This window comes from Pseudophryne corroboree, chromosome 2, assembly GCF_028390025.1.
Source record: "Pseudophryne corroboree isolate aPseCor3 chromosome 2, aPseCor3.hap2, whole genome shotgun sequence".
NCBI lineage: Eukaryota > Metazoa > Chordata > Amphibia > Anura > Myobatrachidae > Pseudophryne > Pseudophryne corroboree.
In genome coordinates, this window is record NC_086445.1 from 25,462,687 (window position 1) to 25,534,775 (window position 72,089).

Below are 72,089 nucleotides of genomic sequence, written 5' to 3' on the forward strand. Positions count from 1 at the left end.
GCGCCTGGCCCAGGCCAGGGCCAACAGCATGACCACTTTCCATGTGAGATAGTTTAACTCCACAGATTTAAGTGGTTCAAACCAATGTGACTTTTGGAACCCAAAACTACATTGAGATCCCAAAGTGCCACTGGAGGCACAAAAGGAGGCTGTATATGCAGTACCCCTTTTACAAACGTCTGAACTTCAGGGACTGAAGCTAGTTCTTTTTGGAAGAAAATTGACAGGGCCGAAATTTGAACCTTAATGGACCCCAGTTTCAGGCCCATAGACACTCCTGTTTGCAGGAAATGTAGGAATCGACCCAGTTGAATTTCCTCCGTCGGGCCTTACTGGCCTCGCACCACGCAACATATTTTCGCCAATTGCGGTGATAATGTTTTTGCGGTTGCATCCTTCCTGGCTTTGATCAGGATAGGGATGACTTCATCCGGAATGCCTTTTTTCCTTCAGGATCCGGCGTTCAACCGCCATGCCGTCAAACGCAGCCGCGGTAAGTCTTGGAACAGACAGGGTCCTTGCTGGAGCAGGTCCCTTCTTAGAGGTAGAGGCCACGGATTCTCCGTGAGCATCTCTTGAAGTTCCGGTTACCAAGTCCTTTTTGGCCAATCCGGAGCCACGAATATAGTGCTTACTCCTCTCCATCTTATCAATCTCAGTACCTTGGGTACGTGAGGCAGAGGAGGGAACACATACACTGACTGGTACACCCACTGTGTTACCAGAGCGTCTACAACTATTGCCTGAGGGTCTCTTGACCTGGCGCAATACCTGTCGAGTTTTTTTTTTTTTTTTTTTTAATCATGTGGACGACTTCTGGGTGAAGTCCCCACTCTCCCGGGTGGAGGTCGTGCTGAGGAAGTCTGCTTCCCAGTTGTCCACTCTCGGAATGAATACTGTTGACAGTGCTATCACATGATTTTCCGCCCAGCGAAGAATCCCTGCAGCTTCTGCCATTGCCCTCCTGCTTCTTGTGCCACCCTGTCTGTTTACGTGGGTGACTGCCATGATGTTGTCCGACTGGATCAATACCGGCTGACCTTGAAGCAGAGGTCTTGCTAAGCTTAGAGCATTGTAAATGGCCCTTAGCTTCAGGATATTTATGTGAAGTGATGTATCCAGGCTTGACCCTAAGCCCTGGATATTCCTTCCCTGTGTGACTGCTCCCCAGCCTCGCAGGCTGGCATCCGTGGTCACCAGGACCCAGTCCTGAATGCCGAATCTGCGGCCCTCTAGAAGATGAGCACTCTGCAACCACCACAGGATGGATACCCTTGTCCTTGGTGACAGGGTTATCCGCTGATGCATCTGAAAATGCGACCCGGACCATTTGTCCAGTAGGTTCCACTGGAAAGTTCTTGCGTGGAATCTAACGAATGGGATTGCTTCGTAGGAAGCCACCATTTTTACCCAGAACCCTTGTGCATTGATGCACTGAGACTTGGTTCGATTTTAGGAGATTCCTGACTAGCTCGGATAACTCCCTGGCTTTCTCTTCCGGGAGAAACACCTTTTTTCTGGACTGTGTCCAGGAACATCCCTAGGAAACAGAAGACAAGTCGTCGGAACCAGCTGCGATTTTGGAATATTGAGAATCCAATCGTGCTGCCGCAACACTACCTGAGATAGTGCTACCCCGACTTCCAACTGTTCCCTGGATCTTACCCTTATCAGGGAATCGTCCAAGTAAGGGATAACTAAAATTCCCTTCCTTCGAAGGGATATCATTTCGGCCATTACCTTGGTAAAGACCCGGGGTGTCGTGGACCATCCCTACGGCAGCGTCTGAACTGATAGTGACAGTTCTGTACCATAACCTGAGGTACCCTTGGTGAGAAGGGTAAATTTTGACATGAAGGTAAGCATCCTTGATGTCCCGAGACATCATGTAGTCCCCTTCTTCCAGGTTCGCAATCACTGCTCTGAGTGACTCAATCTTGAATTTGAACCTCTGTATGTAAGTGTTCAAAGATTTTAGATTTAGAATCGGTCTCACCGAGCCGTCTGGTTTCGGTACCACAATAGTGTGGAATAATACCCCGTTCCCTGTTGCAGGAGGGGTACCTTGATTATCACCTGCTGGGAATACAGCTTGTGAATGGCTTCCAAAACTGCCTCCCTGTCAGAGGGAGACGTCGGTAAAGCCGACTTTTGGAAACGGCGAGGGGGAGACGTCTCGAATTTCAATATGTACCCTTGAGATATTACCTGAAGGATCCAGGGGTCTACTTGCGAGTGAGCCCACTGCGCACTGAAATTCATTGAGAACGGGCCCCCACCGTGCCTGAGCTTGTAAGGCCCTAGCGTCATACTGAGGGCTTTGCAGAGGCGGGAAAGGATTTCTGTTCCTGGGAACTGGGTAATCTCTTCAGCCTTTTTCCTCTCCCTCTGTCACGAGCAGAAAAGAGGAACCTTTTGTCCGCTTGCCAACAAAGGACTGCGCCTGATAATACGGCGTCTTATTTTGAGAGGCGACCTGGGGTACAAACGTGGATTTCCCAGTTGTTGCCGTGGCCACCAGGTCTAAAAGACCGACCCCAAATGTCCCCTTTCAAAGGCAATACTTCCAAATGCCGTTTGGAATCCGCATCACCTGACCATTTTACTGGTAGAATTGGACAACGCACTTATACTTGATGCCAGTCGGCAATTATTCCGCTGTGCATCCTGCATATATAGAAATGCATCTTTTAAATGCTCTATAGGCAATAATATACTATCCTTATCTAGGATATCAATATTTCCAGTCAGGGAATCCGACCATGCCAACCCAGCACTGCACCTCCAGGCTGAGGCGATTGCTGGTCGCAGTATAACACCAGTATGTGTGTGAATACATTTTTGGATACCCTCCTGCTTTCTATCAGCAGGATCCTTAAGGGCGGCCATCTCATGAGAGGGTAGAGCCCTTGTTCTTACAAGCGTGTGAGCGCCTTATCCCCCCTAGGGGGTGTTTCCCAACGCACCCTAACCTCTGGCGGGAAAGGGTATACAGCCAATACTTTTTAAGAAATTTGTTATCGGGGGGAAACCCACGCATCATCACACATTTTATTTCTCAGATTCAGGAAAACTACAGGTAGTTTTTCCCTCACCGAACATAATACCCCTTTTTGGTGGTACTCGTATTATCAGAAATGTATAAAACATTTTCCATTGTCTCAATCATGTAACGTGTGGCCCTACTGGAAATCACGGTTGTCTCTTCACCGTCGACACTGGAGTCAGTATCCGTGTCGGCGTCTATATCTGCCATCTGAGGTAACGGGCGCTTTAGAGCCCCTGACGGCCTATGAGACGTCTGGACAGGCACAAGCTGAGTAGCCGGCTGTCTCATGTCAACCACTGTCTTTTATACAGAGCTGACACTGTCACGTAATTCCTTCCAACAGTTCATCCACTCAGGTGTCGACCCCCTATGGGGTGACATCACTATTACAGGCAATCTGCTCCGTCTCCACATCATTTTTCTCCTCATACATGTCGACACAAAAGTACCGACATACAGCACACACACAGGGAATGCTCTGATAGAGGACAGGACCCCACTAGCCCTTTGGGGAGACAGAGGGAGAGTTTGCCAGCACACACCAGAGCGCTATATATATATATACAGGGATAACCTTATATAAGTGTTTTTCCCCTTATAGCTGCTGTATAGTTAATACTGCGCCTAATTAGTGCCCCCCTCTCTTTTTTAACCCTTTCTGTAGTGTAGTGACTGCAGGGGAGAGCCAGGGAGCTTCCCTCCAACGGAGCTGTGAGGGAAAATGGCGCTTGTGTGCTGAGGAGATAGGCTCCACCCCCTTCACGGCGGCCTTTTCTCCCGCTTTTTTTAGGAAAACTGGCAGGGGTGAAATGCATCCATATAGCCCAGGAGCTATATGTGATGTATTTCTTTAGCCATATAAGGTTTTTATTGCGTCTCAGGGCGCTCCCCCCCAGCGCCCTGCACCCTCAGTGACCGGAGTGTGAAGTGTGCTGAGAGCAATGGCGCACAGCTGCAGTGCTGTGCGCTACCTTATTGAAGACAGGAACGTCTTCTGCCGCCGATTTTTCCGGACCTCTTCGCTCTTCTGGCTCTGTAAGGGGGCCGGCGGCGCGGCTCCGGGACCCATCCAGGCTGAACCTGTGATCGTCCCTCTGGAGCTAATGTCCAGTAGCCAAGAAGCCCAATCCACTCTGCAGTCAGGTGAGTTCGCTTCTTCTCCCCTTAGTCCCACGATGCAGTGAGCCTGTTGCCAGCAGGTCTCACTGAAAATAACAAACCTAAACTAAAACTTTCACTAAGAAGCTCAGGAGAGCCCCTAGTGTGCACCCTTCTCGTCGGGCACAGAAATCTAACTGAGGCTTGGAGGAGGGTCATAGGGGGAGGAGCCAGTGCACACCAGTTAGTCCTAAAGCTTTCTTTAGATGTGCCCAGTCTCCTGCGGAGCCGCTATTCCCCATGGTCCTTACGGAGTCCCCAGCATCCACTTAGGACGTTAGAGAAACCACTGGTTGCTTTTTCTCCCCAAACTTAATACCCTTTTTTGTGGTACCTGGGTAAAAGTCAGAAATGTGCAACACATTTTTCATTGCCGTAATCATGTAACGGATGGCCCTATTGGAATGTACACTAGTCTCATCGTCGTCGACACTGGAGTCAGTATCCGTGTCGACATCTGTGTCTGCCATCTGAGGTAGCGGGCGTTTTTGAGCCCCTGATGGCTTTTGAGACGCCTGGGCAGGCGCGGGCTGAGAAGCCGGCTGTCCCACATCAGCTATGTCGTCAAACCTTTTATGTAAGGAGTTGACACTGTCGCGTAATTCCTTCCACATATCCATCCACTCGACCCCGCAGGGGTGACATCACATTTATCGGCACCTGCTCCGCCTCCACATAAGCCTCCTCATCAAACATGTCGACACAGCCATACCGACACACCGCACACACACACAGGGAATGCTCTGACTGAGGACAGGACCCCACAAAGTCCTTTGGGGAGACAGAGAGAGAGTATGCCAGCACACACCACAGCGCTATATAATGCAGGGATTCACACTACACAAGTGATTTTTCCCTATAGCTGCTATAACCATACAGTTTGCGCCTAAATTTAGTGCCCCCCCCTCTCTTTTTTACCCTATTGAGCCTGGAAACTGCAGGGGAGAGCCTGGGGAGCGTCCTTCCAGCGGAGCTGTGAGAGGAAATGGCGCCAGTGTGCTGAGGGAGATAGCCCCGCCCCCTTCTCAGCGGACTTCTCACGCTTTTTTAAGGATATTTCTGGCAGGGGATTTTACACATATATAGTTCTACTGACTATATTATGTGTCTTATGCCAATATAAGGTACTCTTATTGCAGCCCAGGGCGCCCCCCCCCCAGCGCCCTGCACCCATTAGTGACCGGAGTGTGTGGTGTGCATGGGGAGCAATGGCGCACAGCTGCAGTGCTGTGCGCTACCTTAATGAAGACCGGAGTCTTCAGCTGCCGAGATCCTGGACGTTCTTCTTCTGGCTCTGCAAGGGGGACGGCGGCGCGGCTCCGGGACCGGACGACCGAGGCTGGGCCTGTGTTCGATCCCTCTGGAGCTAATGGTGTCCAGCAGCCTAGAAGCCCAAGCTAGCTGCGAGCAGGTAGGTTCGCTTCTCTCCCCTAAGTCCCTCGTAGCAGTGAGTCTGTTGCCAGCAGATCTCACTGAAAATACAAAACCTAAATATACTTTCTTTTCTAGAAGCTCAGGAGAGCCCCTAGTGTGCAACCAGCTCGAGCCGGGCACAGATTCTAACTGAGGTCTGGAGGAGGGGCATAGAGGGAGGAGCCAGTGCACACCAGGTAGTCCTAATTCTTTCTTAGAGTGCCCAGTCTCCTTCGGAGCCCGCTATTCCCCATGGTCCTTACGGAGTTCCCAGCATCCACTAGGACGTCAGAGAAAATATGTTATTGACTACACAATTTGTGACTGAAAATCATGTATTTGTAAGTATATAGAGGTGAGATCAATCTGACCACAGCGCACCTGATTTGAGGGTCAGAACAGGACTGACATTACACAGAAAAGTCAGCATGCATACTAGCAGTCAGTCACATGTTAAAGCATTAGACATTGTCATATGAGAATACAACCTCCATAACAACTTATACATAAGTAGGAAAATTGTACTTCTGTTTTAACTGGTTCTTTTTTCAACATAACATGCAGAAAACACAGTAATATACAGGTCTCATATGCAATAGGTACTAAAAATTAACAATTCATACTAAGAAGTAGAAGGAATTCTTAGTACTGTATACCCTGCCTCCAGGGAGCGGGATACAGGGAGACTCACCACACTTCCATATCCAAGCAAATACGCTCGTAAGACGCTGAGTAGATTCAGACGCTACTGATGTACACTGCCGCTCTTGGTAACTGATAACGGACACGGACGCTCACCAACGGACACAGACGCTGAGGACTTCCACGTGTATGCAGACGCTAAGGCCTGCGACTTGGTCTGGGCGGGATCTCTAGTGTACACAACCGCTGTGTCACGATCCGGGTATCTGGACGCTATTTCTTACCCATCAGATGCCTCCTAAGGCTGGCTCAGCGCTCCAGGACCGGATCCCATCTGTTATCCTGATGTGTACATTCCTGTATCCTCTCCTGTCACTCTGGGACGCTGTCACAGTAAACGCCATATTACACCTGGCATGGCGTCTCCCGCGGCCTCCGCCGCCGTCCCTGAACTTCTGCATGCAGAGTGTCTGAGTGGCGATTACGTCAGCCGCGGCCTCCGCTGTGTCCGCGTGGTTGGATGTGCATCTGTCAGCCTGGCGCCTCCTGTCTCCGGTGGCCGGCGCCGCCATTACTGTTTTCATTACCACATGGATTACAAACCAAACTTCCCTCCAAGTGTCTGCATGGGCGCAGCCATCTTGGATTCTGTCAGCTGATCATTTCCACCAATCTGTTCTCAGTATTGATAATCTGCATAATTGCCTAGCCAATCCCTTCCTTGCTGCAGGTATAAATACACTGTGCCTGAGCAAGGAAGGCGTCAGTGCTTTGGTTGTCAAACCTAGTTCCTGTTTGTCTCTCTCTTGTGATTGTCTTCCAGGTTCCAGCTCCTGTCTCAAGACTTCCACCATAGAGACCCGCACCAGCATTCCACCTGCGGTGTAGCCTGACTCTCCAATCCATTGTGGATTCCTCTGTTTCCAGCTACAACATTACCTGCTTCCAGCTCAGCTTCCAGCAGAGTACAGCTTCCCTTAAAGGGCCGGTGTCCTTTCTACACTTTACCACTCTCCACCGGTATTATTATTTCTCCGCTCTCAAGTTCTACATTTCAGTTCATATTTCATCGCTCCCAAGTTCATTTATTATTTAACCGGTTCCAGCCAGTATCCACTCCGTGCTAACAACAGTCTGGTTCCAGCCAGTATCCACAGCAGCTGTTTTATCTTCAGCAACCCAGCTTTTCCTGGAACACCAGCTGGCACAATCCTGGGTTATCTCCATTGCTACAGTCGGGCCTGGTAAGGACTTTCCATCTAGAAGATCATAAGAACTATCTCACACTACCAGTGCCCTGTGGCTCCTGCCATCCTGTAGTACCCAGGAACTGTATTTATTCTTTGCTGACTTTTACGTTTTCTTTTACTGCTGCTGTGTTGCGGAGTTGTCATAATAAACATCATTGACTTTTATCCAAGTTGTCGTGGTCACGCCTTCGGGCAGTTATTATTCATGTTACTTACATGTCCAGGGGTCTGATACAACCTCCCAGGTTCCGGTACATCTCAGCCCCTACAACTGAGGCTGCCTCCCGTCAGCTCAGGCCCTCAGTTGTGACAGTAAGCACTGACCTAATGAATCCAGCCGGAGACCAGGATCAAGCGGCCAGGCCGATGCAAGAACTGGCAGCCCGACTAGAACATCAGGAGGCTGCACAGGGCCACATCATCCGCTGTCTCCAGGATCTCTCTACTCGGCTGGATGGGATTCAGACAACTCTCCGTGGATCAGGCGCGTCTGGTGCGTCAACCACAGTGACTCCAGCTATAACCCCACCCACCTTACCCATTTCTGCTCCACGTCTTCATCTTCCAACGCCAGCAAAATTTGACGGATCTCCAAGATTCTGCAGGGGATTTCTCAACCAGTGTGAGATTCAGTTTGAGCTACAACCTGGCAATTTTCCCAGTGACCGTACAAAAATTGCCTACATTATTTCTCTTCTCAGTGGCTCAGCCCTTGATTGGGCATCACCGTTATGGGAGAGGTCCGACACCCTGCTATCTTCCTACACTGCCTTCGTGTCAACATTCAGGCGCATCTTCGACGAGCCAGGCCGGGTAACCTCAGCTTCATCCGAGATTCTCCGTTTACGCCAGGGGTCACGTACTGTAGGACAATATCTGATACAGTTCCAGATCCTGGCATCCGAACTGGCATGGAACGACGAGGCCCTGTATGCTGCATTCTGGCATGGCTTATCTGAGCGTATTAAAGATGAGTTAGCTACCAGAGACTTACCTTCTAAGTTAGATGAGCTAATCTCACTCTGCACGAAAGTTGATTTACGTTTCAGAGAGAGAGCAACTGAGCGTGGAGGATCATCTGCTCCAAAATCTTCTGCTCCTCCTCCTCGTCAACTGTCACCATCTAAAGATGAGCCCATGCAACTTGGCCGTTCCCGTTTAACTCCTGCTGAGCGCCGAAGACGTCTCTCCGAGTTTCTCTGTCTCTATTGTGCAGCTCCGTCTCACACCATTAATGCCTGTCCCAAACGTCCGGGAAACTCCAAATCCTAGCTCGCCAAGGAGAGGGCCGGCTAGGAGTAATGATCTCCTCTCCATCTCCTCAAGATTGTAATCTCCCAGTCTCGCTTCAAGTTGCTCAACGTTATCGGAACGTCATTGCCCTCCTTGATTCCGGAGCAGCTGGGAACTTTATTACTGAAGCCTATGTTAAACGGTGGTCCCTACCCACCGAGAGACTTCCTTCGTCCATTTCTTTAACTGCCGTGGATGGCAGCAAAATTTTTGATGCAGTTATTTCTTTAAGGACTCTACCAGTTCGTCTGAGAGTGGGAGTTCTTCATTCCGAACTTATTTATTTTTTAGTGATTCCAAGAGCCACACATCCTGTGGTCCTGGGCCTTCCATGGCTCCGTCTTCACAATCCTACAATTGATTGGACGACTACGCAAATCCTGGCATGGGGTTCCTCCTGTGCTGAGACATGTTTGTTTAAAGTATTGCCTGTCTGTTCTTCCTCCCCCAGGTCGTCTGATGTTCCACCTCCTCCATATCAAGATTTCACAGATGTGTTCAGTAAAGCTTCTGCTGATATCCTTCCTCCTCATAGAGAATGGGACTGTCCGATTGATCTCGTTCCAGGGAAGGTTCCACCTCGAGGCCGAACTTATCCGTTGTCTCTGCCTGAGACGCATTCTATGGAGGAATATATTAAAGAGAACCTAGCAAAGGGGTTCATTCGACCTTCTTCTTCTCCAGCCGGCGCAGGCTTCTTTTTTGTAAAAAAGAAAGATGGTGGTCTGCGGCCGTGCATCGACTACAGAGGTTTGAACGACATTACCATCAAGAACCGTTATCCTTTACCCCTGATTACTGAGCTCTTTGACAGAGTTAGCGGAGCTACCATCTTTACAAAGCTGGACTTGCGAGGTGCATACAATCTCATCCGGATCCGTGAGGGTGACGAGTGGAAGACCGCCTTTAACACCCGTGACGGACATTATGAGTACCTCGTCATGCCCTTCGGATTGAGCAATGCTCCAGCTGTCTTCCAGCATTTTGTCAATGAGATCTTCAGAGACATTCTATACCGTCATGTCGTGGTCTATCTAGACGATATCCTCATTTTTGCCAACGATTTAGAGGAACATCGTTTTTGGGTTAAAGAGGTTCTGTCCCGTCTCCGTGTCAATCATCTCTATTGCAAATTAGAAAAATGCGTCTTTGAAGTCAAGTCCATTCCGTTTCTAGGGTACATTGTGTCCGGTTCCGGACTAGAGATGGATCCTGAGAAACTACAAGCAATCCAAAATTGGCCGGTACCCTTAACCCTCAAAGGGGTCCAGAGGTTCTTAGGGTTCGCCAACTATTACCGAAAGTTTATACGAGACTTTTCCACCATTGTGGCGCCTATTACTGCTTTCACTAAGAAGGGTGCTAACCCGTCCAAGTGGTCTGAAGAAGCCATGCAAGCATTTCATCTTTTAAAACAAAGGTTCATCTCTGCGCCTGTTCTGAAACAGCCTGACATCGACTCTCCTTTCATCTTAGAGGTGGATGCCTCCTCCGTTGGAGTAGGAGCGGTGTTATCTCAGAGGGCTAAAGATGGCCATTTACACCCTTGCAGTTTCTTCTCCCGGAAGTTCTCCCCAGCTGAGCGCAACTATGCCATTGGCGACCAGGAGTTGCTAGCCATCAAGCTCGCTCTAGAAGAGTGGAGGTATCTGTTGGAGGGAGCTTCTCATTCAATCACCATACTTACAGACCACAAGAACCTTTTATACCTGAAGGGCGCACAATGTCTCAACCCTCGTCAGGCCAGATGGGCACTTTTCTTTTCCAGGTTCGACTTTAAACTCCAGTTTTGTCCGGGCTCTCAGAATCGCAAGGCCGATGCCCTTTCCCGCTCATGGGAGCAAGAAAATGAGTCAGAGTCTTCAGACAAGCATCCTATTATAAATCCGTTGGCATTCTCCACGGTAGGGATGGACTCTACGCCCCCATCAGGGAAAAGTTTTGTGAAGCCGATGCTAAGGAAGAAGCTCATGCATTGGGCCCATGCTTCCCGTTTTGCCGGACATACAGGTATCCAAAAAACCCTGGAGTTTATCTCTAGGTCCTATTGGTGGCCAACTCTGAAAAAGGACGTCTTGGAGTTTATTGCATCTTGCCCAAAGTGTGCCCAACATAAAGTATCCCGCCAGTCGCCTGCGGGGCAACTGGTTCCACTATCCGTTCCCCGTCGACCATGGACCCACTTGTCGATGGATTTCATTACAGACTTACCCATGTGCAACAAGTTCAATACCATCTGGGTGGTAGTTGACCGGTTCACCAAGATGGCACACTTCATTCCTCTCACCGGTCTTCCGTCAGCTTCCAAGTTGGCTCAAGTATTCATACAAGAGATCTTCCGACTCCACGGTCTTCCTGAAGAAATTATCTCAGATCGAGGAGTTCAATTCACAGCCAAATTCTGGCGAAGTTTATGTCAAGTCCTCCAAGTCAAGCTAAAGTTTTCCACGGCTTACCATCCTCAGACCAATGGTCAAACCGAGAGGGTGAATCAGGACTTGGAGGCCTTCCTCCGCATCTATGTGTCCTCCTCTCAAGATGACTGGGTTCAATTACTTCCCTGGGCCGAGTTCTGTCATAACAACCAGTATCATTCTTCATCTGCTTCAACACCATTCTTCACTAACTTTGGATTCCACCCTAAAGTCCCTGAGTTCCAACCGCTTCCAGCAACTTCTGTTCCCGCAGTGGATATCACCTTGCATCAGTTTGCCAATATCTGGAAGAGCGTACGATCAGCTCTGCTCAAGGCATCGTTCAGGTACAAGAAGTTTGCGGATAAGAAGCGTCGAGCAGTTCCTGCTCTCAAGGTGGGTGATCGGGTATGGTTATCCACGAAGAATTTGAGGTTAAGAGTTCCCAGTATGAAGTTTGCACCTCGCTATATCGGTCCTTTCAAGATTGAACAAGTCATCAATCCTGTTGCTTACAGACTCCAGTTGCCTCCCTTCTTAAAAATACCCAGGACATTCCATGTTTCCCTGTTGAAACCGCTGATCTTGAATCGGTTTCATTCCTCACTTCCTCCAACTCCGAAAGTCCAAACTCAATGAGGCGTTGAGTATGAAGTGGCCAAGATCCTGGACTCACGTCACCGTTACGGTCAACTACAATATCTTATTGACTGGAAGGGTTATGGTCCTGAGGAACGTTCATGGACCAATGCTTCTGATGTCCATGCTCCTGCCTTGGTCCGGAGATTCCATTCCAAGTTTCCTCAAAAGCCAAAGAAGTGTCCTGGGGCCACTCCTAAAGGGGGGGGTGCTGTCACGATCCGGGTATCTGGACGCTATTTCTTACCCATCAGATGCCTCCTAAGGCTGGCTCAGCGCTCCAGGACCGGATCCCATCTGTTATCCTGATGTGTACATTCCTGTATCCTCTCCTGTCACTCTGGGACGCTGTCACAGTAAACGCCATATTACACCTGGCATGGCGTCTCCCGCGGCCTCCGCCGCCGTCCCTGAACTTCTGCATGCAGAGTGTCGATTACGTCAGCCGCGGCCTCCGCTGTGTCCGCGTGGTTGGATGTGCATCTGTCAGCCTGGCGCCTCCTGTCTCCGGTGGCCGGCGCCGCCATTACTGTTTTCATTACCACATGGATTACAAACCAAACTTCCCTCCAAGTGTCTGCATGGGCGCAGCCATCTTGGATTCTGTCAGCTGATCATTTCCACCAATCTGTTCTCAGTATTGATAATCTGCATAATTGCCTAGCCAATCCCTTCCTTGCTGCAGGTATAAATACACTGTGCCTGAGCAAGGAAGGCGTCAGTGCTTTGGTTGTCAAACCTAGTACCTGTTTGTCTCTCTCTTGTGATTGTCTTCCAGGTTCCAGCTCCTGTCTCAAGACTTCCACCATAGAGACCCGCACCAGCATTCCACCTGCGGTGTAGCCTGACTCTCCAATCCATTGTGGATTCATCTGTTTCCAGCTACAACATTACCTGCTTCCAGCTCAGCTTCCAGCAGAGTACAGCTTCCCTTAAAGGGCCGGTGTCCTTTCTACACTTTACCACTCTCCACCGGTATTATTATTTCTCCGCTCTCAAGTTCTACATTTCAGTTCATATTTCATCGCTCCCAAGTTCATTTATTATTTAACCGGTTCCAGCCAGTATCCACTCTGTGCTAACAACAGTCTGGTTCCAGCCAGTATCCACAGCAGCTGTTTTATCTTCAGCAACCCAGCTTTTCCTGGAACACCAGCTGGCACAATCCTGGGTTATCTCCATTGCTACAGTCGGGCCTGGTAAGGACTTTCCATCTAGAAGATCATAAGAACTATCTCACACTACCAGTGCCCTGTGGCTCCTGCCATCCTGTAGTACCCAGGAACTGTATTTATTCTTTGCTGACTTTTACGTTTTCTTTTACTGCTGCTGTGTTGCGGAGTTGTCATAATAAACATCATTGACTTTTATCCAAGTTGTCGTGGTCACGCCTTCGGGCAGTTATTATTCATGTTACTTACATGTCCAGGGGTCTGATACAACCTCCCAGGTTCCGGTACATCTCAGCCCCTACAACTGAGGCTGCCTCCCGTCAGCTCAGGCCCTCAGTTGTGACACGCTGCATCTAAGCTGCGACCGAGTACCCTCGTGGTAGAATCTGAGCCGGAAGTGAGGTCATTCAGTTCATGAAACGAGAGACACGCGGAAACTGGCCATGAACTCGGAGGAGGGGCGGCCAGGACAGCATCTGAATCCCCCTGTTGACTTAAACTCTGAGGATCGCTGCCTCTACCTAGTCCTGGCGCCTATGATCCCCGGAGCGTAGCGCTGTCGCACTCGAGATGTTCGGCGCATCAACACGCTGTTTGTAGTCTCCACCAAATCAGTGTAGCTGTGTCTTGACCCCTCTAGTAAGAGGAAGTCCATAGACTTACCGTCTCCCCATGCTCCGGCCACAGCCTGGTTACGTCTGCTGGACCTGCTAGAACATCCGACACAGACGCCCGTCGAGACAGCACTTATACCCGAAGGTAAGCGTTGTTGCGACCCGGTGAGGAGTTGTTGGAGCGACTCTTTCTAGTATGCGTTTAAGACGCTGTTAAGAGAAGTCGCTCAAAAACAATATAGTAAGTCTATAAAAATAAAGTAATAAAAGCTTGAGGCTGCTACTCTCAGCAGCCCTGCGACCATGCGGCTTCCTGCCGCACCAAGCAAAAAACTGATTTGACTGAGTCAGTGGGCGGGACTACATGGTGAAGGCCCCGATGCATCCTGGGAGGCCAGAAAGCTCGTGACCGTGTTGGTGCCATTTCCGCTGTCGCTCAACCATTTCCCAATGTTATCCTGTGGATAATCCTGTGGACCAGGCCAGAAAAATTGTGATATCAGAAATATATTGGAAATGAGCCGACTGTGGCCAGTGGATATTCAGACGCACTAAAATGGCCCATGTTGTGGGAGTGCTGCAGGGGTTAGCTGGTGAAATGATTGCTTACACAGATGCTTAACAGCTCAAGTACGGGTATAGGCGGGCACATACGGAAAGGGATTAGTGCGTGCGATTAGGGGATCATATGAAAATCAGGTTTTTATATGGGACATATGCGCTGTGTTAATGCTGTTTGTGCTCAGTGATGGTGAATAAAACAGCCGTCATTCCACAGTAAGCAGCCGACATTCCATGTTTTCCGCATGTGACATCATATTAAAAAGACGTGTGTTGAAGTTACAGTGCACAGGTTTCATTATTTATTTATTTTAAATATAAATAAAAATTTAGTCTGCTCCCATTATACAGGTGAAACTCAGAAAATTAGAATATTGTACAAAAGTTCATTTATTTCAATAATTCAACTTAAAAGGTGAAACTAATATATTATAGAGACTCATTCACCTTAAGATAACTCCAAATCCAAAATCTCAGAAAATTAGAATATTACATACATAAAATCAATAAAAAAAAGATTTTAAATATAGAAATGTCAGCCCTCTGAAAAGGATAATCATGCCTATGTACTCAGAACTTGGTTTGGCCCCTTTTGCAGGAATTGCTGCCTCAATGTGGCGTGGCATGGATTCTATCAGCCTGTGGCACTGCTGAGGCGTTATGGAAGACCAGGATGCTTCAATAGCGGCCTTCAGCTCTTCTGCATTGTTTGTTCTCATGTCTCTCAAATTTCTCTTGGCAGTGCCCCATAGACTCTCAGGAAAAAGCCATTCAAAAGTGTGGGGAAGCTTCAGAAGGAATGGACTGAGGCTGGAGATGGTGCATCAAGAGCCACCACACACAGACGGATCCTGGACATGGACTTCAAATGTCATATTCCTCTTGTCAAGCCGCTCCTGAACAACAAACGTCAGAAGCGTCTTACCTGGGCTAAAGATAAAAAGAACTGGTCTGTTGCTCAGTGGTCCAAAGGCCCTCATTCCGAGTTGTTCGCTCACTAGCTGCTTTAAGCAGCATTGCACGCGCTAAGCCGCCGCCTACTGGGAGTGTATCTTAGCATAGCAGAATTGCGAACGAAAGATTAGCAGAATTGCGAATAGAAATTTTGTAGCAGTTTCTGAGTAGCTCGAGACTTACTCCTACACTGCGATCAGTTCAGTCAATTTCGTTCCTGGTTTGACGTCACAAACACACCCAGCGTTCGCCCAGACACTCCCCCGTTTCTTCAGACACTCCTGCGTTTTTCCCAGAAACGGCGGCGTTTTTCCGCACACTCCCATAAAACGGCCAGTTTCCGCCCAGAAACACCCACTTCCTGTCAATCACACTATGATCACCAGAACGATGAAAAAACTTTGTTAGGCCGTGAGTAAAATAACAAACTTTTGTGCTAATTTACTTGGCGCAGGCGCACTGCGAACATTGCGCATGCGCAGTTTGCGACTAATCGCTCCGTTGCAAAAAAATGTAACGAGCGAACAACTCGGAATGACCCCCATGGTCCTCTTTTCTGATGAAAGCAAATTTTGCATCTCATTTGGAAACCAAGGTCCCAGAGTATGGAGGAAGAATGGAGAGGCACACAATCCAAGATGCTTGAAGTCCAGTGTGAAGTTTCCACAGCCTGTGTTGATTTGGGGTGCCATGTCATCTGCTGGTGTTGGTCCACTGTGCTTTATTAAGTCCAGAGTCAACGCAGCCGTCTACCAGAACATTTTAGGGCAATTCATGCTTCCTTCAGCAGACAAGCATTATGGAGATGCTGACTTCATTTTCCAGCAGGACTTGGCACCTGCCCACACTGCCAAAAGTACCAAAACCTGGATCAATGACCGTGGGATTACTGTGCTGGATTGGCCAGCAAACTCGCATGACCTGAACCCCATAGAGAATCTTTGGGGCATTGCCAAGAGAAAGATGAGTAACATGAGACAGAACAATGCAGAAGAGCTGAAGGCCGCTATTGAAGCATCCTGGTCTTCCATAACGCCTCAGCAGTGATATCGGCATTGAGGCAGTAATTCATGCAAAAAGGGGCCCAAACCAAGTACTGAGTACATATGCATGATTATACTTGTCAGAGGGCTGAAATTTCTCTATTTAAAATCCTTGTTTTATTGATTTTATGTAATATTCTAATTTTATGAGATTTTGGATTTGGGGTTTTCTTTAGAAGTAAGCCACAATCATCAAAATTATAACAAATAAAGGCTGAAATATCTCACTTTCCATGTAATGAGTCTATATAATATATTAGTTTCACCTTTTAAGTTGAATTACTGACATAAATAACTTTTGCACGATATTATAATTTTCTGAGTTTCACCTGTAGTTCCTTTTATGGTAGACATGATTGTCATTCCTTCTAGTATCTGCCAACCCAGTGCTGGTACTGACATTAGGGTCTACAATAAGATCTGCTGCTTCGCACCTTCATAGAAAGAACGCTAGACATCTCTATGTCACCCTCCTCTCTCTCCCTATAGCTATATACACCCATCTCACCCTCCTCTCTCTCCCTATAGCTATACACCCATCTCACCCTCCTCTCTCTCCCTATAGCTATACACCCATCTCACCCTCCTCTCTCTCCCTATAGCTATATACACCTATCTCACCCTCCTCTCTCCCTATAGCTGTACACTCATCTCACCCTCCTCTCTCTCTCCCTATAGCTATACACCCATCTCACCCTCCTATCTCTCCTTATAGCTATACACACATCTCACTCTCCTCTCTCTCCCTATAGCTATACACCCATCTCACCCTCCTCTCTCCCTATAACTATACACCCATCTTACCCTCCTCTCTCTCCCTATAGCTGTACACTCATCTCACCCTCCTCTCTCTCTCCCTATAGCTATACACCCATCTCACCCTCCTCTCTCTCCCTATAGCTATACACCCATCTTACCCTCCTCTCTCTCTCCCTATAGCTATACACCCATCTCACCCTCCTCTCTCTCCCTATAGCTACATACACCCATCTCACCCTCCTCTCTCTCCCTATAGCTATATACACCCATCTCATCCTTCTCTCTCTCCCTATAGCTATACACCCATCTCACCCTCCTCTCTCTCCCTATAGCTATACACCCATCTCACCCTCCTCTGTCTCCCTATAGCTATATACCCATCTCACCCTCCTCTCTCTCCCTATAGCTATATACACCCATCTCACCCTCCTCTCTCTCCCTATAGCTATACACCCATCTCACCCTCCTCTCTCTCCCTATAGCTATACACCCATCTCACCCTCCTCTCTCTCCCTATAGCTACATACACCCATCTCACCCTCCTCTCTCTCCCTATAGCTATATACACCCATCTCATCCTTCTCTTTCTCCCTATAGCTATACACCCATCTCACCCTCCTCTCTCTCCCTATAGCTATACACCCATCTCACCCTCCTCTGTCTCCCTATAGCTATATACCCATCTCACCCTCCTCTCTCTCCCTATAGCTATATACACCCATCTCACCCTCCTCTCTCCCTATAGCTATACACCCATCTCACCCTCCTCTCTCTCCCTATAGCTATACACCCATCTCACCCTCCTCTCTCTCCCTATAGCTATATACACCCATCTCACCCTCCTCTCTCTCCCTATAGCTATACACCCATCTCACCCTCCTCTCTCTCCCTATAGCTATACACCCATCTCACCCTCCTCTCTCTCCCTATAGCTATACACCCATCTCACCCTCCTATCTCTCCTTATAGCTATACACCTATCTCACTCTCCTCTCTCTCTCCCTATAGCTATACACCCATCTCACCCTCCTCTCTCTCCCTATAGCTACATACACCCATCTCACCCTCCTCTCTCTCCCTATAGCTATATACACCCATCTCATCCTTCTCTCTCTCCCTATAGCTATACGCACATCTAACCCTCCTCTCTCTCCCTATAGCTGTACACTCATCTCAACCTCCTCTGTCTCCCTATAGCTATATACCCATCTCACCCTCCTCCCTATAGCTATATACCCATCTCACCCTCCTCCCTCTCCATATAGCTATATATACCCATCTCACCCTCCTCTCTCCCTATAGCTGTATACACCCATCTCACCCTCCTCTCTCTCCCTATAGCTGTACACCCATCTCACCCTCCTCTCTCATCCTATAGCTATATACCCATCTCACCCTTCTCTCTCTCCCTATAGCTATACACCCATCTCACCCTCCTATCTCTCCTTATAGCTATACACACATCTCACTCTCCTCTCTCTCCCTATAGCTGTACACTCATCTCAACCTCCTCTGTCTCCCTATAGCTATATACCCATCTCACCCTCCTCCCTATAGCTATATACCCATCTCACCCTCCTCCCTCTCCATATAGCTATATATACCCATCTCACCCTCCTCTCTCCCTATAGCTGTATACACCCATCTCACCCTCCTCTCTCTCCCTATAGCTGTACACCCATCTCACCCTCCTCTCTCACCCTATAGCTATATACCCATCTCACCCTCCTCGCTCTCCCTATAGCTGTATACACCCATCTCACCCTCCTCTCTCTCCTTATAGCTGTACACCCATCTCACCCTCCTCTCTCTCTCTCTCTCTCTATAGCTATATACACCCAACTCACCCTCCTCTCTCTCCCTATAGCTGTATACACCCATCTCACCCTCCTCTCTCCCTATAGCTATACACCCATCTCACCCTCCTCTCTCCCTATAGCTATATACCCATCTCACACTCCTCTCTCTCCCTATAGCTGTACACTCATCTCACCCTCCTCTCTCCCTATAGCTATATACACCCATCTCACCCTCCTCTCTCTCCCTATAGCTATACACCCATCTCACCCTCCTCTCTCTCCCTATAGCTATATACACCCATCTCACCCTCCTCTCTCTCCCTATAGCTATATACACCCATCTCACCCTCCTCTCTCTCCCTATAGCTATACACTCATCTCACCCTCCTCTCTCTCTCTATAGCTATACACCCATCTCAACCTCCTCTCTCCCTATAGCTATATACACCCATCTCACCCTCCTCTCTCTCTCCCTATAGCTATATACACCCATCTCTCCCTCCTCTCTCTCCCTATAGCTATACACCCATCTCACCCTCCTCTCGCCCTATAGCTATACACCCATCTCACCTTCCTCTCTCTCCCTATAGCTATACACACATTACTGTACATGTAGAACATGAGGAGAGCCAGGCTGGGGTAAGGCAGCAGTCAGGGCATAGCAGCAGCGGCCAGCACCAGGCTACATGCCCCTTCTCAGCAGCTACTGTCCGGCCCGGTGATTCCCCTGCAGCACACACCCATCTCACCATCCACATCACCTCCTCCGGCTACCAGTGTGACTACAGGCCTCGTTACTATAGCGACGCACAGGTACACGGCACTTCTGGCATCCAAGCCTCGTTTCTATGACGACGACGACCCTGGCGCTGGGGACTTCCGGCATCCGATCCTCGTTCCTGCGCTGATCCCTCCCCGCATGTGACTGGCACTTCCTGTGTTCCAAGCCTCGTTTCCAGCCATGTGCTCTGTCTCTCATCTCCCCGGTGATTGCTGCCAGTGACTGGCTCCTCTGCTGCAGTGAGTTATATCCTTCCCCTGCCTGACTGCTACTGGGAGAGGGGGGTGTGACTGGTTCTGTACTGGGAGTGAGGTGTGTGTGACTGGTACTGTACTGGGAGAGGGGTGTGTGTGACTGGTTCTGTACTGGGAGAGGGGTGTGTGTGACTGGTACTGTACTGGGAGAGGGGCGTGGGACTGGTACTGTACTGGGAGAGGGGTGTGTGTGACTGGTACTGTACTGGGAGAGGGGTGTGTGTGACTGGTACTGTACTGGGAGAGGGGTGTGTGTGTGTGACTGGTACTGTACTGGGAGAGGGTGTGTGTGACTGGTTCTGTACTGGGAGTGAGGTGTGTGTGACTGGTACTGTACTGGGAGAGGGGTGTGTGTGACTGGTTCTGTACTGGGAGAGAGGTGTGTGTGACTGGTACTGTACTGGGAGAGGGGCGTGGGACTGGTACTGTACTGGGAGAGGGGTGTGTGTGACTGGTACTGTACTGGGAGAGGGGTGTGTGTGACTGGTACTGTACTGGGAGAGGGGTGTGTGTGACTGGTACTGTACTGGGAGAGGGGTATGTGTGTGACTGGTACTGTACTGGGAGAGGGGTGTGTGTGACTGGTACTGTACTGGGAGAGGGTGTGTGTGGCTGGTACTGTACTGGGAGAGGGGTGTGTGTGACTGGTACTGTACTGGGGGAGGGTGTGTGTGGCTGGTACTGTACTGGGAGAGGGGTGTGTGTGACTGGTACTGTACTGGGAGAGGGGTGTGTGTGTGACTGGTACTGTACTGGGAGAGGGGTGTGTGTGACTGGTACTGTGCTGGGAGAGGGGTGTGTGTGACTGGTACTGTACTGGGAGAGGGGTGTGTGTGACTGGCACTGTACTGGGAGAGGGGTGTGTGTGACTGGCACTGTACTGGGAGAGAGGTGTGTGACTGGTACTGTACTGGGAGAGGTGTGTGTGTGACTGGTACTGTACTGGGAGAGGGGTGTGTGACTGGTACTGTACTGGGAGAGGGGTGTGTGACTGGCACTGTACTGGGAGAGGGGTGTGTGTGACTGGTACTGTATTGGGAGAGGGGTGTGTGTGTGACTGGTACTGTATTGGGAGAGGGGTGTGTGTGTGACTGGTACTGTACTGGGAGAGGGGTGTGTGACTGGTACTTTACTGGGAGAGGGGGGTGTGTGACTGGTACTGTACTGGGAGAGGGTGTGTGTGACTGGTACTGTACTGGGAGAGGGGTGTGTGTGACTGGTACCGTACTGGGAGAGGGGTGTGTGTGTGACTGGTACTGTATTGGGAGAGGGGTGTGTGTGTGACTGGTACTGTACTGGGAGAGGGTGTGTGTGACTGGTACTGTACTGGGAGAGGGGTGTGTGTGACTGGTACTGTACTGGGAGAGGTGTGTGTGACTGGTACTGTACTGGGAGAGGGGTGTGTGTGACTGGTACTGTACTGGGAGAGGGGTGTGTGTGACTGGTACTGTACTGGGGGAGGGTGTGTGTGACTGGTACTGTACTGGGAGAGGTGTGTGTGTGACTGGCACTGTACTGGGAGAGGGGTGTGTGTGACTGGTACCGTACTGGGAGAGGGGTGTGTGTGTGTGACTGGCACTGTACTGGGAGAGGGGTGTGTGTGACTGGTACTGTACTGGGAGAGGGGTGTGTGTAACTAGTACTGTACTGGGAGAGGGGTGTGTGTAACTAGTACTGTACAGGGAAACGGGAGTGTGTGACTGGTACTGTACTGGGAGAGGGGGGTGTGACTGGTACTGTACTGAGAGAGGGGTGTGTGACTGGTGCTGAGAGAGGGGTGTGTGTGACTGGTACTGTACTGGGAGAGGTGTGTGTGTGACTGGTACTGTACTGGGAGAGGGGTGTGTGTGACTGGTACTGTACTGGGAGAGGGGTGTGTCTGGTACTGTACTGGGAGAGGGTGTGTGTAACTAGTACTGTACTGGGAGAGGGGTGTGTGTAACTAGTACTGTACAGGGAAACGGGAGTGTGTGACTGGTACTGTACTGGGAGAGGGGTGTGTGACTGGTACTGTACTGGGAGAGGGGTGTGTGTGACTGGTACTGTACTGGGAGAGGGGTGTGTGTGACTGGTACTGTACTGGGAGAGGGGTGTGTGTGACTGGTACTGTACTGGGAGAGCGGTGTGTGACTGGTACTGTACTGGGAGAGGGGTGTGTGTGACTAGTGCTGTACTGGGAGAGGGGTGTGTGACTGGTACTGTACTGGGAGAGGGGTGTGTGTGTGACTGGTACTGTACTGGGAGAGGGGTGAGTGTGACTGGTACTGTACTGGGAGAGGGGTGTGTGTGACTGGTACTGTACTGGGAGAGGGGTGTGTGTGACTGGTACTGTACTGGGAGAGGGGGGTGTGACTGGTACTGTACTGGGAGAGGGGTGTGTGTGACTGGTACTGTACTGGGAGAGGGGTGTGTGTGACTGGTACTGTACTGGGAGAGGGGTGTGTGTGACTGGTACTGTACTGGGAGAGGGGTGTGTGACTGGTACTGTACTGGGAGAGGGGTGTGTGTGACTAGTGCTGTACTGGGAGAGGGGTGTGTGACTGGTACTGTACTGGGAGAGGGGTGTGTGTGACTGGTACTGTACTGGGAGAGGGGTGTGTGTGACTGGTACTGTACTGGGAGAGGGGTGTGTGTGACTGGTACTGTACTGGGAGAGGGGGTTTCTGATGCTGGGAGGGGAGGTGTCTGATACTGGGGGGGAGGGTGTCTGATACTCGGAGAGGGGGGAAGGGTGTATGATACTGGGAGAGGAGCGTGATTAATATCGGAAGGGTAACAGTGACTGGTACTGTGAGTGGAACATGGCTGATACCGAGAGTGGGGAGTGACTAATATTGGGTAGAAGGTGTGACCGAGTACAGGCAAAGAGAGCGCAATTCTTACTTTAAGAGGGTGTGTGACTGGTACCAGGTGGGAGGAGTGACTGACACTGTGAGGGGGGGCGTGACTGGTATCAGGTGGGAGGAGTGACTGACACTGTGAGGGGCGGAGTGACTGGTACCGGGTGGGAGGAGTGATTGACACTGTGAGGGGCGTCGTGTCTGGTATCGGGTAGGAGGAGTGACTGACACTGTGAGGGGGGCGTGTCTGGTATCGGGTGGGAGGAGTGACTGACACTGTGAGAGGGGGCGTGACTGGTATCGGGTGGGAGGAGTGACTGACACTGTGAGGGGGGGCGTGACTGGTACCGGGTGGGAGGAGTGACTGACACTGTGAGGGGGGGCGTTTCTGGTATCGGGTGGGAGGAGTGACTGACACTGTGAGGGGGCGTGTCTGGTATCGGGTGGGAGGAGTGACTGACACTGTGAGGGGGGCGTGTCTGGTATCGGGTGGTAGGAGTGACTTACACTGTGAGGGGGGCGTGTCTGGTATCGGGTGGTAGGAGTGACTTACACTGTGAGGGGGGGCGTGACTGGTACCAGGTGGGAGGAGTGACTGACACTGTGAGGGGGGGCGTGACTGGTATCGGGTGGGAGGAGTGATTGACGCTGTGAGGGGGGCGTGACTGGTACCGGGTGGGAGGAGTGACTGACACTGTGAGGGGCGTGACTGGTACCGGGTGGGAGGAGTGACTGACACTGAGGGGCGGCGTGTCTGGTATTGGGTGCAGGGAGTGACTGACACTGTGACGGGGGGTGTGACTGGTGCTATGAGGGGGGGGGGTGTCTGGTACCAGGTGGGGGGAGTGACTGACACTGTGAGGGGGGGGGGGGGCGTGACTGGTACTGGGTGGGAGGAGTGACTGACACTGTGAGGGGGGCGTGACTGGTATCAGGTGGCAGGAGTGACAGACAGTGTGAGGGGGGCGTGACTGGTACCGGGTGGGAGGAATGACTGACACTGTGAGGGGGGCGTGACTGGTACCGGGTGGGTAGAGTGACTGACACTGTGACACTGTGAGGGGGGGTGTGACTGGTACCGGGTGGGAGGAGTGAATGACACTGTGAGGGGGGGGGGGGGTGTCTGGTACCAGGTGGGAGGAGTGACTGACACTGTGAGGGGGTGTGTGACTGGTACCGGGTTGGAGGAGTGACTGAGACTGTGAGAGGGGGGCGTGTCTGGTACCAGGTGGGAGGAGTGACTGACACCGTGAGAGGGGGCGTGTCTGGTACCAGGTGGAAGGAGTGACTGACACTGTGAGGGGGCGGGCATGTCTGGTATCGGGTGGGAGGAGTGACTGACACTGTGAGGGGGGGCGTGACTGGTATCGGGTGGGAGGAGTGACTGACACTTTGAGGGGGGGCGTGACTGGTATTGGGTGGGAGGAGTGACTGACACATTGAGGGGGGGTGTGACTGGTACCGGGTGGGAGGAGTGACTGACGCTGTGGGGGGTGGCATGACTGGTACCGGGTGGGAGGCGTGACAGACACTGTGAGAGGTGGCGTGACTGGTACCGGGTGGGAGGCGTGACAGACACTGAGAGGTGGCGTGACTGGTACCAGGTGGGAGGCGTGACAGACACTGTGATAGGTGGCGGAGTGACTGGTACCGGGTGGGAGGAGTGACTGACACTGTGAGAGGTGGCGTGACTGGTACCGCGTGGGAGGAGTGACTGACACTGTGAGAGGGGGGGCGTGACTGGTACCGGGTGGGAGGAGTGACTGACACTGTTAGGTGGGGGTGTGACTGGTACTGGGTGGGAGGAGTGACTGACACTGTGAGAGGGGGCGTGACTGGTACCGGGTGGGAGGAGTGACTGACACTGTGAAAGGGGGCGTGTCTGGTATCAGGTGGGAGGAGTGACTGATACCAGCTTATCCCCAGCAGTTTATTTGGGCATATTTCCTTTCCCCAGATGTAGAAAGTGAAAGGCTTCCCCTGACAGACTCCTGCAGCCCCCATAGTTAGCAGTGCGGTCTATGCAGTGTGGGTGACATTTTGGAGAATCTGGGAGGAAATAACACTGGGGATAACAAATTCCAGTCTGTGCAGCTGTAACATATTTCACCTGGAACAACCGACCCCAAATATAAGTGTCGGCAGAGTCTGATTGGCTCACTGGGGAGTTGCCGGGATCCGTTGCCAGTCTGTGTATGCCGGGACAATGTTTAGAGGCACCGCGCTCGCTGCACTTGCACCTATTGTCTGCATCATTGTCTGGTTGTGACATCAGTGATGATGATGTGCGTGAGCCGGTGCAGCGAGCCGGACACAGACTGGTAGCGGATCCCAGCAATACCCCGGTGAGCCGGACCTGCTCTTGTCTTGGAGGTTTGAAACTGTTTGGCGAAAATCCTCTTGGCCACTGTGGGACCATTGTTTAATCCTGAAGCAGTGCAGCATCGTATGGCTAAGCAGGTTTATGAAGCTGGATCAGGGGAACTTCTGAGAAACTCTGACCATGGCTCTGTGGCTTGTGTTACATATGAGGATTTAATGGTCACTCAGTGTACTCTGTGATGTTATTATACTAATAATTATATTTATTCCTAGACTACTGTGCAGTGAGGACAGAGAGGAAATCACAGGAGGGTGATACCTGTCCTGTATAAATCACTGAGGATGGACACGGACAGGAGCCCTGTGACTGAGAGGATATTACATCTCACCCTGGAGATCATCTACCTGCTGACTGGGGAGGTGAGGGGATCTGGGAGTATCACTTATATCTATAGTAGTAATAATACAGGGACATAACTGGGGAGGTGAGGGGATCTAGGAGTGTCACAGTGACATCACTTACAGCTATAGTAATAATACAGGGACATGACTGGGGAGTTGAGGGGATCTGGGAGTATCACTTATATCTATAGTAATAATACAGGTACATGACTGGGGAGGTGAGGGGATCTGGAAGTGTCACAGTGACATCACATATCTATAGTAATAATACAGGGACATGACGGGAGGTGAGGGGATCTGGGAGCTTCACAGTGACATCACTTATATCTATAGTAATAATACAGGGACATGACTGGGGAGGTGAGCACTGGGAGTGTCACTGTGACATCACTTGTATCTATAGTAATAATACAGGGACATGACTGGGGAGGTGAGGGGATTTGGGAGTGTCACAGTGACATCACTTATATCTATAGTAATAATACAGGGGCATGACTGGGGAGGTGAGGGGACCTGGGAGTGTCACAGTGACATCACTTTTATCTATAGTAATACAGGGACATGACTGGGGAGGTGAGGGGTTCTGGGAGTGTCACAGTGAAATCACTTATATCTATAGTAATACAGGGACATGACTGGGGAGGTCAGGGGAATCTGGGAGTGTCACAGTGACATCACTTATATCTATAGTAGTAATACAGGGACATGACTGGAGAGGTGAGGGTCTCTGGGAGAGTCACAGTGACATCACTTATAACTATAGAAATAATACAGGGACATGACTGGGGAGGTGAGGGGGATCTGGGAGTGTCATGGTGACATCTCTTGTATCTATAGTAATAATACAGGGACATGACTGGGGAGGTGAGGGGAACTGGGAGTGTCACAGTGACAGCACTTTATATCTATAGTAATAATACAGAGACATAACTGGGGAGGTGAGTGCAACATTATAAAAGTGATGTATCGTTACAGTAGTTGTAGTGTTACATCATGTCTTTAATTTTGCCTTTCAAAATTACATTAAGCCCTCCTTCCTCATCCAGCACCGTGCACCTAGGGTGAGCACTACTACTTGCCATATGTTTGCAGTGGTGTATATGTGTTATTGCGGCCTATTGAGAGTATTTGGAGATCCTGTAATGTCAGAATTGTTAGGCGCCGCGTTGCCCGGCGCCTAGCAACTAGGGACGCCGTGCGCGCTGAGCCGCCGGGTCCCTAGCAACGCTAGGACGCCGTGCGCGCTGAGCCGCCGGGTCCCTAGCAACGCTAGGACGCCGGGCGCGCCGAGCCGCCGGGACCTTAGCAACGGGGACGCCACAGGCGGACCGCGTTCCCCGTTGCTGGGTCTATTAATTAGTGTGCACACATGTTTCTCTGGTCGTGCAGCAAGGCAGCTGCACGACATTTATTGTAATTAGGTTCTGTACTCTGATTGGAGGATTCCCTGCTAAATGCCTTCTCAGGGTCTCACACAGACGCCGGTGATAGTTTCCTGCATGCTGCTCATGTTTGGTGAACGTCTGTTCCTGGTCTGCTGTGCCCGGTCGTTCCAGTCCTCTGAGTTCCTGAGTCTTGGTGTTTGTCATCTCATCCCAAGGAGTTCTCCTGGTCCTCAGTTACCTGTGACAGTCTATAGAGGATCTCGTTTGGTTTCGTGAGTGGTGGCTCTGCCGCGTGCTGCGGCCTAGGCCGCTTCATATTGTTTTCTGGTTTTGGAGCATTTGCGGAGGTATCCGCTTCCACAGTCCTCTCCGGTACTCGGCGGTGCCATGTAGGAGAGTGGACAAGTGGAGTATTTTTGGTTGTTCTTTTCCCTGGCGGTAATCCGCGCATACTTTAGTTTTAGGTTTGTTAGTAGCCCCTGGCCTTGTTGTTTAGTTAGAGGGCCCCTTGTTATCACCCTGTCTCGGTTCACTCTTTGTCTCTCATTAAGACCTGAGGGGGCATCGGAGTTGGGCAGACGTAATCCGCCCTTCAAACGCGGCTGCCATGGGCCCAAGAAACCATAGTCTCGCAAGAGTGTACTGACAGCACGGGCGAGACAACGGAGATAGGGTGCCAGGGGCTATTCCCATTCCTTTCCCCATTCCCAGCATTACGTTCTGGTATTCAGGTCCCTTCATATAAGATCACCCCAGACCTGAGTATTAGAATCATAACATTATCACCGGCCCAAACTTAAAAAAAAAAAAAAAAAAAGAAAAGAAAAAAAAGGGGTTTTAAATTTTTTCCCATTCTGTTTTGGTGAGAGTAAAAACCGGCTTCATGAATCCGGCAGGGTTAGGACCAAATCCTGGTCAGCTTTTAGTTAACCAAATTCAAGAACTAACTCAGATGGTTCAGGACCTTTCTCTTCGGGTGAGATCACAGGAAGATCTTTTGCGAGCCTCCCCGAGGGTGGTCCCAGAACCAAAGATGCATTTACCCGATCGTTTTTCGGGTAACCGAAAATATTTTTTTAATTTTAAAGAAGCTTGTAAGCTATATTTTCGTTTAAGGCCTAGTTCCTCTGGTACTGAATCTCAGCGGGTTGGGATTATTATGTCATTGCTCCAGGGGGATCCACAGACCTGGGCGTTTGGGTTGAAAGCTGAAGATCCTGCTTTGTTGTCAGTAGACGCCTTTTTTGGATCTTTGGGTCTGTTGTATGATGACCCAGATAGAGAGGCGTCAGCTGAGAGTCACCTGCGTGCTCTTAAACAAGGTAAAAACCCAGCAGAGGTGTATTGTACCGAATTTCGCCGTTGGTCGAACGACTGTGGCTGGAATGACCCGGCCCTGCGCAGTCAGTTTTGCCTCGGTTTATCTGAACTTATTAAAGACAGTCTCCTTCAGTACCCCGCTCCTGAGACTCTCGATAAACTCATGGAGCTTGCTATTAAACTAGATCGTCGTCTCCGAGAGCGGAGGGCTGAAAGAGGAACAACTTTTAGGCCTAGTCCTTGTGTTTCTACCTTTCCAGAGGACGTCGAGGAGCCCATGCAGATGGGTCTCTCCCGGCTGTCCCCAGAGGAAAGAACCAGAAGATTAAGTTCTGGTCTCTGTTTGTACTGTGGTGGTAAGGGACATATTGCTCGCAACTGTCCGAACAAGTCGGGAAACGCTCTGACCAAGTGAATTGTGAGGGGGTTCACTTAGGTCTGCAGCTTATCTCCTCAAATGACTCTCTCTTAGTTCCTGTTAAGATTTCCTTTGGCAGCCTCAGTTCATTGGTGTCGGCCTTTGTCGACAGTGGAGCTGCAGGAAATTTTATGGATTTAACTTGGGCAAAGGCCTTAGGCATTCCACAGATACCGTTGGATAAACGTATCACCATGCACGGGTTAGATGGGGGTCCACTTTCCAATGGGATAATTACTCACCGCACACCTCCAGTATTACTTACTAGAGATGAGCGGATTCGGTTTTACTCGGTTCTCAAAACCGAATCTTATTGGCTCACGGATGTCACGTGTTTTGGATAGCCAATAAGATTCGGTTTTGAGAACCGAGTAAAACCGAGTAAAACCGAATCCGCTCATCTCTATTACTTACAGTAGGAGCCTTACATTCTGAAGATATAGAATTCTACCTTACACATTGTCCGGCAGTTCCTGTAGTTTTGGGTCACCCTTGGCTTGCCTTTCATAATCCCACCATTGATTGGCGGTCTGGGGAGATTTCCCAATGGGGTCCTTTTTGTGTTAAGGAATGTATTTCTCATCCAGTCCGGGTTGCAGCAGTCGTCCCAGAGCTTATTCCTGTGGAATATCAGGATTTTGCCGATGTGTTCTCCAAAGGCAATGCGGACATTCTGCCTCCCCATCGGTCCTACGACTGTGCAATTGAGTTAGTACCAGGTGCCACTTTGCCTAAGGGGAGATTATATGCCCTGTCCGGGCCAGAAACCACGGCCATGAATAATTACATTCAGGAAAGCCTTAAAAAAGGTTTTATTAGGTCTTCAAAATCTCCGTTGAGTGCAGGATTTTTCTTTGTTGAGAAAAAAGATGGGTCGCTTAGACCATGTATTGATTTTAGGGCTCTGAATAAGATCTCTGTGAAAAACACCTATCCTTTGCCATTAATATCAGTGCTTTTTGATCAGTTACGCTCCGCCGTGATCTTTTCGAAAATTGATCTTAGGGGAGCTTACAACCTCATCCGAATAAAATCTGGGGATGAGTGGAAGACGGCTTTCAGCACTCAGTCGGGTCACTATGAATACCTGGTGATGCCGTTCGGCCTGTCAAATGCTCCGGCGGTTTTTCAAGACCTCATCAACGATGTTCTCCGTGACTTCCTTGGTAAGTTCGTGGTCGTTTATCTAGACGACATTCTGATATACTCTGAGTCTATGGAACAACATATTACCCAGGTGCGTCTGGTTCTTCAAAAATTACGAGAGAATCATTTATATGCTAAGCTTGAGAAGTGTGATTTTCACATCACGGAAGTGTCTTTCTTGGGGTACGTTATTTCTCCCCAGGGATTTTTCATGGAACGAAAAAACTTCAGGCCATCCTTAATTGGGCGCAACCCACTAATTTAAAAGCAATTCAGCGCTTTTTAGGGTTTGCTAATTATTATAGGCGGTTCATTCATACTTTTTCTGACCTGGTCGCTCCCATAGTAGCTTTGACAAAAAAAGGAGCGGATCCCTCCAATTGGTCGCATGAAGCTGAGTTAGCCTTCCGGGCCTTGAAGCAGGCCTTTGTCTCGGCTCCTGTCCTCAGACATCCTAATCCGGAGCTTCCCTTTATTGTGGAGGTTGATGCCTCAGAGGTTGGAGTGGGGGCTATCCTGTCTCAGGAAGATCCGGAGTCTCAGGAGTTACATCCTTGTGCCTTCATGTCCAGGAAATTCTCCTCCGCTGAATCCAACTATGACGTTGGTAATCGGGAATTACTGGCAGTAAAATGGGCTTTCGAGGAATGGAGGCATTGGCTGGAGGGAGCTAGGCATACTATTACTGTTTTCTCTGACGTCCTAGTGGATGCTGGGAACTCCGTAAGGACCATGGGGAATAGCGGGCTCCGAAGGAGACTGGGCACATCTAAGAAAGAATTAGGACTACCTGGTGTGCACTGGCTCCTCCCTCTATGCCCCTCCTCCAGACCTCAGTTAGAATTCTGTACCCGGCCGAGCTGGTTGCACACTAGGGGCTCTCCTGAGCTCCTAGAAAAGAAAGTATATATTTAGGTTTTTTATTTTTCAGTGAGATCTGCTGGCAACAGACTCACTGCTACGAGGGACTTAGGGGAGAGAAGCGAACCTACCTGCTTGCAGCTAGCTTGGGCTTCTAGGCTACTGGACACCATTAGCTCCAGAGGGATCGAACACAGGCCCAGCCTCGGTCGTCCGGTCCCGGAGTCGCGCCGCCGTCCCCCTTGCAGAGCCAGAAGCAAGAAGAACGTCCAGGAAATCGGCGGCTGAAGACTCCGGTCTTCATTAAGGTAGCGCACAGCACTGCAGCTGTGCGCCATTGCTCCCCATGCACACCACACACTCCGGTCACTGATGGGTGCAGGGCGCTGGGGGGGGGGCGCCCTGGGCTGCAATAAGAGTACCTTATATTGGCATAAAACACATAATATAGTCAGTAAGACTATATATGTGTAAAATCCCCTGCCAAAAATATCCTTAAAAAAGCGGGAGAAGTCCGCCGAGAAAGGGGCGGGGCTATCTCCCTCAGCACACTGGCGCCATTTCCTCTCACAGCTCCACTGGAAGGACGCTCCCCAGGCTCTCCCCTGCAGTTTCCAGGCTCAATAGGGTAAAAAAGAGAGGGGGGGCACTAAATTTAGGCGCAAACTGTATATTTATAGCAGCTATAGGGGAAAAATCACTGTGTGTAGTGTGAATCCCTGCATTATATAGCGCTCTGGTGTGTGCTGGCATACTCTCTCTCTGTCTCCCCAAAGGACTTTGTGGGGTCCTGTCCTTAGTCAGAGCATTCCCTGTGTGTGTGCGGTGTGTCGGTACGGCTGTGTCGACATGTTTGATGAGGAGGCTTATGTGGAGGCGGAGTAGGTGCCGATAAATGTGATGTCACCCCCTGCGGGGTCGACACCTGAATGGATGGATATGTGGAAGGAATTACGCGACAGTGTCAACTCCTTACATAAAAGGTTTGACGACATAGCAGATGTGGGACAGCCGGCTTCTCAGCCCGTGCCTGCCCAGGCGTCTCAAAAGCCATCAGGGGCTCAAAAAACGCCCGCTACCTCAGATGGCAGACACAGATGTCGACGCGGATACTGACTCCAGTGTCGACGACGATGAGACTAGTGTACATTCCAATAGAACCACCCGTTACATGATTACGGCAATGAAAAATGTGTTGCACATTTCTGACTATTACCCCAGGTACCACAAAAAAGGGTATTATGTTTGGGGAGAAAAAGCTACCAGTGGTTTTTCCCCCATCGGATGAGTTAAATGAGGTGTGTGAAGAAGCGTGGGCTTCCCCCGATAAGAAACTGGTGGTTTCTAAAAGGTTACTAATGGCGTACCCTTTCCCGCCAGAGGACAGGTTACGTTGGGAGACATCCCCTAGGGTGGATAAAGTGCTCACACGCCTGTCAAAGAAGGTGGCACTACCGTCTCCGGACACGGCCGCCCGAAAGGAGCCTGCTGATAGGAAGCAGGAGGCTATCCTGAAGTCTGTATATACACACTCAGGTATTATACTGAGACCGGCTATTGCTTCAGCATGGATGTGCAGTGCTGCAGCTGCGTGGTCAGATTCCCTGTCTGAAAATATTGATACCCTAGACAGGGACACTATATTGCTAACCATAGAGCATATTAAAGACGCAGTCTTATACATGAGAGATGCACAGAGGGATATTTGCCGGCTGGCATCTAGAATAAATGCAATGTCCATTTCTGCCGGGAGAGTATTGTGGACTCGGCAGTGGACAGGTGATACAGATTCTAAAAGGCACATGGAGGTTTTGCCTTACAAGGGTGAGGAATTGTTTGGGGACGGTCTCTCGGACCTAGTTTCCACAGCAACAGCTGGGAAGTCGACATTTTTACCCCATATTCCCTCACAGCCAAAGAAAGCACCATATTATCAGGTACAGTCCTTTCGGCCCCAGAAAGGCAAGCGGGTTAGAGGCGCGTCCTTTCTGCCCAGAGGCAGAGGTAGAGGAAAAAAGCTGCAACATACAGCCAGTTCCCAAGAACAAAAGTCCTCCCCCGCTTCCTCTAAGTCCACCGCATGACGCTGGGGCTCCACAGGCGGAGCCAGGTGCAGTGGGGGCCCGTCTCAGGAACTTCAGCGACCAGTGGGCTCGCTCACGGGTGGATCCCTGGATTCTACAAGTGGTATCTCAGGGGTACAAGCTGGAATTCGAGACGTCTCCCCCTCGCCGTTTCCTCAAATCTGCCTTGCCAACAACTCCCCCAGACAGGGAGGCAGTGCGTACCCCTCCTTCAACAAGGACGAGGTAACTATTCCACAATGTTTGTGGTACCGAAACCGGACGGTTCGGTGAGACCCATTTTAAATTTGAAATCCTTGAACACTTATATAAGAAGGTTCAAGTTCAAAATGGAATCGCTCAGGGCGGTTATTGCAAGCCTGGACGAAGGGGATTACATGGTATCACTGGACATCAAGGATGCTTACCTGCATGTCCCCATTTACCCTCCTCACCAGGAGTACCTCAGATTTGTGGTACAGGACTGTCATTACCAATTCCAGACGTTGCCGTTTGGTCTGTCCACGGCACCGAGGGTATTTACCAAGGTAATGGCCGAAATGATGATACTCCTTCGGAAAAAGGGAGTTTTAATTATCCCGTACTTGGACGATCTCCTTATAAAGGCGAGGTCCAGGGAGCAGTTGTTGGTCGTAGTAGCACTATCTCGGGAAGTGCTACAACAGCACGGCTGGATTCTGAATATTCCAAAGTCGCAGCTGGTTCCTACGACGCGTCTACTGTTCCTGGGGATGGTTCTGGACACAGACCAGAAAAAAGTGTTTCTCCCGGAGGAGAAAGCCAAGGAGCTGTCATCTCTAGTCAGAGACCTCCTAAAACCGAAACAGGTGTCGGTGCATCACTGCACGCGAATCCTGGGAAAGATGGTGGCTTCTTACGAAGCAATTCCATTCGGCAGGTTCCATGCAAGGATCTTTCAATGGGATCTGTTGGACAAGTGGTCCGGATCGCATCTTCAGATGCATCGTCTGATAACCCTGTCTCCAAGGACCAAGGTGTCTCTGCTGTGGTGGCTGCAGAGTGCTCATCTTCTAGAGGGCCGCAGATTTGGCATACAGGACTGGGTCCTGGTGACCACGGATGCCAGCCTTCGAGGCTGGGGGGCAGTCACACAGGGAAGAAACTTCCAAGGACTATTGTCAAGCCAGGAGACTTCCCTACACATAAATATTCTGGAACTAAGGGCCATTTACAATGCCCTAAGTCAGCCAAGACCCCTGCTTCAAAACCAGCCGGTACTGATCCAGTCAGACAACATCACGGCGGTCGCCCATGTAAACCGACAGGGCGGCACAAGAAGCAGGATGGCGATGGCAGAAGCCACAAGGATTCTCCGATGAGCGGAGAATCACGTGTTAGCATTGTCAGCAGTGTTCATTCCGGGAGTGGACAACTGGGAAGCAGACTTCCTCAGCAGGCACGACCTCCACCCGGGAGAGTGGGGACTTCATCCAGAAGTCTTCCAAATGATTGTAAACCGGTGGGAAAGGCCACAGGTGGACATGATGGCGTCCCGCCTCAACAAAAAGCTAAAAAGATATTGTGCCAGGTCAAGGGACCCTCAGGCGATAGCTGTGGACGCCCTAGTGACACCGTGGGTGTACCAGTCGGTTTATGTGTTCCCTCCTCTTCCTCTCATACCCAAGGTACTGAGGATAATAAGAAGGAGAAGAGTAAGAACTATACTCGTTGTTCCGGATTGGCCAAGAAGCGCTTGGTACCCAGAACTTCAAGAAATGATCTCAGAGGACCCATGGCCTCTGCCGCTCAGACAGGACCTGCTGCAGCAGGGGCCCTGTCTGTTCCAAGACTTACCGCGGCTGCGTTTGACGGCATGGCGGTTGAACGCCGGATCCTAAAGGAAAAGGGCATTCCGGAGGTAGTCATTCCTACGCTGATTAAAGCTAGGAAGGATGTGACCGCAAAACATTATCACCGCATATGGCGAAAATATGTTGCTTGGTGTGAGGCCAGGAAGGCCCCAACGGAGGAATTTCAGCTGGGTTGTTTTCTGCACTTCCTACAGTCAGGGGTGACTATGGGCCTCAAATTGGGTTCCATTAAGGTCCAGATTTCGGCTCTGTCGATTTTCTTCCAAAAAGAACTGGCTTCACTGCCTGAAGTTCAGACTTTTGTTAAGGGAGTGCTGCATATTCAGCCCCCTTTTGTGCCTCCAGTGGCACCTTGGGATCTCAACGTGGTGTTGGATTTCCTAAAGTCGCATTGGTTTGAGCCACTTAAAACCGTGGAGCTAATATATCTCACGTGGAAAGTGGTCATGCTGTTGGCCTTGGCTTCGGCCAGGCGTGTGTCAGAATTGGCGGCTTTGTCTTGTAAAAGCCCTTATCTGATTTTCCATATGGATAGGGCGGAATTGAGGACTCGTCCCCAATTTCTTCCTAAGGTGGTATCAGCGTTTCATTTGAACCAACCTATTGTGGTGCCTGCGGCTACTCGGGACTTGGAGGATTCCAAGTTGCTAGATGTAGTCAGGGCCCTGAAAATCTATGTTTCCAGGACGGCTAGAGTCAGGAAGACTGAATCGCTATTTATCCTGTATGCACCCAATAAGCTGGGTGCTCCTGCTTCAAAGCAGACTATTGCTCGCTGGATCTGTAGCACGATTCAACTTGCACATTCTGCGGCTGGACTGCCGCATCCTAAATCTGTAAAAGCCCATTCCACGAGGAAGGTGGGCTCTTCTTGGGCGGCTGCCCGAGGGGTCTCGGCTTTACAACTTTGCCGAGCTGCTACTTGGTCGGGTACAAACACATTTACAAAATTTTACAAGTTTGATACCCTGGCTGAGGAGGACCTTGAGTTTGCTCATTCGGTGCTGCAGAGTCATCCGCACTCTCCCGCCCGTTTGGGAGCTTTGGTATAATCCCCATGGTCCTTACGGAGTTCCCAGCATCCACTAGGACGTCAGAGAAAATAAGAATTTACTCACCGGTAATTCTATTTCTCGTAGTCCGTAGTGGATGCTGGGCGCCCATCCCAAGTGCGGATTGTCTGCAATGCTTGTATATAGTTATTGCTTAACTAAAGGGTTATTGTTTGGAGCCATCTGTTGAGAGGCTCAGTTGTTATTCATACTGTTAACTGGGTATAGTATCACGAGTTGTACGGTGTGATTGGTGTGGCTGGTATGAGTCTTACCCGGGATTCCAAATCCTTTCCTTATTGTGTCAGCTCTTCCGGGCACAGTTTCCTAACTGAGGTCTGGAGGAGGGGCATAGAGGGAGGAGCCAGTGCACACCAGGTAGTCCTAATTCTTTCTTAGATGTGCCCAGTCTCCTTCGGAGCCCGCTATTCCCCATGGTCCTTACGGAGTTCCCAGCATCCACTACGGACTACGAGAAATAGAATTACCGGTGAGTAAATTCTTATTTTTACGGACCATAAGAACCTGCAATATATTGAGTCAGCTAAACGGCTTAATGCTCGGCAGGCACGTTGGGCATTGTTTTTTACTCGTTTCAGGTTTATAATCACCTTCAGGCCTGGTTCCAAGAATACGAAAGCTGATGCCCTGTCACGTTGCTTTCTTCCGGTTCACAATAGCAATCCTGTTACTACCCCCATAGTTCCATCCTCAGTCATCCGGGCAGGCCTCACACAGGATTTATTTACTCAGTTAAACCAGCTTCAACACCAAGCTCCTAGACTTACTCCTGCTGGTCGTCTTTTTGTTCCTGAATTTTTGAGAGGCACTGTTTTAACGGAGTTTCATGACAACAAAGTCTCGGGGCATCCGGGTATCACTAAGACCTTGGAGTTAGTCTCTCGCTCAGTGTGGTGGCCTAGTCTTTCTAAAGACGTTAAGGAATTTGTCCATTCCTGTCAGGTTTGTGCACAGCATAAGGTTCCTCGTTCGTTGCCTATCGGGTAACTCATGCCTTTAGCCGTTCCTCTCAGGCCATGGTCTCATATTTCCATGGATTTCGTGGTGGACCTTCCCCTTTCAGCCGGATTGCGAGTCATTTGGGTGGTAGTGGACCGTTTTAGTAAAATGGCTCATTTCATTGCTCTTCCCCGATTACCCTCTGCTCAAGGGTTGGCAGTTTTGTTCCTCCGCCATGTGTTCAGGCTCCATGGTTTGCCCACTGATGTTGTCTCTGATCGGGGTCCACAATTCATCGCACGATTCTGGAAACGTTTTTGTGCCTCTTTGAAGATGAAACTGTCTTTAACATCTGGTTACCATCCACAGTCTAACGGGCAAACCGAACGAGTCAACCAGTCATTAAAACAGTACTTACGCTTGTATTCGGCCAAACTCCAGAATGATTGGTCCGAGTTTCTTCCTTTGGCCGAATTTGCTTATAATAACTCTTGTCATTCCTCCAACAAGGAGTCCCCTTTCTTTTCAGTCTTTGGTTTTCATCCTAGAGCCAACTCTTTTTTCTCTGACGTCCTAGTGGATGCTGGGGACTCCGTAAGGACCATGGGGAATAGACGGCTCCGCAGGAGACTGGGCACATCTAAAGAAAGATTTAGGTCTATCTGGTGTGCACTGGCTCCTCCCCCTATGACCCTCCTCCAAGCCTCAGTTAGATTTCTGTGCCCGGCCGAGCTGGATGCACACTAGGGGCTCTCCTGAGCTCCTAGAAAGAAAGTATAGTTTAGGTTTTTTATTTTACAGTGAGACCTGCTGGCAACAGGCTCACTGCAGCGAGGGACTAAGGGGAGAAAAAGCGAACCTACCTAAGTGGTGGTAGCTTGGGCTTCTTAGGCTACTGGACACCATTAGCTCCAGAGGGATCGCACACAGGACCCGACCTCGTCGTCCGTTCCCGGAGCCGCGCCGCCGTCCCCCTTACAGAGCCAGAAGCAAGAAGGTCCGGAAAATCGGCGGCTGAAGACTTCTGTCTTCTCCAAGGTAGCGCACAGCACTGCAGCTGTGCGCCATTGCTCCTCATGCACACCATACACTTCGGTCACTGATGGGTGCAGGGCGCTGGGGGGGGGCGCCCTGAGCAGCAATATTAACACCTTGGCTGGCAAAACTGACACCATATATAGCCCCAGAGGCTATATAGGTGTAAATTACCCCTGCCAGAATAACACAAAAAGCGGGAGAAAGCCCGACAAAAAAGGTGCGGAGCCATCTCCCTCAGCACACTGGCGCCATTTTCCCTCACAGCTCCGCTGGAAGGATCGCTCCCTGGCTCTCCCCTGCAGACCTGCACTACAGAAAGGGTAAAAAAGAGAGGGGGTCACAAATTTAGGCGCAGTATAATATATATATGCAACTATAAGGGAAAACACTCTTTATAGGTGATATCCCTGTGGTATATAGCGCTCTGGTGTGTGCTGGCATACTCTCCCTCTGTCTCCCCAAAGGGCTTTGTGGGGTCCTGTCCTCTGTCAGAGCATTCCCTGTGTGTGTGCTGTGTGTCGGTACCGCTGTGTCGACATGTATGATGAGGAAAATGATGTGGAGGCAGAGCAAATGCCTGTAAATGTGTTGTCACCCCCTGAGGGGTCGACACCTGTGTGGATGGACTTATGGAAGGAATTACGTGACAGTGTCAGCTCCTTACATAAAAGGTTTGACGACATAGGACAGCCGGCTACTCAGCTTGTGACTGTTCCAGCGTCTCAAATGTCATCAGGGGCTTCAAAACGCCCGCTACCTCAGATGGCAGACACAGATGTCGACACGGATACCGACTCCAGTGTCGACGACGATGAGACTAGTGTACCCTCCAATAGGTCCACCCGTTACATGATTGAGGCAATGAAAAATGTATTACACATTTCTGATAGTACCCCAGGTACCACAAAAAAGGGTATTATGTTCGGTGAGAAAAAACTACCAGTAGTTTTTCCTGCATCTGAGGAATTAAATGAGGTGTGTGAGGAAGCCTGGACTTCCCCCGATAAGAAATTGATAATTTCTAAACGGTTATTGGCAGCGTACCCTTTCCCGCCAGAGGATAGGTCATGTTGGGAAACGTCCCCTAGGGTAGATAAAGCGCTTACACGTTTATCAAAACAGGTGGCACTACCGTCTCCGGATACGGCCGCCCTAAAGGATCCTGCTGATAGAAAGCAGGAGGCTACCCTAAAAGCTATATATACACACACGGGCATTATATTGCGACCAGCGATTGCATCAGCATGGATGTGCAGTGCTGCTGCTGCGTGGTCAGATTCCCTGTCGGATAATATTGATACCCTGGATAGGGACACTATTTTGCGGACAGTAGAGCATATAAAGGACGCTGTCTTATACATGCGTGATGCACAGAGGGATATTTGCCGTCTGGCATCAAAATTAAGCGCAATGTCCATTGCCGCCAGAAGGGGGTTATGGACTCGGCAGTGGTCAGGTGATGCCGATTCAAAAAGGCACATGGAAGTTTTGCCTTATAAGGGGGTGGAACTGTTTGGGGATGGTCTTTCAGACCTCGTTTCCACAGCTACGGCTGGGAAATCGACATTTTTGCCACAGGCTACCCCACAGCAAAAGAAGGCACCGTATTATCAAATACAGTCCTTTCGGCCCCATAAACACAAGAGGGCTCGAGGCGCATCCTTTCTGCCGAGAGGCAAAGGTAGAGGGAAAAAGCTGCAGCATACAGCCAGTTCCCAAGAGCAAAAGTCCTCCCCCGCGTCCGGTAAGTCCACAGCATGACGCTGGGGCTTCACAGGCGGATCCGGGTACGGTGGGGGCCCGTCTCAGAAATTTCAGCACACAGTGGGTTCTCTCACAGGTGGATCCCTGGGCCCTTCAAGTAGTATCTCAGGGGTACAGGCTGGAATTCGAGACGTCCCCCCCCCCCCCCCCCCCCCCCCCCCCCGCCGTTTTCTAAAATCTGCCTTACCAGCAACTCCCTCTGCCAGGGAGGCAGTGTTGGTGGCTATCCAAAAACTGTATTCACAGCAAGTGATTGTCAAGGTACCCCTCCTTCAGCAAGGGAAGGGTTACTATTCCACAATGTTTGTGGTACCGAAACCGGACGGTTCGGTGAGACCCATCTTAAATCTAAAATCCTTGAACACTTATATCAAAAGGTTCAAGTTCAAGATGGAATCGCTCAGGGCGGTTATTGCGAGCCTGGACGAGGGGGATTACATGGTCTCCCTGGACATCAAGGATGCGTACCTGCATGTCCCCATTTACCCTCCTCACCAGGAGTACCTCAGATTTGTGGTACAGGACTGCCATTATCAGTTCCAGACGCTGCCGTTTGGGTTATCCACGGCACCGAGGGTCTTTACCAAGGTAATGGCCGAAATGATGATACTCCTTCGCAAGAAGGGAATTTTAATTATCCCGTACTTGGACGATCTCCTGATAAAGGCGAGGTCCAGGGAACAGTTGGTAGTGGGGGTAGCACTTTCTCGGGAAGTGCTACAACAGCACGGCTGGATTCTCAATATTCCAAAGTCACAGCTGGTCCCGACGACACGTCTTCTGTTCCTGGGAATGATTCTGGACACAGACCAGAAAAAAGTGTTTCTTCCAGTGGAAAAAGCCGAGGAGTTGTCATCTCTAATCAGAGACCTCCTAAAACCGGGACAGGTGTCGGTACATCAATGCACACGAGTCCTGGGAAAAATGGTAGCTTCGTACGAAGCAATTCCATTCGGAAGGTTCCACGCAAGGACTTTCCAGTGGGACCTGTTGGACAAATGGTCCGGGTCCCATCTCCAGATGCAACAGCGGATAACCCTGTCGGCAAGGACCAGGGTGTCGCTGCTGTGGTGGCTGCAGAGGGCTCATCTACTAGAGGGCCGCAGATTCGGAATACAGGACTGGGTCCTGGTGACCACGGATGCCAGCCTTCGGGGATGGGGCGCAGTCACACAGGGAAGAAATTTCCAAGGACTGTGGTCAAATCAGGAGATTTCGCTTCACATAAATATTCTAGAGCTAAGGGCCATTTACAATGCCCTAAGCCAAGCAAGGCCCCTGCTTCAGAACCAGCCGGTACTGATCCAATCAGACAATATCACGGCGGTCGCCCATGTAAACAGACAGGGCGGCACAAGAAGCAGGAGGGCAATGGCAGAAGCACAAGGATTCTCCGATGGGCGGAAAATCATGTGTTAGCACTGACAGCAGTGTTCATTCCGGGAGTGGACAACTGGGAAGCAGACTTCCTCAGCAGGCACGACCTCCACCCGGGAGAATGGGGACTTCATCCAGAAGTCTTCCAAATGCTGGTAAACCGGTGGGAAAGACCACAGGTGGACATGATGGCGTCCCGCCTCAACAAAAAGCTAAAAAGATATTGCGCCAGGTCAAGGGACCCTCAGGCGATCGCTGTGGACGCTCTAGTAACACCGTGGGTGTACCAGTCGGTTTATGTGTTTCCTCCTCTGCCTCTCATTCCCAAGGTACTGAGAATAATACGAAGGCGAGGAGTGAAAACTATACTCGTGGTTCCGGATTGGCCAAGAAGAGCTTGGTACCCGGAACTTCAAGAGATGCTTTCAGAGGACCCTTGGCCTCTGCCGCTCAGACAGGACCTGCTGCAGCAGGGGCCCTGTCTGTTCCAAGACTTACCGCGGCTACGTTTGACGGCATGGCGGTTGAACACCGGATCCTGAAGGAAAAGGGCATTCCGGAGGAAGTCATCCCTACCCTGATCAAAGCCAGGAAGGATGTCACCGCAAAACATTATCACCGCATTTGGCGGAAATATGTTGCTTGGTGTGAGGCCAGGAAGGCCCCAACGGAGGAATTTCAACTGGGTCGATTCCTGCATTTCCTGCAAGCAGGGGTGACGTTGGGCCTCAAATTGGGGTCCATTAAAGTCCAGATTTCGGCCCTGTCGATTTTCTTCCAGAAAGAACTGGCTTCACTGCCTGAAGTTCAGACTTTTGTCAAAGGAGTTCTGCGTATTCAGCCTCCTTTTGTGCCCCCAGTGGCACCTTGGGATCTCAATGTGGTTTTGGAGTTCCTGAAATCACATTGGATGCTGGGCGCCCATCCCAAGTGCGGATTGTCTGCAATACTTGTAAATAGTTATTGTTACACAAATCGGGTTGTTATTGCGAGCCATCTGTTCAGATGCTCCGTTGTTATCCTACTGTTAACCGGGGTTCCTATCACGAGTTATACGGTGTGATTGGTGTGGCTGGTATGAGTCTTACCCGGGATTCAAAATCCTTCCTGATTGTGTCAGCTCTTCCGGGCACAGTGTCCTAACTGAGGCTTGGAGGAGGGTCATAGGGGGAGGAGCCAGTGCACACCAGATAGACCTAAATCTTTCTTTAGATGTGCCCAGTCTCCTGCGGAGCCGTCTATTCCCCATGGTCCTTACGGAGTCCCCAGCATCCACTACGGACTACGAGAAATAGAATTACCGGTGAGTAAATTCTTATTTTCCATCATTCTCCAGTTTCTCGTTGATCTTAACCTCCCACCTCAGAGCAATTTGGAGAAAAGTGCACCTTGCCCTCCGAAAAGCGGCCTTCCGAGAAAAGAAATTTTCTGATAGGCTCCGACGTCCTTGCACTTTTAAGGTGGGAGATAAAGTATCTAGGGAAAATTACCAGGTAGGCGCTTAATGCCAATTGATGGACACAGTGGTAAAAATTAAACCAATTTATTACATAGATTGACAACAAACAACACATAAAAATAAACAAGACCACAATACAGTAGTAGTATAAAACTGAGGTTCCGGAGACCTCTAGATTAAATAATAAGTTAAAACTAATTGAATGTACTCAGAAGGTAGTCACAATACCTATATATTAGAGAATAATTCTTTGATAGCTTTTGGCTATATTAGGTTTCTTGCCCAGATGTAAAAAACACACGAATACTTGGCACAATTGTGCATGTGGGTGTCCTCACAATGTGTATTAGGTTCCAATTGGGAAAGAGTTCATCACTTGCCGATTTTGGTATGAACAATGCAAGGATGGACAGAAGTAAAATAGCTGTTACTCACAGACTGGACGGCATTTCCTTTATTATACCGCAATGGTATCGATGTGCGTGGCCGCTCTCTATCACCCTAAGCACGGGTGAGACATCCGTCAGCGGCAGGATTCGTCCGTGGCGTGAGCTGTCTGTAGCGTCAGCTGAAAAGTCGCTCTTTCCTCCGGCAAAGTGTAGATACACCGGTGCAGCGTGCTCCACCCCCAGTGCTGGTGGAATAGTGCTCACCAAGATGAATCACCAGGTGTTCCCAGTATGGTCCAAGGGATTAAATGAAATAGTCACGCTGAAGATATGACAAGTGTCGGCAGTAGTTTAAATGAACTGCTGGGAGGACACACTTCAATTCTTGTTGGCAATAGGTATTGGGGCTCCTTCTCTCTGTATCCTCAACGCGTTTCTCCGCACCCCAGGCGGCTTCTTCAAGAGGCAGAGAGATAAAGTATGGTTGTCAACTCGCAACATCAAGCTTCGACAACCCTCGGCTAGACTGGGACCCAAATTTATTGGACCATTTCTTATCATTAAGAAGGTCAACCCAGTTGCTTTTCGGCTACGCTTGCCAAGATCTCTCAGAATTGGAAATACTTTCCACTGTTCCCTGTTGAAACAATATGTTTCTTCCAGGTGATTTCCTCGGAGGACCTCCCAGGGTAGATCTCCAGTGGATGTGCAGGGACAACAGGAGTTCTTGGTAGAGAAGGTTTTAGATTCTAAAGTGTCCCGGGGCCGGCTTTATTTTTTGGTTCACTGGAAAGGCTATGGTCCGGAGGAAAGGTCTTGGGTCCTGGATAAGGATCTACATGCCCCTAAACTCAAGAGATTATTCTTTCAGGAATTTCCTCAGAAACCTGGCTTTAGGGGTTCGTTGACCCCTCCTCAAGGGGGGGGTACTGTTAGGTGCCGCGTTGCCCGGCGCCTAGCAACTAGGGACGCCGTGCGCGCTGAGCCGCCGGGTCCCTAGCAACGCTAGGACGCCGTGCGCGCTGAGCCGCCGGGTCCCTAGCAACGCTAGGACGCCGGGCCGCCGGGACCTTAGCAACGGGGACGCCACAGGCGTTTTGTAGCGTTTTGTAGCATTTGCGGAGGTATCCGCTTCCACAGTCCTCTCCGGTACTCGGCGGTGCCGTGTAGGAGAGTGGACAAGTGGAGTATTTTGGTTGTTCTTTTCCCTGGCGGTAATCCGCGCATACTTTAGTTTTAGGTTTGTTAGTAGCCCCTGGCTTGTTGTTTAGTTAGAGGGCCCCTTGTTATCACCCTGTCTCGGTTCACTCTTTGTCTCTCATTAAGACCTGAGGGGGCATCGGAGTTGGGCAGACGTAATCCGCCCTTCAAACGCGGCTGCCATGGGCCCAAGAAACCATAGTCTCGCAAGAGTGTACTGACAGCACGGGCGAGACAACGGAGATAGGGTGCCAGGGGCTATTCCCATTCCTTTCCCCATTCCCAGCATTACGTTCTGGTATTCAGGTCCCTTCATATAAGATCACCCCAGACCGGAGTATTAGAATCATAACAAGAATGACCTCTTGCACCCAGGATTGAGCTGGTACATACTGTATGCATGCTGCTCTAACATGCAGATCTATAGGGGCGGTGCAGCCACAGGGATCCGGCTGACTGAATATAGGCGGAAATCTGCAGCAATTTCCAAGCATTACATGCGGCCACAGATGCGGCCGCATTGTGTGGACTCTGCGTCAGGCACAATATGTTGTGTTTTCATTCACTGAAAGGAAGATGTCAGAAGAGGTGTTATATACTCTCCACCTTCCTGTATATAGGGAGTGTGTACAGGTAGGGTAAGCATTGTGTCTGTAGCCTGCACCCTTATTTTATATTATGCACAGTATCTACTAGGAAAGCACAGCTCCATGTTGGTGAAGTTCAGCTCTTTATTGACATTTCCCCCAATATACAGGGTTACACAGTGGTGAAGAAGACATCCAGTGACTGTGTGACACCCAACAGCTGTCCCCGGGTGTCAGGAATACTGAGCAGGACCCACAGCCCAATCACGGTGCCTCAACCTCACTCACTGATACATGAGAGGCACAATGACCAGAAGATCCTGGAACTCACCAACAAGATCATTCAGCTGCCTGCTGGAGAGGTGACTGCTGGTAATGGGGCATTATACAGTAACACCAGGGGACGTGTCTGGGTGATGACTGGAGAGGTGACTGCTGGTAATGGGACATTATACAGTAACACCAGGGGATGTGTCTGGGTGATGACTGGAGAGGTGACTGCTGGGAATGGGGCATTATACAGTAACACCAGGGGACGTGTCTGGGTGATGACTGGAGAGGTGACTGCTGGTAATGGGACATTATACAGTAACACCGGGGGATGTGTCTGGGTGATGACTGGAGAGGTGACTGCTGGGAACGGGACATTATACAGTAACACCAGGGGATGTGTCTGGGTGATGACTGGAGAGGTGACTGCTGGGAATGAGACGTTATACAGTAACACCAGGGGATGTGTCTGGGTGATGACTGGAGAGGTGACTGCTGGGAATAGGATATTATACAGTAACACCAGGGGACGTGTCTGGGTGATGACTGGAGAGGTGACTGCTGGGAATGGGGCATTATACAGTAACACCAGGGGATGTGTCTGGGTGATGACTGGAGAGGTGACTGCTGGGAATGGGACATTATACAGTAACACCAGGGGATGTGTCTGGGTGATGACTGGAGAGGTTACTGTTGGGAATGGGACATTATACAGTAACACCAGGGGATGTGTCTGGGTGATGACTGGAGAGGTGACTGCTGGGAATGGGACATTATACAGTAACACCAGGGGATGTGTCTGGGTGATGACTGGAGAGGTGACTGCTGGGAATGGGGCATTATACATTAACACCAGGGGACTTGTCTGGGTGATGACTGGAGAGGGGACTGCTGGGAATGGGGCATTATACAGTAACACCAGGGGACGTGTCTGGGTGATGACTGGAGAGGTGACTGCTGGGAATCGGACATTATACAGTAACACCAGGGGATGTGTCTGGGTGATGACTGGAGAGGTGACTGCTGGGAATGGGGCATTATACAGTAACACCAGGGGATGTGTCTGGGTGGTGACTGGAGAGGTGACTGCTGGGAATGGGGCATTATACAGTAACACCAGGGGATGTGTCTGGGTGATGGCTGGAGAGGTGACTGCTGGGAATGGGACATTATACAGTAACACCAGGGGTTGGTCTGGGTGGTGACTGGAGAGGTGACTGCTGGGAATGGGACATTATACAGTAACACCAGGGGACGTGTCTGGGTGATGACTGGAGAGGTGACTGCTGGGAATCGGACATTATACAGTAACACCAGGGGATGTGTCTGGGTGATGACTGGAGAGGTGACTGCTGGGAATGGGACATTATACAGTAACACCAGGGGATGTGTCTGGGTATTGACTGTATCATTGTGTGTGTCAGGTTCCTATAAGATGTCAGGATGTCACCGTCTGTTTCTCCATGGAGGAGGGGGAGTATATAGAGGAACACAGGGGTCTGTACAAGGACATGATGATGGAGAATCTTCGGCCCCTCACATCACTGGGTAAGAGGAGACTGTCCTTTGTATAGGGGAGGACAGGTATGGGGCCCCGCTATATACACACATAATATGATAATCACATATACACAATGTACTCAGTCACTGTGTGTCTCCTACAGATGGACCCAATAACAGAGTTACCCCAGAGAGATGTCCCCTTCCTCTGTATTCCCAGGATTGTACACAGGAGAATCACAGGATCCCACAGGAGTATCAGGTAGATGGGATTTAGGGTCTCGTCAATATACCCAAGTATCTGTCACTATATTATCTGTAGAGAAGCTATGTGTCTCTTATATGCTGATATTATACAGTTTAATCTCAGTGTAATTTATTATTGTATGTTGCATTTAGGGTGACAATGTGACTGATATTAAGACAGAAGATATAGAGGAAGAAGAAGAGACGTATGTGACTGATATTAAGACAGAAGATATAGAGGGAGAAGAAGAGACGTATGTGACTGATAATAAGGCAGAAGATATAGAGGAAGAAGAAGAGACGTATGTGACTGATAATAAGGCAGAAGATATAGAGGGAGAAGAAGAGACGTATGTGACTGATAATAAGGCAGAAGATATAGAGGGAGAAGAAGAGACGTATGTGACTGATAATAAGGCAGAAGATACAGAGGAAGAAGAAGAGACGTATGTGACTGATAATAAGGCAGAAGATATAGAGGGTGAAGAACAGACGTATGTGACTGATAATAAGGCAGAAGATACAGAGGAAGAAGAACAGACGTATGTGACTGATAATAAGGCAGAAGATATAGAGGAAGAAGAACAGACGTATGTGACTGATAATAAGGCAGAAGATACAGAGGGAGAAGAACAGACGTATGTGCGAGGTGATCAGAAGTGTATGGAGGAGGAAATCCCTACAGGTAACAGCACAGGTGAGTAATAAACACTTATTACAAAAGAGTTATGTTCTCCTTGCTCAGTCACTGTAATAATCTGTCAGTATAATCTAATGAGGGAAATGCATCTGCCGAGAGTGGGAGTCTGGAGACATCTGGGTCAGATATTGGTTCAGGTTCCATCATCTCCTATTATACTCCTGCTCTCCTCCTCACATCATGTCACTGTGTGTTACCAGCCCAGAGATCTGACCAGTCTCCTGCCTGCACTCTCTGGTGATTCCCATACATCAGTACAAGGGAGGTTGCCATAGTGATTCCATCACTAATGGTAATATTATATGTGTAGGCTGCACTAAGGATGTATCATCATTATCATTACTATCAGCTGTATATGAGACAAACTGTGTACTGGCCCTACAGCTGCCTATTATATTACATGTAAAGTGATGCAGGTTATGGGTGTGTGATGTGGAGTGTAGCTGTAAGGTCACAGGGTGTGTGATAGTACATCTCTACTGATACTATAACTCAGGGATTTCTTAGATCATAGGGAAGTTACTGTAGTGAGGGGGGAATCATCTTACTGGCCAGAAAAATGATTTAGCCTTAGGAAGCTATTGGTGACATCTGACACTGCGAGTGGAGGCTTCTCATGAGTAGCCCCCGCTGCCCTGAGAAACCTAGTGTTCATTCTAGCACTCTGCACCTTTCAAAACCCATCCAGTTCCTCTTGCTTTTAGCATACTCTGATCACAGCAGAGAGCGACACCCCAGGCAGATAAAGAGGAACTGCATGGGTTTTCGAAAGGTGCAGGGTGCTAGAATCCCACACGCTCAACAGCGGGGTGGGGTGTGTTCAAACTGAAATCTAAATTGTAGTGTAAAAGTAAAGGAGTCAGTATTTACCCTGCACAGAAACAATATACCCCACCCAAATCTAACTCTCTGCACGTGTTACATCTGCCCCATCTGCACTGCACATGGTTTTGCTCATTAGCGAACAAATTTGCAGCTGCGATCAGGTCTGAATTAGGCCCCTAGCTTCCTCAAGCTCTTCCTTGGTTACATTTAACTCCAATTCCTGATATGGATTCTGGTTCTGTTTTGCCAGTACTATGCTGCTTTGAGTTCTATGGCCCCTGTTGCTTGAGTGTGTCTCAGGTCTGGTTGGATCGGTGATCTGTGGTTTCTGGTTCCATTTCGGTATCCTGGCGTGTCACTCGTGCGCCTAATCTCCTGGAGAACCTATGAGTGCAAGTAACATCAAGCCTTCCCTTTATCTGTACGTCTACTCATACCCAGAGCCTCTGTGCAAGATCTACAGAATTCCAGAACCGTGACAGTATCAACATACGTGATCTATTGCCGCCCCTCTTGGGGCATGGAATATGATCAGTTATCCGATGGCGGAGGGTTGATTTAGGATGAACAGCTTCGTGAAAGTGGCGCGCCACCGGGTGTTCTCTGTATCTTGTGTCCAATGCCATTCTGATTGTAGAGCAATGGGCTGCCAGGCGTTCTTTAAAAGCCCTCTCTGGTTTACCCACATTTTGGCGGCCCACCAGGCAGCTAATGCAAAGGTAGATTACAAACATGCTAGAGCATGTTACATTGTGGCCATCTTCTATTTACATCCAGAATATGGGTGATGGAACGTGTCACCTGTAACCATATAACTACAGGTTGTACAAAACAAAATGTGTGACACCTTGAGGTACCTTCCGCGCTACATCGTCATGGACAAGGGAGTCTCTAACGTTTCTCCCCCTCTGGTATGCCACCATCAATGGTTTTAATGAGGGAGAGCCTAGAGTAACCTACTGACGCAAACACATCTACCTCGGACAAGAGTGCTGCTGCTAATTTCTGTTGATCACCAGTGATGCGTCGAACATAGAGCATCTGAGAGTAGGGGACTCCCTTCTTAAGGGGAATAGGATGATGGCTTGAGGACAATAGGTTAGTACAGTCTGTAGGTTCAACAAACAAAGATGTGGTAATACACCTTACACCCATCCTGTACTATAATGGTGACATCCAGATAATTCACTGTATTGCCATCAATGCAGTAAGTAAACTTAACAGGAGATTCCGAGGAATTGTGTGTCTAATAGCAGTTGTAACTCCTGATTGGTACCACTCCATAATAATAATAATAATAATAAATCATCTATGAAGCAGGTGTGAAACACAACTTTACTGTAGGCTCATTCCTATGACAAAATGTTATCCTCAATGTCCGATATAAAGCAATTAGTGAAAGAGGGGCCCACATTTGACCCCATGGCTTATCTGCATTGCTGTAGAAAAAAACACCATTAAACATGAAATAGTTACATTTAAATGTTACTTCTAAAATAGTAAAAAAATATATTGGCCATTATAAAGTGCATTGTCTGTCACCATAGTTCTAACCGACTAGAGTCACGCTGTAAACTCTTAATGTCAGTGGTACATAAAATGCACCCTGTATATGTGTGTGTATGTATTTCCTAGGACCAGTAGTAAGCCACGAACACGGCTAATTAACAGCACCTGACATCTGCCTTTAAAGTTGTCAGTGCAGATCCACAGGGGTTCCGATGGTGAACCAGTCGTCCGGACGATAGGCTGGGGGTATGGGGTTACCATAGGAAGTCATATGGATGTGTAACCAACTTGCTTGTGAACTGTAAACTGCCATGCTGTGAAGCGTATGCTGTCCAAAGCTAACCTGATGCTGTTTACCCGCCTGAGAATAAAGGTGTTATATTGTTTGGAAGCACCTGTATTCTGGAAGCAGACACCAGGTGGTTGGCGCAACCCAGAGCAGAGGCGCGGAGTCTATCACACTGGGGGGTGTTCACCAGGGAACCCCGCAAGGGGATTTGGGCTTTGCTGCCCCTGATGTGCAGGTCGCGGCCCTCTGCCTGTGTCACCTGGTATCTGCACAGGGAGTCCACAAGGTATAAACAGGATAATTTACCTGGAGAAATGCAGCTGGTAAGACAGGGGTTAATTGCAGAGTGACTGACACAGCAGGACTAATGGCAGAGGTTTGATGAGAGCTGAGCTGGAATACAGAGGGAAACTTAAACTTGCAGGCTGAAAGTTCTGGATAGCAGAGCTGGAATTTGGCAGGATTCACAGGAGTTTGTTTGGAGTCTGGATACAGAATTGCAGGTACTGAATGGAGATGAACATGTAGAAAGGTCTGAGTGATTAGACTGCTGTTTGCAAAACTGGACAGGTGCAGGATTACTGAGGCAAGGTGCAGGACTGAATGGAATGGTGCACAGATATCTTAAAGCAGGGATTCCAAGGACACACTGGATATATAATTGTAGTAGATACAGGTCCAAGATGTACTGGCAGAAATACTGGGACCAGTTGCCAGGACACAGGAGACTGGGAACTTGCACAGCGTGCAATGGCCACGTGCTGAGCACACAGGAACAGGCTCTAAGGAGTCCAGATTAGAACCTGACACACTCTGATACTGAACTCTTATCACTGGCACGGTGGTATGTGGATACTCCCTAGTTAAAGGGAGACAGACCAATCACATGATAGACAGGCTGGAGTTGCAGGTAATGAGGTCCAGGTGATCAGTTGCTAGGAAACGAGAACAACAGAAGGCAGCAGCCGGACCCAGGTGCTAATCCATGCAGAAAGCAGGACTGACAGATTTGCAGCTGCTGCACACATAACAAAAGGAACTGCTTGAACCTTTTAATCCAGCGTATATCCCCATGTGCCATAGACACCCATCCAGTAATTCCTAGGTCCTCCTTTTGATCGTATTACAGCAGCAACATTTTGGGGCATGGAGTCCATGAGCTCCCTGAAGTACTATGTAGATAGTGTACTCCATAATATTCGCAGGTGGTGTTACACTGCATCCCATATGTGTTCTGTTGGGTTCAAGTCTAGCAAATGAGTGGTCCAGCTCATGATGCCAGACTCAGAGGAATGCTCCTCCAGCCATAATCTGATGGCTACTGACCTGTGTGGTGGCACATTGTCTCCTAGATATACTGTAGTAGTTCAGTTGCAGAAGATTACATTTCATGCGGGGAGGTGGCGGCATGTACTGGGAATGGAAGCTGCTGTCTCAGGTTTTCTGGCACTTGATTGTATATTATTATTATCCTTTATTTATATAGCACCACAACTTGATGGCAATTTGTGGTCTTTTCACCAAAGTCTTTATTGAAAAATTAAACATGTGGACAAACGTTCATCTTTCCATATATGTATTTTATTCCCCTCAGATGGATGTAGCAGCCGGAATGTGTCAGAGGATCATCTCGTTTTAACTGAAAATTGTGACATAGATGATGATGACATCACACGAGATTCTCCTGGAGAAAACCCAATCACGCCAATTATACATCCATTACCTCACCATACTGATATATCATCTGATCTCTCTGGTCATGAGGAATATTCTGATAATGCTGAGATTGCTACATCTGTTACATCTCTTACAGTAGATACAATGTTTTCCTGTTCTATAGATACACAGAACACAAAGTGTATTACCCATCAGCCAGCTAAGGAACATGAGAGGCAATTTCCGTGTTCTGAGTGTGGAAAATATTTTAGATATATATCACAATTAATTATACATCAGAGAAGTCACACAGGTGAGAGGCCATTTTCATGTTACAAGTGTGGCAAATATTTTACACGTAAATCAAGTTTAATTAGTCATGAGAGATATCACACAGGTGAAAAACCATTTCCATGTTCTGAGTGTGGGAAATGTTTTACAAAAAAATCAAATCTTGTCACACATCTGAGACATCACACTGGTGAGAAGCCATTTCCATGTTCTGAGTGTGGGAAATGTTTTACAGGTAAATCAAATCTTGTCGCACATCTGAGACAGCACACTGGTGAGAAGCCATTTCCATGCTCTGAGTGTGGGAAATGTTTTACAGATAAATCAAGTCTTGTCGCACATCTGAGACATCACACTGGCGAGAAGCCATTTCCATGCTCTCAGTGTGGGAAATGTTTTACAGATAAATCAAATCTTGCCGCACATCTGAGACGTCACACTGGCGAGAAGCCATTTCCATGTTCTCAGTGTGGGAAATGTTTTACAGATAAATCAAGTCTTGTCTCACATCTGAGACGTCACATTGGCGAGAAGCCATTTCCATGTTCTGAATGTGGCAAATGTTTTACACTGAAATCAGCTCTTGTTATACATCAGAGAAGTCACACAGGTGAGAGGCCATTTTCATGTTACAAGTGTGGTAAATGTTTTACACATAAATCAAGTTTAATTAGTCATGAGAGATGTCACACAGGTGAAAAACCATTTGCATGTTCTGAGTGTGGGAAATGTTTTACACATAAATCACATCTTGTTACACATCAGCGAAAACACCGGTGAGAGGCCATTTCCGTGCCCTGAGTAAGTGGATTTACTCAGGTGATACTTTGTGTATTTGCACGTGAGAATACTTTATCCAATTAATAAACCTCAGCATATTATTTCTCCTGTCACTGGCTCTTTATTGACCTTTTCACATTTCTTTTTCGTTGTGTCATTTCAGTGACTGTACAGATTGCTTTCTTGTATATTTGTTAATTTTCTTATGAAACCTGGCAGACAAGTTCCTGCTATAAACCTCCCTCAATTCACATTTATGCAGCAAGGGGTCTAAGTGCCCAGAGTAATGTGAGGTTATAAATGAACATTTTAAGCCTGATTTGCAGGCAAAACTTGCCACATGCCTCGATTTAAAATTCTCATGCCAATAATCTGATGCTGGCCATACATTAGGCCGACCAGCATCCGATCAGATTCCTCATATGATTTCCCTTCAATTTCGCCAGGATCCCCAGGCATATACGATTTTGTGTTTTTTTCGACATATGTTGTGCAATCGTAAGACCCATCATATGCCCCCATATGACAGATTGTATCATTATTGATCAAATGTGTCCAAAAAAGCACACAATCATCTGCCAGATGTGACCTAAATTTAAATAATGGGCTGGCCTTCTCTAGGGGGTATATAAAGTTGGCTCCATTTCTCTAACACCCATAAGGGATACTGGGGTCACTTAGTACGATGGGGTCCAAAGGAGCTGGTGCACTTTAAATTTCTCTTACGTCCTAGAGGATGCTGGGGTCCATATTAGTACCATGGGGTATAGACGGGTCCACCAGGAGCCATTGGCACTTTGAGTTTTAATGTGGGCTGGCGCCTTCCTCTATGCCCCTCCTACCAGACTCAGTTTAGAAAATGTGACCGGAGGAGCCTGTCACAGCTAGGGGAGCTCTACAGAGTTCTCTTAGGAAAAGTTTATTTTATTTTCTCTGACGTCCTAGTGGATGCTGGGAACTCCGAAAGGACCATGGGGAATAGCGGGCTCCGAAGGAGGCTGGGCACTCTAAGAAAGATTTATGACTACCTGGTGTGCACTGGCTCCTCCCACTATGACCCTCCTCCAAGCCTCAGTTAGATTTTGTGCCCGGCCGAGGTTGGATGCACACTAGGGGCTCTCCTGAGCCTTTAGAAAGAAAGTATAGAATTTGGTTTTTTATTTTCAGTGAGACCTGCTGGCAACAGGCTCACTGCAGCGAGGGACTAAGGGGAGAAGAAGCGAACCTGCCTGCTTGCAGCCAGCTTGGGCTTCTTAGGCTACTGGACACCATTAGCTCCAGAGGGATCGACCGCAGGCCCAGCCTTGGTGTTCGGTCCCGGAGCCGCGCCGCCGTCCCCCTTACAGAGCCAGAAGCAAGAAGAGGTCCGGAAAATCGGCGGCAGAAGACATCAGTCTTCACCAAGGTAGCGCACAGCACTGCAGCTGTGCGCCATTGCTCCTCATACACACTTCACACTCCGGTCACTGAGGGTGCAGGGCGCTGGGGGGGGGCGCCCTGAGAAGCAATAATAACACCTTGGCTGGCAAAAATACCACAATATATAGCCCCAGAGGCTATATATGTGGAAAATACCCCTGCCAGAATATAGGAAAAAGCGGGAGAATAGTCCGCGGAAAAGGGGCGGAGCTATCTCCCTCAGCACACTGGCGCCATTTTTCCCTCACAGCTCCGCTGGAAGGAAGCTCCCTGGCTCTCCCCTGCAGTCTACACTACAGAAAAGGGTAAAAAAAAGAGAGGGGGGGCACTAAATTTAGGCGCAGTATACATTTATATAGAAAAAGCAGCTATAGGGGACATAACTCAGTTAGTCCCTGCATTATATAGCGCTCTGGTGTGTGCTGGCATACTCTCACTCTGTCCCCCCAAAGGGCTTTTGTGGGTCCTGTCCTCTGTTAGAGCATTCCCTGTGTGTGTGCGGTGTGTCGGTACGGCTGTGTCGACATGTTTGATGAGGATAATGATGTGGAGGCGGAGCAGATGCCTTTAGAAGGGATGTCACCCCCTGCGGGGCAGACACCTGAGTGGATGAGCTTATGGAAAGAAATGAGTGCACGTATAGACTCCTTACATAAGAAATTTGACGACATGCCAAATGTGGGACAGCCGACTTCTCAGCTCGTGCCTGTCCAGGTGTCTCAAAGGTCATCAGGGGCTCTAAAACGCCCGCTACCTCAGATCACAGACGCAGATGTCGACACTGATACTGACACCAGTGTCGACGACGATGAGTCTAATCTGATGCCCACTAAGGCCATTCACTGCATGATTGAGGCAATGAAAGAGGTGTTACACATTTCTGATATAAATCCAGGTACCACTAAAAAGGGTATTATGTTTGGGGAGAAAAAACTACCCGTAGTTTTTCTCCCATCAGATGAATTAAATGAAGTGTGTGAAGAAGCGTGGGCTTTCCCTGATAAAAAATTGGTAATTCCTAAGAAGGTACTAATGGCGTTCCCTTTCCCGCCAGAGGATAGGTCACGTTGGGAAACACCTCCTAGGGTGGATAAAGCGCTCACACGTTTGTCTAAAAAGGTGGCACTACCGTCTCCGGATACGGCCGCCCTCAAGGAACCTGCTGATAGAAAGCAGGAGGCGATCCTGAAGTCTGTATACACACACTCAGGCATAATACTTAGACCAGCTATTGCGTCAGCATGGATGTGCAGTGCTGCCGCTGCGTGGTCAGATAAACTGTCAGAAAATATTGACACACTAGACAGAGACACGATTCTGCTAACCATAGACCATATCAAAGACTCAGTCTTATATATGAGAGATGCACAGAGGGAAATCTGCCGGCTGGCATCTAAAGTAAGTGCATTGTCCATTTCTGCTAGGAGAGGCTTATGGACTCGCCAGTGGACAGGAGATGCAGATTCTAAAAGGCACATGGAAGTTTTGCCTTATAAGGGTGAGGAATTATTTGGGGATGGTCTCTCGGACCTAGTTTCCACAGCAACGTCTGGGAAGTCAGCATTTTTACCCCATGTCCCCTCACAGCCTAAGAAGGCGCCGTTTTATCAGGTTCAGTCCTTTCGGACCCAGAAAAACAAGCGTGGAAAAGGCGGGTCTTTTCTGTCCAGAGGCAGAGGTAGGGGAAAAAGCTGCAACAAACAGTAGGTTCCCAGGAGCAAAAGTCCTCCCCTGCTTCTTCTTCCAAGTCCGCCGCATGACGGTGGGGCTCCACAGGCGGAGCCAGGTACGGTGGGGGGCCGTCTCAAGAATTTCAGCGATCAGTGGGCTCGCTCACAGGTGGATCCCTGGATCCTTCAAATAGTATCTCATGGGTACAAACTGGAATTCGAGGCGTCTCCACCCCACCGGTTCCTAAAATCTGCCTTGCCGATTGCTCCCTCAGACAGGGAGGCGGTGCTAGCGGCAATTCACAAGCTGTATTCCCAGCAGGTGATAATCAAGGTACCCCTACTTCAACAAGGCCGGGGTTACTATTCCACACTATTTGTGGTGCCGAAACCGGACGGTTCGGTGAGACCCATTTTAAATTTGAAATCCTTGAACACATACATAAAAAAATTCAAGTTCAAGATAGAATCGCTCAGGGCGGTTATTGCAAGCCTGGACGAGGGGGATTACATGGTATCCCTGGACATCAAGGATGCTTACTTGCATGTCCCCATTTACCATCCTCACCAGGAGTACCTCAGATTTGTGGTACAGGATTGCCATTACCAATTCCAGACGCTGCCGTTTGGACTGTCCACGGCACCGAGGGTATTTACCAAGGTTATGGCCGAAATGATGATACTCCTTCGGAAAAAGGGAGTTTTAATTATCCCGTACTTGGACGATCTCCTTATAAAGGCGAGGTCCAGGGAGCAGTTGTTGGTCGTAGTAGCACTATCTCGGGAAGTGCTACACCAGCACGGCTGGATTCTGAATATCCCAAAGTCACAGCTGGTTCCGACGACACGTCTACTGTTCCTGGGTATGATTCTGGATACAGTCCAGAAAAAAGTGTTTCTCCCGGAGGAGAAAGCCAGGGAGTTGTCATCTCTAGTCAGAGACCTCCTGAAACCAAAACAGGTATCGGTGCATCACTGCACGCGGGTCCTGGGAAAGATGGTAGCTTCTTACGAAGCAATTCCCTTCGGCAGGTTCCATGCCAGAATCTTTCAGTGGGACCTGTTGGACAAATGGTCCGGATTGCATCTTCAGATGCATCGCTTAATAACCCTGTCTCCAAGAACCAGGGTGTCTCTGCTGTGGTGGCTGCAGAGTGCTCATCTTCTAGAGGGCCGCAGGTTCGGCATACAGGACTGGGTCCTGGTGACCACGGATGCCAGCCTTCGAGAAACTTCCAAGGACTATGGTCGAGTCAGGAGACTTCCCTTCACATAAATATTCTGGAACTAAGGGCCATTTACAATGCCCTAAGTCAAGCAAAATCCCTGCTCCTACACCAGCCAGTACTGATCCAGTCAGACAACATCACGGCAGTCGCCCATGTAAATCGACAGGGCGGCACAAGAAGCAGGATGGCAATGGCAGAAGCCACAAGGATTCTCCGATGGGCGGAAAATCATGTACTAGCACTGTCAGCAGTGTTCATTCCGGGAGTGGACAACTGGGAAGCAGACTTCCTCAGCAGACACGACCTCCACCCGGGAGAGTGGGGACTTCATCCAGAAGTCTTCCAAATGATTGTAAATCAGTGGGATCGGCACAGGTGGACATGATGGCGTCCCGCCTAAACAAAAAACTAGAGAGTTATTGCGCCAGGTCAAGAGACCCTCAGGCGATAGCTGTGGACGCTCTAGTGACACCGTGGGTGTACCAGTCAGTTTGTGTTCCCTCCTCTGCCTCTCATACCAAAGGTATTGAGAATAATAAGAAAGCGAGGAGTAAACACAATTCTCGTGGTTCCGGATTGGCCAAGACGAGCGTGGTACCCGGAACTTCAAGAGATGATCTCAGAGGACCCGTGGCCTCTGCCGCTCAGACAAGACCTGCTACAGCAGGGGCCCTGTCTGTTCCAAGACTTACCGCGGCTGCGTTTGACGGCATGGCGGTTGAACGCCGGATCCTGAAGGAAAAGGGCATTCCGGAGGAAGTCATTCCTACGCTTATTAAAGCCAGGAAAGATGTTACGGCAAATCATTATCACCGCATATGGCGGAAATATGTTGCATGGTGTGAGGCCGAAAAGGCCCCAACAGAGGAATTTCAACTAGGTCGATTTCTGCATTTCCTGCAAGCAGGAGTGAATATGGGCCTAAAACTAGGCTCCATTAAAGTACAGATCTCGGCTCTATCGATTTTCTTTCAAAAAGAACTAGCTTCAGTACCTGAAGTTCAGACATTTGTAAAAGGAGTGCTGCATATTCAGCCCCCGTTTGTGCCTCCTGTGGCACCTTGCGATCTCAACGTGGTGTTGAGTTTCTTAAAATCACATTGGTTTGAGCCACTAAAAACCGTGGATCTGAAATATCTCATGTGGAAAGTGGTCATGTTATTGGCCTTGGCTTCGGCCAGGCGAGTATCAGAATTGGCGGCTTTATCATGTAAAAGCCCTTATCTGATTTTCCATATGGATAGGGCAGAATTGAGGACTCGTCCCCAGTTTCTCCCTAAGGTGGTGTCAGCGTTTCACCTGAACCAGCCTATTGTGGTGCCTGCGGCTACTAGGGACTTGGAGGACTCCAAGTTGCTAGACGTTGTCAGGGCCCTGAAAATATATGTTTCCAGGATGGCTGGAGTCAGAAAATCTGACTCGCTGTTTATCCTGTATGCACCCAACAAGCTGGGTGCTCCTGCTTCTAAGCAGACTATTGCTCGCTGGATTTGTAGTACAATTCAGCTTGCACATTCTGTGGCAGGCCTGCCACAGCCAAAATCTGTAAATGCCCATTCCACAAGGAAGGTGGGCTCATCTTGGGCGGCTGCCCGAGGGGTCTCGGCTTTACAACTTTGCCGAGCAGCTACTTGGTCAGAGGCAAACACGTTTGCTAAATTCTACAAATTTGATACCCTGGCTGAGGAGGACCTTGAGTTCTCTCATTCGGTGCTGCAGAGTCATCCGCACTCTCCCGCCCGTTTGGGAGCTTTGGTATAATCCCCATGGTCCTTTCGGAGTTCCCAGCATCCACTAGGACGTCAGAGAAAATAAGAATTTACTCACCGGTAATTCTATTTCTCGTAGTCCGTAGTGAATGCTGGGCGCCCATCCCAAGTGCGGATTGTCTGCAATACTTGTAAATAGTTATTGCTAACTAAAGGGTTATTGTTGAGCCATCTGTTGAGAGGCTCAGTTGTTTTCATACTGTCAAACTGGATATAGTATCACGAGTTGTACGGTGTGATTGGTGTGGCTGGTATGAGTCTTACCCGGGATTCAAAATCCTTCCTTATTATGTCAGCTCGTCCGGGCACAGTGTCCTAACTGAGGCTTGGAGGAGGGTCATAGTGGGAGGAGCCAGTGCACACCAGGTAGTCATAAATCTTTCTTAGAGTGCCCAGCCTCCTTCGGAGCCCGCTATTCCCCATGGTCCTTTCGGAGTTCCCAGCATCCACTACGGACTACGAGAAATAGAATTACCGGTGAGTAAATTCTTATTTTTTTACAGGGATGCTGCTGGCGACAGCCTCCCTGCAGCGTGGGACTGAGGGACGTGGGGGGGGGGGGGGGAGCAGTGTCTGCCCTGCGGAGTCTTGAGCCACTGCTCCCGCTGACTGGTCGTTGAGCTCCAGAGGGGTCTGATCGCACCCAGCTGCAGGGGAAAGCTCGCCCCTGCAGCCAGCCCCCAGCCCCTCAGGGAGCTGAAGTGTGGCGAGTGAGTCACTGTCCCCCCCTTGCAAGCGAGGGAGGACAGTGTGAAGAAGGCGGCTAGAGGGTAGGAGTGCAGTCTTAACCGCGCTCCTGGAAGGCTCAGTGGTACTGCGATGCGGCGCTGGGGGGGTGCCCTGGGCCAGCTCCGGACCCTACACTGACCACAAGCAGCCTGTCGGGGTCTGTGGATCCAGGCCAGCATAAATCCCTCCGGCCAGTATAATCTTCATTGAGCGGGAAGACAGCGCCATTGAGGGGGTGGAGCTTCTCATGGCGGAGCTTCTCAGAGCGGACCCAGCAGCGTTCAGCGCCCATTTCCAGACTGCAGCTCACTGACAGTGGATGCCAGGTCCCTCCTGAACGACTCCAGCTATCTGTACGGTACCAGGGGGTTGTAGAAGGGGGTGGAAGAGACTGTGTTAAGGCTGTGTCACCTATTAAGGGACACAGTCAGCACGGGTTTAGGGTCTCCCTATACTCTAACAGCGCTGTGTGTGGGTTGGCTCTGATAATGTCGCTATTATCTTAGACCGCAAAGCTATACCCCTTTGTACACTATTACCGTTGAGCTGCTATGGCCGCTAGACTACGTGCACATGCTACGCACTTTGTACGCTATTTGCGTACAGAGTCCTGCACGTGGTACGCACTTGGCGTATGCACGCTGCGCTGAGTGTACGGAGTACACACAGCGAGCACACACACAATTGATAACCTTTAAACCTTGTTAATAATGCAATGTAATGATATGCTTATACTTTAAACCTTTGGCAGCAAATTACTGCAATGAAGTTATACCTTTAAACCTTAAGTAGCACTAGCGATACAAAGTACTCACAGTGCGTACACCTTAACAATGCTTATACACCTAAAACAGGTTAAACTACTTTAAAGCCCAGGCAGGAAAGTGAAAACACAACACCGTTTGTAGTTGAAACCACAGGGTTCTAAGGCCTCCGTGGATTGATTCCAAAAAGGTAAAACAATACAAGTTATACTGTCAGATTAATGTTTTATTGCTATATTGTGTTATAATAATCAAATGGATGAATACACATATAGGAGATTTTGTGTTTAATAAAGAAGTGAGTTCCAAATTAGGGCTGAACATGTTACAAGCCTCACTATATGAAACAGATTAAGGAACTGTATTGAGCTTCAGAGACAGTCAGCAAACTTGTCTGTACTATATTTGTCTATATGAACTAAGGGGCAGCTGCATGCAGCTTATAGTACAAGTTAAGAATATAGACTGTTGATAGGGAAAACGAGCTGAAAATAGTAGCACTGAGAAACGTGTATGATGTAACCATGTTGTAAAAATTAACTGTACACTGCACATTTGCTGATTACCAAAGATGAAAAGAACATGTTATTTTGAGTGTGCCCCCACCTTCGGGGAGAGTAATGTGAGCTGACCACCATGATCAATGTGTACAATGTGCCTTATATATGCTCTGAAGAAAAAACAGTAAACAGATTACTTATGAGACATGCGGCTGTGTGTGTTTTATTGAGTTCTCTCAGCAATACATTACGACCTGGTATCCAGAGGTGACATGATAATTGAAGGGACCGAACCGGGGGCGCTACCTAGACGGTGCTATCATTTAATGGGGACTCGTTTGCCGGGATGACTAACGCAAGGAAAGGCATATAATGAGAGTTTCTGTGTTGGAAGCGAATTGTTCTCACGGACTCTGATTTCACATTGGGTGAGTAAAACGATTGTAATGCAGTCATATTTTACTCAAAATCAGACTCCTTGAGTGTAATTCTAGTACATTATAGAAACAATGTGCATTTATGTTCTTCCTTGAACTGTCATTATAAAGAAACCCAATTATCTTGTCACACAGCCTAGATTACTTGAATTATGTTGTATTGCGCAGCTAAAAAGTATTGCTTGTTGTAATCTAAGGCAGATACAGGTGTATTGCTTAGCTAAGGTGCATTGCTTGTTGCAGCTACAGTATAAAGCTAAGGCGTAAGACATATTGCAGTTGTTGTCATATGTTTGTATGTTCTATGTATATGAAAGTTTGGGTCAGCCATTTACAGGACCTGATTGCTAGCTGGAATTTGTGGTATGCCGATCCATGTTGACGGCACAATGCACAGCTTAGTGTCTTGTCTGTGTCACGTAAACTGTCTGTTTTAAGATAACAAGAAACGGTGTAAAGTGTATAAAGATAGTTAGTCCATAAGGTCATCAAAGACGGCCCTTGCCACGTGCTATTATAGGCTTGTCCTGTCACCTGTCAATGGAAGGCCCTGGGAGACCATACGAGACACAAAACTAACCTTGCCTACACCATTGATAACAATCATTGTTACATGTTGTACAAGTCTAAAATGGCTGAATGACTGAATATTTGTCTATGTCTTATTAGCGCATGCTCCCACAGAACAATTGGAATTGTGAACAAAGGCGTACCTAGTTTGCAATTATGTACGGTACAGAGGCGTACCAAGGTTGATTATTATGCAGGATTTACCCAGTGTTTTTTGCAACATAGATAACCATCTCAGAATAGGAAAGGCGTTTTAACAGTATTTGCTAGTATTGTGGGATATCATTTAAATGCTCAATTGTTGTCAGTGCATAGAAATTAATCTTATCCTTTATAGTTGAATGATTGACCTATTGATCATTGAAGCATACTGGCAGTGTGCACAGCAAGTTCTCAGACATTAGTAAAGGTTGAATATGGTGTTTTAGATTACATGCATTGTAGATGTGGTAGGTTAAAGCCAGACAAGTTAAGTTAATTTTCAGTAGAAACAAAAATAGGCTTAGAAAGGTTTGTGTCCAAACAAAGCTTATAGCCAGTGATATATATACAGATACTTCTCATTCAAAAACATATCCCTCTTCACCGCAGGTGGATTTGGCCACACCCAGAGGGCTTAATTACCCCAATGGGAGGGAAAGGGAGTGAGATGAAAAAGCGCTTACCTATAGACATTGTAGCAGAACGTGAAGGAAGGAGAGGAATTAAGCGTATTAATGCTATTCTTAAAAGAGCTAATTTTCCTAAGGAAGGAATCTTATAGGCCCTACACACATGCCGATATTCTGAAAGATATGAACGATCTCGTTCATAAATGAACGAGAACTCGTTCATATCTTTCAGTGTGGAGACTCCAGCGATGAACGATGCGCGGCCCCGCGCTCGTTCATCGCTGATCTCCCGTCGGCTGTGCATGCAGGCCAATATGGACGATCTCGTCCATATTTGCCTGCACTTCAATGCAGCCGGGTGACGGGGGGAGTGAAGAAACTTCACTCCCCCCGTCACTGCCCCCCCGCCGCCGGGTTGCTCGTCGGCCGTATCGCCGAGTGTGTAGGGCCCTTTAGATACTCAGGGTTGGAAAAGGTTCCAGGCCACAGATGGTCACTGGTTATAAAAGAAAGGTTATTTGGATACTGTAAATATATGGCTTATTGTTTCACAAGAACTGGAAGATGAGAAAAGGATTAGACAGGATGATTGTAGGACTAATATAACACCACCACCCTATGTTCCAATAACACGTAATGCTATTTATAATGATGGGAATGTGGAAGGGGGGTCAGCCCCCTCAGCAGTATCAATGCACGCAGAACTAAAATCACCAGCTGTTACAGGGAGCTTATATCCCTCACTGATATCAATGCATGCAGAATCAAGGACACATGATAAAGCAGGAGTTTTAACTCCTTCAGCAACATATGCAGAACAAATGACACCTGAAAAACGTTATGTAAATACTTTAAGTTATGAAAAAAATCCAGAAGGTACACTGGTTCTTAGGGATGTTATCCACTACCCTGAAAGAAAGTGTCTTTATTGTGGGAGATGTGTCCCGGAGGGCAGTGAAAAATGTTTATTTTTTGGTAACTGGGTAGAGCCAAATTCAGGACCATGTGAATCACAATATGTTAATGAAGGGGGAAATGTTAAACCAAAAACTCCAATGCCTGTTAGAGTTAGTAGTCATGCTAATCCCAGACATACAACTAATTTGTTACCTGGTGCTGATGGTTACGTTGCAGAATATGTGGAACAGGAACAGTACATACCGTGGTTCCCCTTAGACATTATGCGAATTGTAAAGGAGTTACCAAATATCAGAAAAGGCCCAGCAGAATTTGAAAAAAAGATTAAACAAGTGTATCTTGTGTATAGACCATGTTGGGTTGATTTAGAACAGATTCTTAGAGCTTCCATAGGAATAGGTGAATATAATATGCTTCTTGCCATAGCTTCCCAGGAGGCAGATGGTGATAGAGGGAAAATTGAGGATGCTCCCCCTGAAGCCAACCGCTATACTATGGCTTCAGGCTCACAACTGTTGTATAGAGTACAAGTCAGATGTAAGCAAATCAGAGACACTGCACCAGCTGAGCCTGATCTGATACAGAAAAACCTCAGCATAAGGGAATATTATGACAAACTGTCTGTCAAGCGAGAAAATTAAGGTTTTCCCATTGCAGAGCCTAATAATGCCAGACTGTTCAAGACTAGATTCCTTAATGGACTTAGACCTGAATACAGGCAGCAGTTGTATGCTGTCAGACCAGAAGCAAATTTGATGAACATTACCTCACTAGTAGAAGTCCTAGAAGGAATTGAAGATCATGAAAAAGGAAAACAGGATAATAAAACATCCAAAACACCAGCTGTTACTATACATGTGGTACAGGCTGCCCAGTCTAACACCAAGACACTTGTAAAAGAGTTTGTCAGTTCCGCACTAGCTGTGTGCTATATAGCCACACCTAAATATCGATAAATCTGAAAATACCAATATACACAGTGCTAATAATCATTTTTTTAAAGAGCACTTTACTTATTGGTGGTGCTCCCAAATACTTTTGTAGATTAACTACACATATGAGAGAAAAGACAAAAGAAATCCTTTTTGGGAGCACTCTTATTAAACAATTATTACAAAATTAGTTCATGATATACAATGATGATGTAAAGATGAGTAATCTAAAACTTAACATTTATTCTGTTCCTTAAAATATTGACCAGTATGGTCTTCTGTTCATTGAAAAATCGACCTATGTGGTCCAAATAATTATCTCTATCTATATTTTGAAGTAAAGGGATAGAAAGGTGAATATATGAATTAAAATAGTGAGAGTGAGCAGCATAGAGTTGCTCCACCAGTGTTATTCAGTTGAAAATATAGGTGATCATCTTGGTGATATCCACAGTGCCTGGTATTCCTGAGTGGTCCCCCTTCAGAGTACTAGCCAGGTCTATCCTATCAGCTTCCGAGATTGAAGATCGGGCTACTTTCAGGATAGTACGACCTTGAATAGTAAAGATGATATATTAAGGAAGAAAGAACCCACTTCTGCTGTCTGTACTCTGCCTGCTAAACATCACTGGAAAAATTGGCCCCAGGCTTTTCCAGATGAGAGAGTGTTGGAAAAAAGAGCCAAAAGTTATCATGAGAGAGATAAGATTGAATGCAGAATTTTCTTACTACTCGATTGGGAGACAGAAAAAGGGAAGGAAGAAGGAAACACTTCTGCTTTCTGTTGTGACAGTAAATGTGTGCTGAAGAGTGCGGAACCCTAATCAGCGGTGCTGTCAACCAGATGAGAGAGTGATGAAAAAGGAGAGTATAACATTTGAATTGATTAATTGATTACTATATAGCGTGGAGGATAACAAGATTGGTCTATTAATTCTAAATACGGAATTGAACAATATTCACACACTATACAGGGTTCAGTTGTATTGCCTGGGTATTGATCATTCAGAAATTGATAATAATCCAGTTAATAAGGCAGAAGTAATAATATCTGTGGGGATGAACAAGCTGTTATTCACCTAGATCATATTAGCATGGTGGATTAATTATAACAACTCTGGTCTCTCACATAAAATAAAACAGTGTTGCAAGGACTTCCTCAAACATTTAGTATTCATTAGTCAAATATATAAGATCTGTGTTGATTGCACAAAACAGTATCCACATTCGCAAAAAAAGTGTTTAATTGAATTCATTAAATATCACAATATGGTGTAAGATGTATCATCAAAAATAGTTAATCAAAACTCCACTCATCCTCTGAAAATATAGATTTAAACAAGTTCCGATATTTTAAAGTACAGATCAATGACAAGGTAACACTGTACGCGAGCTCTGGTTCCTCACATACACATGAGATACTATTGCAGCAGCATCCTCAATCAATTATTATACAGAGTTGATTCATTGATCTAAAACAATGGATCTGTGTTGATTCCATACAAGAATATATAGCCACATGTGCAGGCTTGCACAATTGAACTCATGACTAGCATCCTACAACAAAAAGAAGAATATTCTCTGCATTAAGTGACTAAATCAATTATTATAGTTCAATGATTTTAACATTTCCTATATTTTCTGATGGACCAAGTGAGTCTATATGAGTTCTGATACTTTGAAGATTGCTAATCAGTAACAAATAATTGATATTCATAAAAAAACATTTTGTTGCTAAAGGTGTGTAATCAGCGATCGTAGGACTAATTGATTCACATGTTTCATTCAACAGTTAATTTGGTTCTTTAGAGATTCAGGCGCTTTTTGACTACTGGTCTATAGTATATGTAGTTCTAGACCAGAATCTCTTACAAGGAGAGTTTGCAACATATGTAACAGAGTAATAGAGCACCTCAGTGGTGATAAGGGGATATGCATAAATATACATGAAACCCGGGTAGTAATCCTACACATAAAACGAGGGGGGAGGGAAGGGAAAGCAGGAACATATGTAGCCGTAATTGAGCACTAAATAATGACAGGCATTACATTACCAGTCGCCGCTCCAAGTGTGTTTGGATGCCGGCGTTTAGTCCGTCTCCTCTGCTGCTTCGGCGTGGTCTGCTAGCACTTCACCTCATACACCACTCACGTCCACCGAGGTGCCGCGGCTACCCGAACCGAAAGGAAGGGGGTGTGGCCGCACGACGTCCCCAATGACGTCAGAATCCCAACGTACGTTTCACCGCTGGGCTTGTTTACGGGAGCCTCAATCCCACAAGCCCAGCCCTGACTTATAAAGGAAAAGCATGAATAGTCAAATGATAATTAGGATCAATCAACTTGATCAAGTGAAGTCTCCCCAATATCTTTGGAATTTATACTTTAGAGAGATCCCAGAGAGATAGATCAGTTGCAGCCTACAGATGGCGCTAGATTTCATCTGTGTGTTCAAAATATGAATTTAGAATAAATTAATCTTAATGGATAGGTGGATTGATATAATGATTAAAATGACAGACAGATCCAATTTAATGTAATTAAACCACGGGACCAAGGGAAAAAAAGAGAAAAAGAAAGATTGTTTCTTCATTGGAGACGGCTTTTTTATTTGTTATTCTTATTAACTCTACTAAAGCAGTGGTAGGAGACCATGTATATGCGCACATACAAGAGAATATGGAAGGAGATTATAACTGATGATAATGCATGAGCAGACCTACATGTAATAGATATAAAAATGACTGGCTCTATGAAGCTGCTAATGGAAGAAAGCATGTATACAGTATGTGAGCATAATCCAAAAAATTCATAAAGGCAGTGTTAGTGATACTGATATTGGTAATATTATTCAACGAGTTAAAATATGAGAATGAATTTGAAAAGTAATAAATGAAAAAGAATAAGTGTAATGATATGAAGTGATGAGAGTGACTGGAAAAAAGTTTTATATATAAAATCAATTATTTCCTGGCACACCCATTTTCTAGTCACAAACTGCATATTCTATCCCTCTTTTTCTGTCTATGGTGCACTAATTCTGTCACCTCCACTCCTTCAATTTAAGGAGTAAGAAAATTCTGCATTCAATCTTCTCTCTCTCATGATAACTTTTGGCTCTTTTTTCCAACATACTCTCATCTGGAAAAGCCTGGGGCCAATTTTTCCAGTGACGTTTAGCAGGCAGAGTACAGACAGCAGAAGTGGGTTCTTTCTTCCTTCATATATCATCTTTACTATTCAAGGTCGTACTATCCTAAAAGTAGCCCGATCTTCAACCTCGGAAGCTGATAGGATAGACCTGGCTAGTACACTGAAGGGGGACCACTCAGGAATACCAGGCACTGTGGATATCACCAAGATGATCACCTATATTTTCAACTGAATAACACTGGTGGAGCAACTCTATGCTGCTCACTCTCACTATTTTAATTCATATCTTCACCTTTCTATCTCTTTACAGCCTGATGATAGTGTTAATAACACTGAAACGTTGCTGAAACGTGTCTGTTTCATTTATTCAAGCCGAGTGCCGCACCTTCTCTGTCTATGCTTTGATTCATTGTGAGGGCACTGGCTGAGGTTATCTCACGGTTCACTGGAGTGCCGGACCTTGGAGTTTCTATCTCTTTACTTCAAAATATAGATAGAGATAATTATTTGGACCACATAGGTCGATTTTTCAATGAACAGAAGACCATACTGGTCAATATTTTAAGGAACAGAATAAATGTTAAGTTTTAGATTACTCATCTTTACATTGTATATCATTAACTAATTTTGTAATAATTGTTTAATAAGAGTGCTCCCAAAAAGGATTTCTTTTGTCTTTTCTCTCATATGTGGAACACCAAGACACATAAGATCCAAAACCAAGGTAGAGGTGTTAATAACTCCAGGCCCTACACTGCAAGGGGTGCACAAGGTGAAGACATGACGGGTAAATGTTTTTGGTGCAAGGTTTCAGGTAATCAGGAGAAGGAATGCAGAAAATACCTGGCGTGGCTGAAATCTAAGGATGCTGTTCCAGCTTTCACGGTACAACGGGAATGACAGATTCCTGCTCCGGGGTCCGCCTGCTCAAGCAACACCTACACTGACCCCATTAAAGTACTGTTATGCTTACTCTACCTACAGGAAACACCCTGGAATGCCTTTTGGACACTGGAGCAGCAGTCACTGTTCTTAAGAAAACTGATGTCCCAAAAGAACTTTTAAACGATCACTATGTTGATGGGACAGGACTGGGGGGACAACCCATCCCTCTTCAAAGAAGTAAGCCAACTTCTCTCCTTATAAATGATGAACTTACACCTGTACCCATTGAATTTCTGACTTCACCTACATACTGTCACAACTGAGGGTTTTGGCTGACTGGAGGAAGCCTCAGTTGTAGGGGCTGGAATGAAGTTAAACTTAGATGGCTTAATCAGACCCCTGGACATGTAAGTGTGGAAGGAAACCCGAAGGTGTGACCATGACAACCAGGTTAAAAGTCAAATAAAAGTTTTATTAAACAGACTCCGTATAATCACACAGCGTTCACAGTCAATATTAGCAGTGGCAGATAATACAGTTCCTGGATCACTAAACCATAAAAGGTATCACAGGGCACTGGTAGGTTGCAGAACAGGTGTTATAGTCCTTTGGTAGAATAACCTTACCAGGCTAGGCTGTAGTAGTGGAGATAACCGAGGAACATGCCAGTAGGTGTATGAGATGATGCTGGTAACTGGAATGCACTGTAGGAGTCACTGGACGGAACCAGCCAGATGGTGGAGACACAGAGTTAAAACTGAAAGATGATAGGGAGCGTGGAAACAGATGAATTGAAGAGTGGTTACCGGTGGTAGTGGATACTGCTGGTAAGTAGAAGTCCGCTGGGAGAACACCGGCTCTTTAAGGAAGCTGAATTCTGTTGGAAGCAGGTTGCTGGAAACAGATGGGTTAATAGCTGAAAGCTTGGAAGCTGGAAGCAAACGAAGTAATAGCTGAAAGCTGGATCAGTCACAGAGGCTGCACCGCAGGATGGAAAGCAGGTGCGGGTCTCTTTGTGGATGCTGGAGACAGGAACTGGAACCTGGAGAAACAAGCCACAGGAGAGAGAGACTGGAACAAGGTATGACATTCAAAGCACTGACGTCTATCTGGCCCAGACACAGGATACTTATACCTGCTGCTATGCAGGCATTGGCTGGGCAATTATGCAGATTCCAGAGATGGTGGATTGGAGGAATTGGAGCATGTGATCAAATCCAACACGGCTACGCCCATGCTGGAACCTGGAGGGAAAACCTGGTTAGAAATAACATGTGCAAACACAGTGATAATGGCGGCGCCGGCCACGGAGGGCAGGAGACGCCATATGACAGTTACATGCTGAGATACATGGAGGACAGCGGAGACTGCGGGAGGCATGATAAATTACTCTGAGAACCCGCAGCAATAATACAGGAATGGCGGCGGAGGCCGCAGAGGACGGGAGACGCCATGTTGGATTCAAACATGGCGCCGCTATGGTAGTGTCTCAGAATGACAGGAGGGATGTGCAGAGTGTTGACACAGATGAGATCCGGACTTGGAACGCTGGGCCAGTCTCAGAAGACACCTAAACGGCAGGTAATGGCGTCCAGATACCCGGATCGTGACAGCACCCCCCCCTTTAGGAGTGGCCCCAGGACACTTCTTAGGCTTTAAAGGAAACTTTGCGTGGAAATTTCGGACCAAGGCAGGAGCATGGACGTCTGAGGCATTGGTCCAAGAGCGTTCTTCAGGACCATAGCCCTTCCAGTCAATGAGGTATTGTAACTGACCGTAACGGAAACATGAGTCCAAAATCTTGGCCACCTCGTACTCGACTCCCCGTTGAGTCTGAACTTTGGGAGCTGGAGGAAGTGCGGAATGAAACCGATTCAGGATCAGCGGTTTCAACAAAGAAACATGAAATGTCCTCGGTATTTTCAAGAAGGGTGGTAACTGTAATCTGTAGGCAACAGGATTGATGACTTGTTCAATCTTGAAGGGTCCGATGTAGCGAGGTGCAAATTTCATGCTGGGAACTCTCAACCTCAAATTCTTCGTGGACAACCACACACGATCACCCACCTTGAGAGCAGGAACCGCTCTACGCTTCCTATCGGCAAACTTCTTATACCTGAATGAGGCTTTAAGCAGGGCTGCGCGGACGTTCCTCCAGTTATTTGAAAACTGATGCAAGGTGACATTCACTGCTGGAACAGAAGTTGCGGGAAGCGGTTGGAATTCTGGGACTTTAGGGTGGAATCCATAATTAATGAAGAATGATGTAGAAGAAGATGAGGAATGGTATTGATTGTTGTGGCTGAACTCGGCCCAAGGAAGGAGTTGAACCCAGTCATCTTGAGAGGAAGACACATATATACGGAGGAAGGCCTCCAAGTCCTGATTCACCCTCTCGGTTTGACCATTGGTCTGAGTATGGTAAGCCGTGGAAAACTTTAACTTGACTTGGAGGGCTTGACACAAACTTCGCCAAAATTTGGCTACAAACTGTACTCCACGATCCGAGATGATCTCTTCAGGAAGACCGTGAAGTCGGAAGATCTCTTGTATAAACACTTGAGCCAACTTGGAAGCTGACGGAAGACCGGTGAGAGGGATGAAATGTGCCATCTTGGTGAACCGGTCAACTACCACCCAGATGGTATTAAACTTGTTGCAGATAGGTAGATCGGAAACAAAGTCCATCGACAAATGGGTCCATGGTCGACGGGGAACAGATAATGGAACCAGTTGCCCCGCAGGCGACTGGCGGGAGACTTTGTGTTGGGCACACTTTGTTCAGGAGGCAATAAATTCCATAACGTCCTTCTTCAGAGTTGGCCACCAGTAGGACCTAGAAATAAATTCAAGGGTTTTCTGAATGCCTGTATGTCCAGCAAAACGGGAAGCATGGGCCTAATGCATGAGCTTCTTCCTTAGAACTGGCTTAACAAAACTTTTCCCTGGTGGGGGCGTAGAGTCCATCCCTACCGTGGAGAATGCCAACGGATTAATAATAGGATGCTTGTCTGCAGACTCGGACTCATTTTCTTGCTCCCATGAGCGGGAAAGGGCATCGGCCTTACGATTCTGAGAACCCGGACAGAACTGGAGTTTAAAGTCAAACCTAGAGAAGAAAAGTGCCCATCTGGCCTGACGAGGATTCAGACATTGTGCGCCTTTGAGATATAAAAGATTTTCGTGGTCGGTAAGTATGGTGATTGAGTGGGAAGCTCCCTCCAACAGGTATCTCCACTCCTCCAGAGCGAGCTTGATGGCTAGCAACTCCTGATCGCCAATGGCATAGTTGCGCTCAGCTGGGGAGAACTTCCGGGAGAAGAAACTGCAAGGATGTAGATGTCCATCTTTGGCCCTCTGGGATAACACTGCTCCTACTCCAACGGAGGAGGCATCTACCTCTAAGATAAAAGGAGAGTCGGTGTCGGGCTGTTTCAGGACCGGGGCAGAGATGAACCGTTGCTTCAGAAGGTGAAAGGCTTGCGTAGCTTCCTCGGACCACTTGGACGGATTAGCACCTTTCTTGGTTAATGCAGTGATAGGCGCCACAATGGTGGAAAAGTCTCGTATAAATTTTCTATAATAATTGGCGAACCCTAAGAACCTCTGGACCCCTTTGAGGGTTAAGGGTATAGGCCAATTCTGGATTGCTTTGAGTTTCTCAGGATCCATCTCTAGTCCGGAACCGGACACAATGTAACCTAGAAACGGAATGGTTTTAACTTCAAACACACACTTCTCCAATTTACAATAGAGGTGATTGACACGGAGACGGGAGAGAACCTCCTTTACCCAGAGACGATGATCTTCTAGATTATTAGCAAAGATGAGGATGTCATCTAGATAAACCACGACATGGCAGTACAAGATGTCCCTGAAGATCTCATTCACGAAGTGCTGGAAGACTGCTGGAGCGTTGCTCAATCCGAAGGGCATGACGAGGTACTCATAATGTCCGTCACGGGTGTTAAAGGCGGTCTTCCACTCGTCACCCTCACGGATTCGGATGAGATTGTAGGCACCCCTCAAGTCCAGCTTTGTAAAAATGGTTGCACCACTAACTCTATCAAAGAGCTCTGTAATCAGGGGTAAAGGGTATCGGTTCTTGACGGTAATGTCGTTCAGACCTCTGTAGTCGATGCACGGACGCAGACCACCGTCTTTCTTCTTAACGAAGAAGAAGCCTGCGCCGGCTGGAGAAGAAGA

General features: G+C 48.2%; 1 protein-coding gene across 1 annotated transcript; it reads left to right on the forward strand.

Annotated features, from left to right (window-relative positions):
* The first annotated feature begins 19,657 nt into the window (after nucleotides 1-19,657).
* Nucleotides 19,658-52,398, forward strand: LOC134994027 (oocyte zinc finger protein XlCOF22-like). The gene is made up of 7 exons (XM_063950920.1): nucleotides 19,658-19,780; nucleotides 25,231-25,377; nucleotides 44,402-44,593; nucleotides 45,926-46,049; nucleotides 46,166-46,263; nucleotides 46,401-46,944; nucleotides 51,165-52,398. Exons 2-7 carry the CDS (start codon nucleotides 25,300-25,302, stop codon nucleotides 52,295-52,297), a joined length of 2,169 nt encoding a protein of 722 aa, XP_063806990.1. The 5' UTR covers nucleotides 19,658-19,780; nucleotides 25,231-25,299; the 3' UTR covers nucleotides 52,298-52,398.
* The last annotated feature ends 19,691 nt before the right edge of the window (nucleotides 52,399-72,089 follow it).

Excerpts from the sequence above, each read along its gene's own strand:
- LOC134994027 (XM_063950920.1), top strand. The coding sequence starts at position 25,300 with ATGGACACGGACAGGAGCCCTGTGACTGAGAGGATATTACATCTCACC. Across the intron at positions 25,378-44,401 it reads TCTACCTGCTGACTGGGGAG|GGTTACACAGTGGTGAAGAA; the intron begins GTGAGGGGATCT and ends CCCAATATACAG. Across the intron at positions 44,594-45,925 it reads TTCAGCTGCCTGCTGGAGAG|GTTCCTATAAGATGTCAGGA; the intron begins GTGACTGCTGGT and ends TGTGTGTGTCAG.